This window comes from Anomaloglossus baeobatrachus, unplaced genomic scaffold (genome assembly GCF_048569485.1).
Source record: "Anomaloglossus baeobatrachus isolate aAnoBae1 unplaced genomic scaffold, aAnoBae1.hap1 Scaffold_3842, whole genome shotgun sequence".
Lineage (NCBI taxonomy): Eukaryota > Metazoa > Chordata > Amphibia > Anura > Aromobatidae > Anomaloglossus > Anomaloglossus baeobatrachus.
In genome coordinates, this window is record NW_027443184.1 from 1 (window position 1) to 55,091 (window position 55,091).

Here is a 55,091-nt window from a genome sequence, read left to right on the forward strand (position 1 = left end):
TATTTTTTTATTTGCGGTATGAGGCTTCGCAGTAGGTTGCAAACATTCATCACCCATGACTGTCCCCAATTGAGCTCAGAAGCTCAATGTCTATCATGACCTCTCTTTTAGAATGTCCAAGAGCAAGCAAACTATTCCTCCAGGAGAGGGCGCCAACAGACTACTAAAGAGATCATCATTACTCAAAGAAAACCCCAAAAACCAATGCATGATAGGAATAAACAGGTAACTTTCTTTGGAGTGGAAGCGGAGAGATCGCACCAGATGCCAATTCTAGATCTTATCACACCTGTGGTCACTGCAGCAGCAGGTGAATCCACTTTGTCCAAAAGGGATCTATTCCATTCAATTGCAAATGATCTAGATAAGACAGAGAACTGCAGCACGGGGACATAGCCGAGTTGGTCAGGTTGAGTGGTGATGAGTTTGCTATTTGGATGAATAAAGAAAGTCAAAGTGTGAAAGATAAAAAACAAAAGGAGGAAGTGTGAAAAGTGAATGGGCCAAATTGAGGTGCATATGAAGACGTATGCTTTCTTCCAATTCATTAAATCGGGCTAATATGAATCAGGTGAATTGAGTTCTGCTTTTGGAAACTGGTTAAGAAGGGGTGCACCGTTCCTGGAGGTACTGCAATACCAGGTCAATGCGTGGAGTGGACAGAGCAAGCTCTTTTTCCATCTCCCTGTTCTAAAAATCCATTTAATATATGGTCCCCAGATAGGGGACGTATCAGATATTAAACTGATAAGAACAGATACTACACTTGATCTTAGCCAAAAGGCCGAGAAGCGATAACCAGAATTGGTTTGGGCCTCGAGTGGCACCCTGGCCTATGCCGGACACATCTTAGGGAGAGAGAGCGAGAGGGAGACAAACCCACGCCTACACAAGACATTTTGTCACCCAAGCCAACCCTTGAAAAGGCTGCTTTGCAGAGCAAAAACAAGAAGAATGGTGCGTTTTGCAGCCGCCGCCCACTGCAATGAATCTGAATAACTCCTCCTTTAGGGCGCAAGCAACTCCCCTCCCCTTGCAGTCTTTCCAATTCACGATACAAAAAGACGGACAGGACAGGTTGCCTGACTTTCCGTCACTGCCACCCTTTGCCATCCTTACCCGTAGAAAGCCCTTTCATCATCCCCAAACCCTAATCTTTTCCCTTTCCTTCCCAGCCCCCAAACCCTGCCCTCTGTACCTTTCTCACCACCCGCTTCCCTTCTCCTGTCATCCCCCTACCACCCGGAAAAAAAGAGATTGCCCCCTCCTTCCACTAGCCCACCCTCCCACCCAAAGAACAACTTCTTCTGCGCAGCTTGTTTTCTAGGCAGCAGCGCTATTGTGATGTCATCGGGGGGCATTGTGACAAGCCGCCAGTGTTCCGTCTCTTCATGTTGTGCACAGTTCAAACGGAAAATACATCAACAGGCAGACTACAGAAAAGCTTACTATCAAAGGTTAGAGGGGGGCTTTCTCAGAGGGCTTTTTACAGTTTTTCTATTCCCAATTAGCCGTTTAAGTGTACTTATTGAAAGTAGTAATTCTTTCATAGGCCGCCCCTTTCTTAGTATTTGACGTTCCTTATATTGCGGTATGAGGCTTCGCAGTAGGTTGCAAACATTCATCACCCATGACTGTCCCCAATTGAGCTCAGAAGCTCAATGTCTATCATGACCTCTCTTTTAGAATGTCCAAGAGCAAGCAAACTATTCCTCCAGGAGAGGGCGCCAACAGACTACTAAAGAGATCATCATTACTCAAAGAAAACCCCAAAAACCAATGCATGATAGGAATAAACAGGTAACTTTCTTTGGAGTGGAAGCGGAGAGATCGCACCAGATGCCAATTCTAGATCTTATCACACCTGTGGTCACTGCAGCAGCAGGTGAATCCACTTTGTCCAAAAGGGATCTATTCCATTCAATTGCAAATGATCTAGATAAGACAGAGAACTGCAGCACGGGGACATAGCCGAGTTGGTCAGGTTGAGTGGTGATGAGTTTGCTATTTGGATGAATAAAGAAAGTCAAAAGTGTGAAAGATAAAAAACAAAAGGAGGAAGTGTGAAAAGTGAATGGGCCAAATTGAGGTGCATATGAAGACGTATGCTTTCTTCCAATTCATTAAATCGGGCTAATATGAATCAGGTGAATTGAGTTCTGCTTTTGGAAACTGGGTTAAGAAGGGGTGCACCGTTCCTGGAGGTACTGCAATACCAGGTCAATGCGTGGAGTGGACAGAGCAAGCTCTTTTTCCATCTCCCTGTTCTAAAAATCCATTTAATATATGGTCCCCAGATAGGGGACGTATCAGATATTAAACTGATAAGAACAGATACTACACTTGATCTTAGCCAAAAGGCCGAGAAGCGATAACCAGAATTGGTTTGGGCCTCGAGTGGCACCCTGGCCTATGCCGGACACATCTTAGGGAGAGAGAGCGAGAGGGAGACAAACCCACGCCTACACAAGACATTTTGTCACCCAAGCCAACCCTTGAAAAGGCTGCTTTGCAGAGCAAAAACAAGAAGAATGGTGCGTTTTGCAGCCGCCGCCCACTGCAATGAATCTGAATAACTCCTCCTTTAGGGCGCAAGCAACTCCCCTCCCCCTTGCAGTCTTTCCAATTCACGATACAAAAAGACGGACAGGACAGGTTGCCTGACTTTCCGTCACTGCCACCCTTTGCCATCCTTACCCGTAGAAAGCCCTTTCATCATCCCCAAACCCTAATCTTTTCCCTTTCCTTCCCAGCCCCAAACCCTGCCCTCTGTACCTTTCTCACCACCCGCTTCCCTTCTCCTGTCATCCCCCTACCACCCGGGAAAAAAAGAGATTGCCCCCTCCTTCCACTAGCCCACCCTCCCACCCAAAGAACAACTTCTTCTGCGCAGCTTGTTTTCTAGGCAGCAGCGCTATTGTGATGTCATCGGGGGGCATTGTGACAAGCCGCCAGTGTTCCGTCTCTTCATGTTGTGCACAGTTCAAACGGAAAATACATCAACAGGCAGACTACAGAAAAGCTTACTATCAAAGGTTAGAGGGGGGCTTTCTCAGAGGGCTTTTTACAGTTTTTCTATTCCCAATTAGCCGTTTAAGTGTACTTATTGAAAGTAGTAATTCTTTCATAGGCCGCCCTTTCTTAGTATTTGACGTTCCTTATATTGCGGTATGAGGCTTCGCAGTAGGTTGCAAACATTCATCACCCATGACTGTCCCCAATTGAGCTCAGAAGCTCAATGTCTATCATGACCTCTCTTTTAGAATGTCCAAGAGCAAGCAAACTATTCCTCCAGGAGAGGGCGCCAACAGACTACTAAAGAGATCATCATTACTCAAAGAAAACCCCAAAAACCAATGCATGATAGGAATAAACAGGTAACTTTCTTTGGAGTGGAAGCGGAGAGATCGCACCAGATGCCAATTCTAGATCTTATCACACCTGTGGTCACTGCAGCAGCAGGTGAATCCACTTTGTCCAAAAGGGATCTATTCCATTCAATTGCAAATGATCTAGATAAGACAGAGAACTGCAGCACGGGGACATAGCCGAGTTGGTCAGGTTGAGTGGTGATGAGTTTGCTATTTGGATGAATAAAGAAAGTCAAAAGTGTGAAAGATAAAAAACAAAAGGAGGAAGTGTGAAAAGTGAATGGGCCAAATTGAGGTGCATATGAAGACGTATGCTTTCTTCCAATTCATTAAATCGGGCTAATATGAATCAGGTGAATTGAGTTCTGCTTTTGGAAACTGGGTTAAGAAGGGGTGCACCGTTCCTGGAGGTACTGCAATACCAGGTCAATGCGTGGAGTGGACAGAGCAAGCTCTTTTTCCATCTCCCTGTTCTAAAAATCCATTTAATATATGGTCCCCAGATAGGGGACGTATCAGATATTAAACTGATAAGAACAGATACTACACTTGATCTTAGCCAAAAGGCCGAGAAGCGATAACCAGAATTGGTTTGGGCCTCGAGTGGCACCCTGGCCTATGCCGGACACATCTTAGGGAGAGAGAGCGAGAGGGAGACAAACCCACGCCTACACAAGACATTTTGTCACCCAAGCCAACCCTTGAAAAGGCTGCTTTGCAGAGCAAAAACAAGAAGAATGGTGCGTTTTGCAGCCGCCGCCCACTGCAATGAATCTGAATAACTCCTCCTTTAGGGCGCAAGCAACTCCCCTCCCCCTTGCAGTCTTTCCAATTCACGATACAAAAAGACGGACAGGACAGGTTGCCTGACTTTCCGTCACTGCCACCCTTTGCCATCCTTACCCGTAGAAAGCCCTTTCATCATCCCCAAACCCTAATCTTTTCCCTTTCCTTCCCAGCCCCCAAACCCTGCCCTCTGTACCTTTCTCACCACCCGCTTCCCTTCTCCTGTCATCCCCCTACCACCCGGGAAAAAAAGAGATTGCCCCCTCCTTCCACTAGCCCACCCTCCCACCCAAAGAACAACTTCTTCTGCGCAGCTTGTTTTCTAGGCAGCAGCGCTATTGTGATGTCATCGGGGGGCATTGTGACAAGCCGCCAGTGTTCCGTCTCTTCATGTTGTGCACAGTTCAAACGGAAAATACATCAACAGGCAGACTACAGAAAAGCTTACTATCAAAGGTTAGAGGGGGGCTTTCTCAGAGGGCTTTTTACAGTTTTTCTATTCCCAATTAGCCGTTTAAGTGTACTTATTGAAAGTAGTAATTCTTTCATAGGCCGCCCTTTCTTAGTATTTGACGTTCCTTATATTGCGGTATGAGGCTTCGCAGTAGGTTGCAAACATTCATCACCCATGACTGTCCCCAATTGAGCTCAGAAGCTCAATGTCTATCATGACCTCTCTTTTAGAATGTCCAAGAGCAAGCAAACTATTCCTCCAGGAGAGGGCGCCAACAGACTACTAAAGAGATCATCATTACTCAAAGAAAACCCCAAAAACCAATGCATGATAGGAATAAACAGGTAACTTTCTTTGGAGTGGAAGCGGAGAGATCGCACCAGATGCCAATTCTAGATCTTATCACACCTGTGGTCACTGCAGCAGCAGGTGAATCCACTTTGTCCAAAAGGGATCTATTCCATTCAATTGCAAATGATCTAGATAAGACAGAGAACTGCAGCACGGGGACATAGCCGAGTTGGTCAGGTTGAGTGGTGATGAGTTTGCTATTTGGATGAATAAAGAAAGTCAAAAGTGTGAAAGATAAAAAACAAAAGGAGGAAGTGTGAAAAGTGAATGGGCCAAATTGAGGTGCATATGAAGACGTATGCTTTCTTCCAATTCATTAAATCGGGCTAATATGAATCAGGTGAATTGAGTTCTGCTTTTGGAAACTGGGTTAAGAAGGGGTGCACCGTTCCTGGAGGTACTGCAATACCAGGTCAATGCGTGGAGTGGACAGAGCAAGCTCTTTTTTCCATCTCCCTGTTCTAAAAATCCATTTAATATATGGTCCCCAGATAGGGGACGTATCAGATATTAAACTGATAAGAACAGATACTACACTTGATCTTAGCCAAAAGGCCGAGAAGCGATAACCAGAATTGGTTTGGGCCTCGAGTGGCACCCTGGCCTATGCCGGACACATCTTAGGGAGAGAGAGCGAGAGGGAGACAAACCCACGCCTACACAAGACATTTTGTCACCCAAGCCAACCCTTGAAAAGGCTGCTTTGCAGAGCAAAAACAAGAAGAATGGTGCGTTTTGCAGCCGCCGCCCACTGCAATGAATCTGAATAACTCCTCCTTTAGGGCGCAAGCAACTCCCCTCCCCCTTGCAGTCTTTCCAATTCACGATACAAAAAGACGGACAGGACAGGTTGCCTGACTTTCCGTCACTGCCACCCTTTGCCATCCTTACCCGTAGAAAGCCCTTTCATCATCCCCAAACCCTAATCTTTTCCCTTTCCTTCCCAGCCCCCAAACCCTGCCCTCTGTACCTTTCTCACCACCCGCTTCCCTTCTCCTGTCATCCCCCTACCACCCGGGAAAAAAAGAGATTGCCCCCTCCTTCCACTAGCCCACCCTCCCACCCAAAGAACAACTTCTTCTGCGCAGCTTGTTTTCTAGGCAGCAGCGCTATTGTGATGTCATCGGGGGGCATTGTGACAAGCCGCCAGTGTTCCGTCTCTTCATGTTGTGCACAGTTCAAACGGAAAATACATCAACAGGCAGACTACAGAAAAGCTTACTATCAAAGGTTAGAGGGGGGCTTTCTCAGAGGCTTTTTACAGTTTTTCTATTCCCAATTAGCCGTTTAAGTGTACTTATTGAAAGTAGTAATTCTTTCATAGGCCGCCCTTTCTTAGTATTTGACGTTCCTTATATTGCGGTATGAGGCTTCGCAGTAGGTTGCAAACATTCATCACCCATGACTGTCCCCAATTGAGCTCAGAAGCTCAATGTCTATCATGACCTCTCTTTTAGAATGTCCAAGAGCAAGCAAACTATTCCTCCAGGAGAGGGCGCCAACAGACTACTAAAGAGATCATCATTACTCAAAGAAAACCCCAAAAACCAATGCATGATAGGAATAAACAGGTAACTTTCTTTGGAGTGGAAGCGGAGAGATCGCACCAGATGCCAATTCTAGATCTTATCACACCTGTGGTCACTGCAGCAGCAGGTGAATCCACTTTGTCCAAAAGGGATCTATTCCATTCAATTGCAAATGATCTAGATAAGACAGAGAACTGCAGCACGGGGACATAGCCGAGTTGGTCAGGTTGAGTGGTGATGAGTTTGCTATTTGGATGAATAAAGAAAGTCAAAAGTGTGAAAGATAAAAAACAAAAGGAGGAAGTGTGAAAAGTGAATGGGCCAAATTGAGGTGCATATGAAGACGTATGCTTTCTTCCAATTCATTAAATCGGGCCTAATATGAATCAGGTGAATTGAGTTCTGCTTTTGGAAACTGGGTTAAGAAGGGGTGCACCGTTCCTGGAGGTACTGCAATACCAGGTCAATGCGTGGAGTGGACAGAGCAAGCTCTTTTTCCATCTCCCTGTTCTAAAAATCCATTTAATATATGGTCCCCAGATAGGGGACGTATCAGATATTAAACTGATAAGAACAGATACTACACTTGATCTTAGCCAAAAGGCCGAGAAGCGATAACCAGAATTGGTTTGGGCCTCGAGTGGCACCCTGGCCTATGCCGGACACATCTTAGGGAGAGAGAGCGAGAGGGAGACAAACCCACGCCTACACAAGACATTTTGTCACCCAAGCCAACCCTTGAAAAGGCTGCTTTGCAGAGCAAAAACAAGAAGAATGGTGCGTTTTGCAGCCGCCGCCCACTGCAATGAATCTGAATAACTCCTCCTTTAGGGCGCAAGCAACTCCCCTCCCCCTTGCAGTCTTTCCAATTCACGATACAAAAAGACGGACAGGACAGGTTGCCTGACTTTCCGTCACTGCCACCCTTTGCCATCCTTACCCGTAGAAAGCCCTTTCATCATCCCCAAACCCTAATCTTTTCCCTTTCCTTCCCAGCCCCCAAACCCTGCCCTCTGTACCTTTCTCACCACCCGCTTCCCTTCTCCTGTCATCCCCCTACCACCCGGGAAAAAAAGAGATTGCCCCCTCCTTCCACTAGCCCACCCTCCCACCCAAAGAACAACTTCTTCTGCGCAGCTTGTTTTCTAGGCAGCAGCGCTATTGTGATGTCATCGGGGGGCATTGTGACAAGCCGCCAGTGTTCCGTCTCTTCATGTTGTGCACAGTTCAAACGGAAAATACATCAACAGGCAGACTACAGAAAAGCTTACTATCAAAGGTTAGAGGGGGGCTTTCTCAGAGGGCTTTTTACAGTTTTTCTATTCCCAATTAGCCGTTTAAGTGTACTTATTGAAAGTAGTAATTCTTTCATAGGCCGCCCTTTCTTAGTATTTGACGTTCCTTATATTGCGGTATGAGGCTTCGCAGTAGGTTGCAAACATTCATCACCCATGACTGTCCCCAATTGAGCTCAGAAGCTCAATGTCTATCATGACCTCTCTTTTAGAATGTCCAAGAGCAAGCAAACTATTCCTCCAGGAGAGGGCGCCAACAGACTACTAAAGAGATCATCATTACTCAAAGAAAACCCCAAAAACCAATGCATGATAGGAATAAACAGGTAACTTTCTTTGGAGTGGAAGCGGAGAGATCGCACCAGATGCCAATTCTAGATCTTATCACACCTGTGGTCACTGCAGCAGCAGGTGAATCCACTTTGTCCAAAAGGGATCTATTCCATTCAATTGCAAATGATCTAGATAAGACAGAGAACTGCAGCACGGGGACATAGCCGAGTTGGTCAGGTTGAGTGGTGATGAGTTTGCTATTTGGATGAATAAAGAAAGTCAAAAGTGTGAAAGATAAAAAACAAAAGGAGGAAGTGTGAAAAGTGAATGGGCCAAATTGAGGTGCATATGAAGACGTATGCTTTCTTCCAATTCATTAAATCGGGCTAATATGAATCAGGTGAATTGAGTTCTGCTTTTGGAAACTGGGTTAAGAAGGGGTGCACCGTTCCTGGAGGTACTGCAATACCAGGTCAATGCGTGGAGTGGACAGAGCAAGCTCTTTTTCCATCTCCCTGTTCTAAAAATCCATTTAATATATGGTCCCCAGATAGGGGACGTATCAGATATTAAACTGATAAGAACAGATACTACACTTGATCTTAGCCAAAAGGCCGAGAAGCGATAACCAGAATTGGTTTGGGCCTCGAGTGGCACCCTGGCCTATGCCGGACACATCTTAGGGAGAGAGAGCGAGAGGGAGACAAACCCACGCCTACACAAGACATTTTGTCACCCAAGCCAACCCTTGAAAAGGCTGCTTTGCAGAGCAAAAACAAGAAGAATGGTGCGTTTTGCAGCCGCCGCCCACTGCAATGAATCTGAATAACTCCTCCTTTAGGGCGCAAGCAACTCCCCTCCCCCTTGCAGTCTTTCCAATTCACGATACAAAAAGACGGACAGGACAGGTTGCCTGACTTTCCGTCACTGCCACCCTTTGCCATCCTTACCCGTAGAAAGCCCTTTCATCATCCCCAAACCCTAATCTTTTCCCTTTCCTTCCCAGCCCCCAAACCCTGCCCTCTGTACCTTTCTCACCACCCGCTTCCCTTCTCCTGTCATCCCCCTACCACCCGGGAAAAAAAGAGATTGCCCCCTCCTTCCACTAGCCCACCCTCCCACCCAAAGAACAACTTCTTCTGCGCAGCTTGTTTTCTAGGCAGCAGCGCTATTGTGATGTCATCGGGGGGCATTGTGACAAGCCGCCAGTGTTCCGTCTCTTCATGTTGTGCACAGTTCAAACGGAAAATACATCAACAGGCAGACTACAGAAAAGCTTACTATCAAAGGTTAGAGGGGGGCTTTCTCAGAGGGCTTTTTACAGTTTTTCTATTCCCAATTAGCCGTTTAAGTGTACTTATTGAAAGTAGTAATTCTTTCATAGGCCGCCCTTTCTTAGTATTTGACGTTCCTTATATTGCGGTATGAGGCTTCGCAGTAGGTTGCAAACATTCATCACCCATGACTGTCCCCAATTGAGCTCAGAAGCTCAATGTCTATCATGACCTCTCTTTTAGAATGTCCAAGAGCAAGCAAACTATTCCTCCAGGAGAGGGCGCCAACAGACTACTAAAGAGATCATCATTACTCAAAGAAAACCCCAAAAACCAATGCATGATAGGAATAAACAGGTAACTTTCTTTGGAGTGGAAGCGGAGAGATCGCACCAGATGCCAATTCTAGATCTTATCACACCTGTGGTCACTGCAGCAGCAGGTGAATCCACTTTGTCCAAAAGGGATCTATTCCATTCAATTGCAAATGATCTAGATAAGACAGAGAACTGCAGCACGGGGACATAGCCGAGTTGGTCAGGTTGAGTGGTGATGAGTTTGCTATTTGGATGAATAAAGAAAGTCAAAAGTGTGAAAGATAAAAAACAAAAGGAGGAAGTGTGAAAAGTGAATGGGCCAAATTGAGGTGCATATGAAGACGTATGCTTTCTTCCAATTCATTAAATCGGGCTAATATGAATCAGGTGAATTGAGTTCTGCTTTTGGAAACTGGGTTAAGAAGGGGTGCACCGTTCCTGGAGGTACTGCAATACCAGGTCAATGCGTGGAGTGGACAGAGCAAGCTCTTTTTCCATCTCCCTGTTCTAAAAATCCATTTAATATATGGTCCCCAGATAGGGGACGTATCAGATATTAAACTGATAAGAACAGATTTTTGATTTAATGAAGCTTTCCAAAGCACCGCAAAAAATGCATGACCGAAGTCACACCAAAAACAGTGCAAAGGCTAGGATTCGTGTGGACCCCTCCGTGAGGAGAGGGTCCCCAAAAATCAACCCCGTCCCTCCGAGCCAGAAGGCCACAGCAAGGGTCAGGGATCTTCGGTGCTCCCCCAAGCCGAAGCCTGGTTGAGCCTTGTCGTTGCTCCCAGCGTCCACCCAGGCATCTTACCCAAGTGGAGTAGAGAGCTACTAGTTGTTGGTTTCGCAGCCGAAACTGCCCGGACCGTCAACCGGTGTTGGTTTCTCAGCCCAAGGCTAACCGGACCTCCAACCGGGTGTTGGTTTCTCAGCCGAAGCTGACCCGGACCTCCAACCGGGTGTTGGTTTCTCAGCCGAAGCTGACCCAGACCTCCAACCGGGTGTTGGTTTCTCAGCCGAAGCTGACCCGGACCTCCAACCGGGATAAGAACAGATACTACACTTGATCTTAGCCAAAAGGCCGAGAAGCGATAACCAGAATTGGTTTGGGCCTCGAGTGGCACCCTGGCCTATGCCGGACACATCTTAGGGAGAGAGAGCGAGAGGGAGACAAACCCACGCCTACACAAGACATTTTGTCACCCAAGCCAACCCTTGAAAAGGCTGCTTTGCAGAGCAAAAACAAGAAGAATGGTGCGTTTTGCAGCCGCCGCCCACTGCAATGAATCTGAATAACTCCTCCTTTAGGGCGCAAGCAACTCCCCTCCCCCTTGCAGTCTTTCCAATTCACGATACAAAAAGACGGACAGGACAGGTTGCCTGACTTTCCGTCACTGCCACCCTTTGCCATCCTTACCCGTAGAAAGCCCTTTCATCATCCCCAAACCCTAATCTTTTCCCTTTCCTTCCCAGCCCCCAAACCCTGCCCTCTGTACCTTTCTCACCACCCGCTTCCCTTCTCCTGTCATCTCCCTACCACCCGGGAAAAAAAGAGATTGCCCCCTCCTTCCACTAGCCCACCCTCCCACCCAAAGAACAACTTCTTCTGCGCAGCTTGTTTTCTAGGCAGCAGCGCTATTGTGATGTCATCGGGGGGCATTGTGACAAGCCGCCAGTGTTCCGTCTCTTCATGTTGTGCACAGTTCAAACGGAAAATACATCAACAGGCAGACTACAGAAAAGCTTACTATCAAAGGTTAGAGGGGGGCTTTCTCAGAGGGCTTTTTACAGTTTTTCTATTCCCAATTAGCCGTTTAAGTGTACTTATTGAAAGTAGTAATTCTTTCATAGGCCGCCCTTTCTTAGTATTTGACGTTCCTTATATTGCGGTATGAGGCTTCGCAGTAGGTTGCAAACATTCATCACCCATGACTGTCCCCAATTGAGCTCAGAAGCTCAATGTCTATCATGACCTCTCTTTTAGAATGTCCAAGAGCAAGCAAACTATTCCTCCAGGAGAGGGCGCCAACAGACTACTAAAGAGATCATCATTACTCAAAGAAAACCCCAAAAACCAATGCATGATAGGAATAAACAGGTAACTTTCTTTGGAGTGGAAGCGGAGAGATCGCACCAGATGCCAATTCTAGATCTTATCACACCTGTGGTCACTGCAGCAGCAGGTGAATCCACTTTGTCCAAAAGGGATCTATTCCATTCAATTGCAAATGATCTAGATAAGACAGAGAACTGCAGCACGGGGACATAGCCGAGTTGGTCAGGTTGAGTGGTGATGAGTTTGCTATTTGGATGAATAAAGAAAGTCAAAAGTGTGAAAGATAAAAAACAAAAGGAGGAAGTGTGAAAAGTGAATGGGCCAAATTGAGGTGCATATGAAGACGTATGCTTTCTTCCAATTCATTAAATCGGGCTAATATGAATCAGGTGAATTGAGTTCTGCTTTTGGAAACTGGGTTAAGAAGGGGTGCACCGTTCCTGGAGGTACTGCAATACCAGGTCAATGCGTGGAGTGGACAGAGCAAGCTCTTTTTCCATCTCCCTGTTCTAAAAATCCATTTAATATATGGTCCCCAGATAGGGGACGTATCAGATATTAAACTGATAAGAACAGATACTACACTTGATCTTAGCCAAAAGGCCGAGAAGCGATAACCAGAATTGGTTTGGGCCTCGAGTGGCACCCTGGCCTATGCCGGACACATCTTAGGGAGAGAGAGCGAGAGGGAGACAAACCCACGCCTACACAAGACATTTTGTCACCCAAGCCAACCCTTGAAAAGGCTGCTTTGCAGAGCAAAAACAAGAAGAATGGTGCGTTTTGCAGCCGCCGCCCACTGCAATGAATCTGAATAACTCCTCCTTTAGGGCGCAAGCAACTCCCCTCCCCCTTGCAGTCTTTCCAATTCACGATACAAAAAGACGGACAGGACAGGTTGCCTGACTTTCCGTCACTGCCACCCTTTGCCATCCTTACCCGTAGAAAGCCCTTTCATCATCCCCAAACCCTAATCTTTTCCCTTTCCTTCCCAGCCCCCAAACCCTGCCCTCTGTACCTTTCTCACCACCCGCTTCCCTTCTCCTGTCATCCCCCTACCACCCGGGAAAAAAAGAGATTGCCCCCTCCTTCCACTAGCCCACCCTCCCACCCAAAGAACAACTTCTTCTGCGCAGCTTGTTTTCTAGGCAGCAGCGCTATTGTGATGTCATCGGGGGGCATTGTGACAAGCCGCCAGTGTTCCGTCTCTTCATGTTGTGCACAGTTCAAACGGAAAATACATCAACAGGCAGACTACAGAAAAGCTTACTATCAAAGGTTAGAGGGGGGCTTTCTCAGAGGGCTTTTTACAGTTTTTCTATTCCCAATTAGCCGTTTAAGTGTACTTATTGAAAGTAGTAATTCTTTCATAGGCCGCCCTTTCTTAGTATTTGACGTTCCTTATATTGCGGTATGAGGCTTCGCAGTAGGTTGCAAACATTCATCACCCATGACTGTCCCCAATTGAGCTCAGAAGCTCAATGTCTATCATGACCTCTCTTTTAGAATGTCCAAGAGCAAGCAAACTATTCCTCCAGGAGAGGGCGCCAACAGACTACTAAAGAGATCATCATTACTCAAAGAAAACCCCAAAAACCAATGCATGATAGGAATAAACAGGTAACTTTCTTTGGAGTGGAAGCGGAGAGATCGCACCAGATGCCAATTCTAGATCTTATCACACCTGTGGTCACTGCAGCAGCAGGTGAATCCACTTTGTCCAAAAGGGATCTATTCCATTCAATTGCAAATGATCTAGATAAGACAGAGAACTGCAGCACGGGGACATAGCCGAGTTGGTCAGGTTGAGTGGTGATGAGTTTGCTATTTGGATGAATAAAGAAAGTCAAAAGTGTGAAAGATAAAAAACAAAAGGAGGAAGTGTGAAAAGTGAATGGGCCAAATTGAGGTGCATATGAAGACGTATGCTTTCTTCCAATTCATTAAATCGGGCTAATATGAATCAGGTGAATTGAGTTCTGCTTTTGGAAACTGGGTTAAGAAGGGGTGCACCGTTCCTGGAGGTACTGCAATACCAGGTCAATGCGTGGAGTGGACAGAGCAAGCTCTTTTTCCATCTCCCTGTTCTAAAAATCCATTTAATATATGGTCCCCAGATAGGGGACGTATCAGATATTAAACTGATAAGAACAGATACTACACTTGATCTTAGCCAAAAGGCCGAGAAGCGATAACCAGAATTGGTTTGGGCCTCGAGTGGCACCCTGGCCTATGCCGGACACATCTTAGGGAGAGAGAGCGAGAGGGAGACAAACCCACGCCTACACAAGACATTTTGTCACCCAAGCCAACCCTTGAAAAGGCTGCTTTGCAGAGCAAAAACAAGAAGAATGGTGCGTTTTGCAGCCGCCGCCCACTGCAATGAATCTGAATAACTCCTCCTTTAGGGCGCAAGCAACTCCCCTCCCCCTTGCAGTCTTTCCAATTCACGATACAAAAAGACGGACAGGACAGGTTGCCTGACTTTCCGTCACTGCCACCCTTTGCCATCCTTACCCGTAGAAAGCCCTTTCATCATCCCCAAACCCTAATCTTTTCCCTTTCCTTCCCAGCCCCCAAACCCTGCCCTCTGTACCTTTCTCACCACCCGCTTCCCTTCTCCTGTCATCCCCCTACCACCCGGGAAAAAAAGAGATTGCCCCCTCCTTCCACTAGCCCACCCTCCCACCCAAAGAACAACTTCTTCTGCGCAGCTTGTTTTCTAGGCAGCAGCGCTATTGTGATGTCATCGGGGGGCATTGTGACAAGCCGCCAGTGTTCCGTCTCTTCATGTTGTGCACAGTTCAAACGGAAAATACATCAACAGGCAGACTACAGAAAAGCTTACTATCAAAGGTTAGAGGGGGGCTTTCTCAGAGGGCTTTTTACAGTTTTTCTATTCCCAATTAGCCGTTTAAGTGTACTTATTGAAAGTAGTAATTCTTTCATAGGCCGCCCTTTCTTAGTATTTGACGTTCCTTATATTGCGGTATGAGGCTTCGCAGTAGGTTGCAAACATTCATCACCCATGACTGTCCCCAATTGAGCTCAGAAGCTCAATGTCTATCATGACCTCTCTTTTAGAATGTCCAAGAGCAAGCAAACTATTCCTCCAGGAGAGGGCGCCAACAGACTACTAAAGAGATCATCATTACTCAAAGAAAACCCCAAAAACCAATGCATGATAGGAATAAACAGGTAACTTTCTTTGGAGTGGAAGCGGAGAGATCGCACCAGATGCCAATTCTAGATCTTATCACACCTGTGGTCACTGCAGCAGCAGGTGAATCCACTTTGTCCAAAAGGGATCTATTCCATTCAATTGCAAATGATCTAGATAAGACAGAGAACTGCAGCACGGGGACATAGCCGAGTTGGTCAGGTTGAGTGGTGATGAGTTTGCTATTTGGATGAATAAAGAAAGTCAAAAGTGTGAAAGATAAAAAACAAAAGGAGGAAGTGTGAAAAGTGAATGGGCCAAATTGAGGTGCATATGAAGACGTATGCTTTCTTCCAATTCATTAAATCGGGCTAATATGAATCAGGTGAATTGAGTTCTGCTTTTGGAAACTGGGTTAAGAAGGGGTGCACCGTTCCTGGAGGTACTGCAATACCAGGTCAATGCGTGGAGTGGACAGAGCAAGCTCTTTTTCCATCTCCCTGTTCTAAAAATCCATTTAATATATGGTCCCCAGATAGGGGACGTATCAGATATTAAACTGATAAGAACAGATACTACACTTGATCTTAGCCAAAAGGCCGAGAAGCGATAACCAGAATTGGTTTGGGCCTCGAGTGGCACCCTGGCCTATGCCGGACACATCTTAGGGAGAGAGAGCGAGAGGGAGACAAACCCACGCCTACACAAGACATTTTGTCACCCAAGCCAACCCTTGAAAAGGCTGCTTTGCAGAGCAAAAACAAGAAGAATGGTGCGTTTTGCAGCCGCCGCCCACTGCAATGAATCTGAATAACTCCTCCTTTAGGGCGCAAGCAACTCCCCTCCCCCTTGCAGTCTTTCCAATTCACGATACAAAAAGACGGACAGGACAGGTTGCCTGACTTTCCGTCACTGCCACCCTTTGCCATCCTTACCCGTAGAAAGCCCTTTCATCATCCCCAAACCCTAATCTTTTCCCTTTCCTTCCCAGCCCCCAAACCCTGCCCTCTGTACCTTTCTCACCACCCGCTTCCCTTCTCCTGTCATCCCCCTACCACCCGGGAAAAAAAGAGATTGCCCCCTCCTTCCACTAGCCCACCCTCCCACCCAAAGAACAACTTCTTCTGCGCAGCTTGTTTTCTAGGCAGCAGCGCTATTGTGATGTCATCGGGGGGCATTGTGACAAGCCGCCAGTGTTCCGTCTCTTCATGTTGTGCACAGTTCAAACGGAAAATACATCAACAGGCAGACTACAGAAAAGCTTACTATCAAAGGTTAGAGGGGGGCTTTCTCAGAGGGCTTTTTACAGTTTTTCTATTCCCAATTAGCCGTTTAAGTGTACTTATTGAAAGTAGTAATTCTTTCATAGGCCGCCCTTTCTTAGTATTTGACGTTCCTTATATTGCGGTATGAGGCTTCGCAGTAGGTTGCAAACATTCATCACCCATGACTGTCCCCAATTGAGCTCAGAAGCTCAATGTCTATCATGACCTCTCTTTTAGAATGTCCAAGAGCAAGCAAACTATTCCTCCAGGAGAGGGCGCCAACAGACTACTAAAGAGATCATCATTACTCAAAGAAAACCCCAAAAACCAATGCATGATAGGAATAAACAGGTAACTTTCTTTGGAGTGGAAGCGGAGAGATCGCACCAGATGCCAATTCTAGATCTTATCACACCTGTGGTCACTGCAGCAGCAGGTGAATCCACTTTGTCCAAAAGGGATCTATTCCATTCAATTGCAAATGATCTAGATAAGACAGAGAACTGCAGCACGGGGACATAGCCGAGTTGGTCAGGTTGAGTGGTGATGAGTTTGCTATTTGGATGAATAAAGAAAGTCAAAAGTGTGAAAGATAAAAAACAAAAGGAGGAAGTGTGAAAAGTGAATGGGCCAAATTGAGGTGCATATGAAGACGTATGCTTTCTTCCAATTCATTAAATCGGGCTAATATGAATCAGGTGAATTGAGTTCTGCTTTTGGAAACTGGGTTAAGAAGGGGTGCACCGTTCCTGGAGGTACTGCAATACCAGGTCAATGCGTGGAGTGGACAGAGCAAGCTCTTTTTCCATCTCCCTGTTCTAAAAATCCATTTAATATATGGTCCCCAGATAGGGGACGTATCAGATATTAAACTGATAAGAACAGATACTACACTTGATCTTAGCCAAAAGGCCGAGAAGCGATAACCAGAATTGGTTTGGGCCTCGAGTGGCACCCTGGCCTATGCCGGACACATCTTAGGGAGAGAGAGCGAGAGGGAGACAAACCCACGCCTACACAAGACATTTTGTCACCCAAGCCAACCCTTGAAAAGGCTGCTTTGCAGAGCAAAAACAAGAAGAATGGTGCGTTTTGCAGCCGCCGCCCACTGCAATGAATCTGAATAACTCCTCCTTTAGGGCGCAAGCAACTCCCCTCCCCCTTGCAGTCTTTCCAATTCACGATACAAAAAGACGGACAGGACAGGTTGCCTGACTTTCCGTCACTGCCACCCTTTGCCATCCTTACCCGTAGAAAGCCCTTTCATCATCCCCAAACCCTAATCTTTTCCCTTTCCTTCCCAGCCCCCAAACCCTGCCCTCTGTACCTTTCTCACCACCCGCTTCCCTTCTCCTGTCATCCCCCTACCACCCGGGAAAAAAAGAGATTGCCCCCTCCTTCCACTAGCCCACCCTCCCACCCAAAGAACAACTTCTTCTGCGCAGCTTGTTTTCTAGGCAGCAGCGCTATTGTGATGTCATCGGGGGGCATTGTGACAAGCCGCCAGTGTTCCGTCTCTTCATGTTGTGCACAGTTCAAACGGAAAATACATCAACAGGCAGACTACAGAAAAGCTTACTATCAAAGGTTAGAGGGGGGCTTTCTCAGAGGGCTTTTTACAGTTTTTCTATTCCCAATTAGCCGTTTAAGTGTACTTATTGAAAGTAGTAATTCTTTCATAGGCCGCCCTTTCTTAGTATTTGACGTTCCTTATATTGCGGTATGAGGCTTCGCAGTAGGTTGCAAACATTCATCACCCATGACTGTCCCCAATTGAGCTCAGAAGCTCAATGTCTATCATGACCTCTCTTTTAGAATGTCCAAGAGCAAGCAAACTATTCCTCCAGGAGAGGGCGCCAACAGACTACTAAAGAGATCATCATTACTCAAAGAAAACCCCAAAAACCAATGCATGATAGGAATAAACAGGTAACTTTCTTTGGAGTGGAAGCGGAGAGATCGCACCAGATGCCAATTCTAGATCTTATCACACCTGTGGTCACTGCAGCAGCAGGTGAATCCACTTTGTCCAAAAGGGATCTATTCCATTCAATTGCAAATGATCTAGATAAGACAGAGAACTGCAGCACGGGGACATAGCCGAGTTGGTCAGGTTGAGTGGTGATGAGTTTGCTATTTGGATGAATAAAGAAAGTCAAAAGTGTGAAAGATAAAAAACAAAAGGAGGAAGTGTGAAAAGTGAATGGGCCAAATTGAGGTGCATATGAAGACGTATGCTTTCTTCCAATTCATTAAATCGGGCTAATATGAATCAGGTGAATTGAGTTCTGCTTTTGGAAACTGGGTTAAGAAGGGGTGCACCGTTCCTGGAGGTACTGCAATACCAGGTCAATGCGTGGAGTGGACAGAGCAAGCTCTTTTTCCATCTCCCTGTTCTAAAAATCCATTTAATATATGGTCCCCAGATAGGGGACGTATCAGATATTAAACTGATAAGAACAGATACTACACTTGATCTTAGCCAAAAGGCCGAGAAGCGATAACCAGAATTGGTTTGGGCCTCGAGTGGCACCCTGGCCTATGCCGGACACATCTTAGGGAGAGAGAGCGAGAGGGAGACAAACCCACGCCTACACAAGACATTTTGTCACCCAAGCCAACCCTTGAAAAGGCTGCTTTGCAGAGCAAAAACAAGAAGAATGGTGCGTTTTGCAGCCGCCGCCCACTGCAATGAATCTGAATAACTCCTCCTTTAGGGCGCAAGCAACTCCCCTCCCCCTTGCAGTCTTTCCAATTCACGATACAAAAAGACGGACAGGACAGGTTGCCTGACTTTCCGTCACTGCCACCCTTTGCCATCCTTACCCGTAGAAAGCCCTTTCATCATCCCCAAACCCTAATCTTTTCCCTTTCCTTCCCAGCCCCCAAACCCTGCCCTCTGTACCTTTCTCACCACCCGCTTCCCTTCTCCTGTCATCCCCCTACCACCCGGGAAAAAAAGAGATTGCCCCCTCCTTCCACTAGCCCACCCTCCCACCCAAAGAACAACTTCTTCTGCGCAGCTTGTTTTCTAGGCAGCAGCGCTATTGTGATGTCATCGGGGGGCATTGTGACAAGCCGCCAGTGTTCCGTCTCTTCATGTTGTGCACAGTTCAAACGGAAAATACATCAACAGGCAGACTACAGAAAAGCTTACTATCAAAGGTTAGAGGGGGGCTTTCTCAGAGGGCTTTTTACAGTTTTTCTATTCCCAATTAGCCGTTTAAGTGTACTTATTGAAAGTAGTAATTCTTTCATAGGCCGCCCTTTCTTAGTATTTGACGTTCCTTATATTGCGGTATGAGGCTTCGCAGTAGGTTGCAAACATTCATCACCCATGACTGTCCCCAATTGAGCTCAGAAGCTCAATGTCTATCATGACCTCTCTTTTAGAATGTCCAAGAGCAAGCAAACTATTCCTCCAGGAGAGGGCGCCAACAGACTACTAAAGAGATCATCATTACTCAAAGAAAACCCCAAAAACCAATGCATGATAGGAATAAACAGGTAACTTTCTTTGGAGTGGAAGCGGAGAGATCGCACCAGATGCCAATTCTAGATCTTATCACACCTGTGGTCACTGCAGCAGCAGGTGAATCCACTTTGTCCAAAAGGGATCTATTCCATTCAATTGCAAATGATCTAGATAAGACAGAGAACTGCAGCACGGGGACATAGCCGAGTTGGTCAGGTTGAGTGGTGATGAGTTTGCTATTTGGATGAATAAAGAAAGTCAAAAGTGTGAAAGATAAAAAACAAAAGGAGGAAGTGTGAAAAGTGAATGGGCCAAATTGAGGTGCATATGAAGACGTATGCTTTCTTCCAATTCATTAAATCGGGCTAATATGAATCAGGTGAATTGAGTTCTGCTTTTGGAAACTGGGTTAAGAAGGGGTGCACCGTTCCTGGAGGTACTGCAATACCAGGTCAATGCGTGGAGTGGACAGAGCAAGCTCTTTTTCCATCTCCCTGTTCTAAAAATCCATTTAATATATGGTCCCCAGATAGGGGACGTATCAGATATTAAACTGATAAGAACAGATACTACACTTGATCTTAGCCAAAAGGCCGAGAAGCGATAACCAGAATTGGTTTGGGCCTCGAGTGGCACCCTGGCCTATGCCGGACACATCTTAGGGAGAGAGAGCGAGAGGGAGACAAACCCACGCCTACACAAGACATTTTGTCACCCAAGCCAACCCTTGAAAAGGCTGCTTTGCAGAGCAAAAACAAGAAGAATGGCGCGTTTTGCAGCCGCCGCCCACTGCAATGAATCTGAATAACTCCTCCTTTAGGGCGCAAGCAACTCCCCTCCCCCTTGCAGTCTTTCCAATTCACGATACAAAAAGACGGACAGGACAGGTTGCCTGACTTTCCGTCACTGCCACCCTTTGCCATCCTTACCCGTAGAAAGCCCTTTCATCATCCCCAAACCCTAATCTTTTCCCTTTCCTTCCCAGCCCCCAAACCCTGCCCTCTGTACCTTTCTCACCACCCGCTTCCCTTCTCCTGTCATCCCCCTACCACCCGGGAAAAAAAGAGATTGCCCCCTCCTTCCACTAGCCCACCCTCCCACCCAAAGAACAACTTCTTCTGCGCAGCTTGTTTTCTAGGCAGCAGCGCTATTGTGATGTCATCGGGGGGCATTGTGACAAGCCGCCAGTGTTCCGTCTCTTCATGTTGTGCACAGTTCAAACGGAAAATACATCAACAGGCAGACTACAGAAAAGCTTACTATCAAAGGTTAGAGGGGGGCTTTCTCAGAGGGCTTTTTACAGTTTTTCTATTCCCAATTAGCCGTTTAAGTGTACTTATTGAAAGTAGTAATTCTTTCATAGGCCGCCCTTTCTTAGTATTTGACGTTCCTTATATTGCGGTATGAGGCTTCGCAGTAGGTTGCAAACATTCATCACCCATGACTGTCCCCAATTGAGCTCAGAAGCTCAATGTCTATCATGACCTCTCTTTTAGAATGTCCAAGAGCAAGCAAACTATTCCTCCAGGAGAGGGCGCCAACAGACTACTAAAGAGATCATCATTACTCAAAGAAAACCCCAAAAACCAATGCATGATAGGAATAAACAGGTAACTTTCTTTGGAGTGGAAGCGGAGAGATCGCACCAGATGCCAATTCTAGATCTTATCACACCTGTGGTCACTGCAGCAGCAGGTGAATCCACTTTGTCCAAAAGGGATCTATTCCATTCAATTGCAAATGATCTAGATAAGACAGAGAACTGCAGCACGGGGACATAGCCGAGTTGGTCAGGTTGAGTGGTGATGAGTTTGCTATTTGGATGAATAAAGAAAGTCAAAAGTGTGAAAGATAAAAAACAAAAGGAGGAAGTGTGAAAAGTGAATGGGCCAAATTGAGGTGCATATGAAGACGTATGCTTTCTTCCAATTCATTAAATCGGGCTAATATGAATCAGGTGAATTGAGTTCTGCTTTTGGAAACTGGGTTAAGAAGGGGTGCACCGTTCCTGGAGGTACTGCAATACCAGGTCAATGCGTGGAGTGGACAGAGCAAGCTCTTTTTCCATCTCCCTGTTCTAAAAATCCATTTAATATATGGTCCCCAGATAGGGGACGTATCAGATATTAAACTGATAAGAACAGATACTACACTTGATCTTAGCCAAAAGGCCGAGAAGCGATAACCAGAATTGGTTTGGGCCTCGAGTGGCACCCTGGCCTATGCCGGACACATCTTAGGGAGAGAGAGCGAGAGGGAGACAAACCCACGCCTACACAAGACATTTTGTCACCCAAGCCAACCCTTGAAAAGGCTGCTTTGCAGAGCAAAAACAAGAAGAATGGCGCGTTTTGCAGCCGCCGCCCACTGCAATGAATCTGAATAACTCCTCCTTTAGGGCGCAAGCAACTCCCCTCCCCCTTGCAGTCTTTCCAATTCACGATACAAAAAGACGGACAGGACAGGTTGCCTGACTTTCCGTCACTGCCACCCTTTGCCATCCTTACCCGTAGAAAGCCCTTTCATCATCCCCAAACCCTAATCTTTTCCCTTTCCTTCCCAGCCCCCAAACCCTGCCCTCTGTACCTTTCTCACCACCCGCTTCCCTTCTCCTGTCATCCCCCTACCACCCGGGAAAAAAAGAGATTGCCCCCTCCTTCCACTAGCCCACCCTCCCACCCAAAGAACAACTTCTTCTGCGCAGCTTGTTTTCTAGGCAGCAGCGCTATTGTGATGTCATCGGGGGGCATTGTGACAAGCCGCCAGTGTTCCGTCTCTTCATGTTGTGCACAGTTCAAACGGAAAATACATCAACAGGCAGACTACAGAAAAGCTTACTATCAAAGGTTAGAGGGGGGCTTTCTCAGAGGGCTTTTTACAGTTTTTCTATTCCCAATTAGCCGTTTAAGTGTACTTATTGAAAGTAGTAATTCTTTCATAGGCCGCCCTTTCTTAGTATTTGACGTTCCTTATATTGCGGTATGAGGCTTCGCAGTAGGTTGCAAACATTCATCACCCATGACTGTCCCCAATTGAGCTCAGAAGCTCAATGTCTATCATGACCTCTCTTTTAGAATGTCCAAGAGCAAGCAAACTATTCCTCCAGGAGAGGGCGCCAACAGACTACTAAAGAGATCATCATTACTCAAAGAAAACCCCAAAAACCAATGCATGATAGGAATAAACAGGTAACTTTCTTTGGAGTGGAAGCGGAGAGATCGCACCAGATGCCAATTCTAGATCTTATCACACCTGTGGTCACTGCAGCAGCAGGTGAATCCACTTTGTCCAAAAGGGATCTATTCCATTCAATTGCAAATGATCTAGATAAGACAGAGAACTGCAGCACGGGGACATAGCCGAGTTGGTCAGGTTGAGTGGTGATGAGTTTGCTATTTGGATGAATAAAGAAAGTCAAAAGTGTGAAAGATAAAAAACAAAAGGAGGAAGTGTGAAAAGTGAATGGGCCAAATTGAGGTGCATATGAAGACGTATGCTTTCTTCCAATTCATTAAATCGGGCTAATATGAATCAGGTGAATTGAGTTCTGCTTTTGGAAACTGGGTTAAGAAGGGGTGCACCGTTCCTGGAGGTACTGCAATACCAGGTCAATGCGTGGAGTGGACAGAGCAAGCTCTTTTTCCATCTCCCTGTTCTAAAAATCCATTTAATATATGGTCCCCAGATAGGGGACGTATCAGATATTAAACTGATAAGAACAGATACTACACTTGATCTTAGCCAAAAGGCCGAGAAGCGATAACCAGAATTGGTTTGGGCCTCGAGTGGCACCCTGGCCTATGCCGGACACATCTTAGGGAGAGAGAGCGAGAGGGAGACAAACCCACGCCTACACAAGACATTTTGTCACCCAAGCCAACCCTTGAAAAGGCTGCTTTGCAGAGCAAAAACAAGAAGAATGGTGCGTTTTGCAGCCGCCGCCCACTGCAATGAATCTGAATAACTCCTCCTTTAGGGCGCAAGCAACTCCCCTCCCCCTTGCAGTCTTTCCAATTCACGATACAAAAAGACGGACAGGACAGGTTGCCTGACTTTCCGTCACTGCCACCCTTTGCCATCCTTACCCGTAGAAAGCCCTTTCATCATCCCCAAACCCTAATCTTTTCCCTTTCCTTCCCAGCCCCCAAACCCTGCCCTCTGTACCTTTCTCACCACCCGCTTCCCTTCTCCTGTCATCCCCCTACCACCCGGGAAAAAAAGAGATTGCCCCCTCCTTCCACTAGCCCACCCTCCCACCCAAAGAACAACTTCTTCTGCGCAGCTTGTTTTCTAGGCAGCAGCGCTATTGTGATGTCATCGGGGGGCATTGTGACAAGCCGCCAGTGTTCCGTCTCTTCATGTTGTGCACAGTTCAAACGGAAAATACATCAACAGGCAGACTACAGAAAAGCTTACTATCAAAGGTTAGAGGGGGGCTTTCTCAGAGGGCTTTTTACAGTTTTTCTATTCCCAATTAGCCGTTTAAGTGTACTTATTGAAAGTAGTAATTCTTTCATAGGCCGCCCTTTCTTAGTATTTGACGTTCCTTATATTGCGGTATGAGGCTTCGCAGTAGGTTGCAAACATTCATCACCCATGACTGTCCCCAATTGAGCTCAGAAGCTCAATGTCTATCATGACCTCTCTTTTAGAATGTCCAAGAGCAAGCAAACTATTCCTCCAGGAGAGGGCGCCAACAGACTACTAAAGAGATCATCATTACTCAAAGAAAACCCCAAAAACCAATGCATGATAGGAATAAACAGGTAACTTTCTTTGGAGTGGAAGCGGAGAGATCGCACCAGATGCCAATTCTAGATCTTATCACACCTGTGGTCACTGCAGCAGCAGGTGAATCCACTTTGTCCAAAAGGGATCTATTCCATTCAATTGCAAATGATCTAGATAAGACAGAGAACTGCAGCACGGGGACATAGCCGAGTTGGTCAGGTTGAGTGGTGATGAGTTTGCTATTTGGATGAATAAAGAAAGTCAAAAGTGTGAAAGATAAAAAACAAAAGGAGGAAGTGTGAAAAGTGAATGGGCCAAATTGAGGTGCATATGAAGACGTATGCTTTCTTCCAATTCATTAAATCGGGCTAATATGAATCAGGTGAATTGAGTTCTGCTTTTGGAAACTGGGTTAAGAAGGGGTGCACCGTTCCTGGAGGTACTGCAATACCAGGTCAATGCGTGGAGTGGACAGAGCAAGCTCTTTTTCCATCTCCCTGTTCTAAAAATCCATTTAATATATGGTCCCCAGATAGGGGACGTATCAGATATTAAACTGATAAGAACAGATACTACACTTGATCTTAGCCAAAAGGCCGAGAAGCGATAACCAGAATTGGTTTGGGCCTCGAGTGGCACCCTGGCCTATGCCGGACACATCTTAGGGAGAGAGAGCGAGAGGGAGACAAACCCACGCCTACACAAGACATTTTGTCACCCAAGCCAACCCTTGAAAAGGCTGCTTTGCAGAGCAAAAACAAGAAGAATGGTGCGTTTTGCAGCCGCCGCCCACTGCAATGAATCTGAATAACTCCTCCTTTAGGGCGCAAGCAACTCCCCTCCCCCTTGCAGTCTTTCCAATTCACGATACAAAAAGACGGACAGGACAGGTTGCCTGACTTTCCGTCACTGCCACCCTTTGCCATCCTTACCCGTAGAAAGCCCTTTCATCATCCCCAAACCCTAATCTTTTCCCTTTCCTTCCCAGCCCCCAAACCCTGCCCTCTGTACCTTTCTCACCACCCGCTTCCCTTCTCCTGTCATCCCCCTACCACCCGGGAAAAAAAGAGATTGCCCCCTCCTTCCACTAGCCCACCCTCCCACCCAAAGAACAACTTCTTCTGCGCAGCTTGTTTTCTAGGCAGCAGCGCTATTGTGATGTCATCGGGGGGCATTGTGACAAGCCGCCAGTGTTCCGTCTCTTCATGTTGTGCACAGTTCAAACGGAAAATACATCAACAGGCAGACTACAGAAAAGCTTACTATCAAAGGTTAGAGGGGGGCTTTCTCAGAGGGCTTTTTACAGTTTTTCTATTCCCAATTAGCCGTTTAAGTGTACTTATTGAAAGTAGTAATTCTTTCATAGGCCGCCCTTTCTTAGTATTTGACGTTCCTTATATTGCGGTATGAGGCTTCGCAGTAGGTTGCAAACATTCATCACCCATGACTGTCCCCAATTGAGCTCAGAAGCTCAATGTCTATCATGACCTCTCTTTTAGAATGTCCAAGAGCAAGCAAACTATTCCTCCAGGAGAGGGCGCCAACAGACTACTAAAGAGATCATCATTACTCAAAGAAAACCCCAAAAACCAATGCATGATAGGAATAAACAGGTAACTTTCTTTGGAGTGGAAGCGGAGAGATCGCACCAGATGCCAATTCTAGATCTTATCACACCTGTGGTCACTGCAGCAGCAGGTGAATCCACTTTGTCCAAAAGGGATCTATTCCATTCAATTGCAAATGATCTAGATAAGACAGAGAACTGCAGCACGGGACATAGCCGAGTTGGTCAGGTTGAGTGGTGATGAGTTTGCTATTTGGATGAATAAAGAAAGTCAAAAGTGTGAAAGATAAAAAACAAAAGGAGGAAGTGTGAAAAGTGAATGGGCCAAATTGAGGTGCATATGAAGACGTATGCTTTCTTCCAATTCATTAAATCGGGCTAATATGAATCAGGTGAATTGAGTTCTGCTTTTGGAAACTGGGTTAAGAAGGGGTGCACCTGACTTGCCCACCCCAGGGCTATGGGACACCCGGTGCCGGGCTGGACTAGTCCGGTGGTAGTCAGTGGTGGCTGGGCCCGGCTCCGTGGCCCTGGTGGGTGTCAGTAGAATATGTGGCTTGCTTGTTAATGGTTGTGTTCGTGACGCCACCTGTGGCATGCGGCTATTAAGCCGCCGCTGCTGTGTGAGGCCTCCGGGATGATGATATAGCAGCTATGTTAGTACTGCTCCCCACAGGTGGAGCAATGCCCGGGGCACAGTTGGTGCTTGTGAAAGTCTATGGTGCTGTGTGACTAACACGGTGCAGGGCCGACAGGCGAGGAAAGAACCAGGCACAAACAACAGTCTCTTTACCTTTTCCTCTTTTACTCTGGGAACAGTCCAGTCCTGGGAGACCGTTACAGGTGGTGATGGGGATCCGGTCGGCCTGGAAGTACTTGGGGTGATCTTTCTGGCCAGCTGAGTATGAGGCCTACTCCTGTACCTTTCTTGGTGATGATAGGACCCTGCTTCTCTGAATCCAGCAATGGCCCTCTTCGCTGCTGGGACCAATAGCACGTCCCTTCCCTCTGTAGGTGGCTGCGCAGGCCCACTCCCTGGTGCTTCTCCGCTGGGGTCCACACCGGGCCCTGATGCTGCAGCTGTACCTTGGATGTGTCTGGGCCAGGGGCTTGCAGCTCCCCTGCCCTTCGGATTCGGCTACCAGGGACGGATTTTATACCCTGGCAACCACAGACTCCGATGTCCGAGTCTCTCTGCTGCCTCTCAGCTACTCCTGCTTCTCTGGGCCAAACTGCTCCAGCTCTAGGCCCCAGATTCACAGGACAGCTCACTCTGTGTCTGTTCACTTCTGCTGCTCCCTACAGACTGACTAACTCCTCCCCCAGGTCAGGCTTAAGGAAGCTCCCTGAAACTTCAGGTTCAGAGCTCCCCCTACTGGCCTGAGGGAGAAACTGCGGTGGATGTTAACTTACTGGCCAGTAGATTTCCCCATTACCTCCAGGCTCAGCATTAACCCTCAGGAGGGCAATGCCGTTGTGGCGACCAGGTCCTAGGGCGCCACACTCCCCCTTAGTTAAATTCAGTACTCCCGGACTGTAGAAACAAAACATAACATGTCATACATTTCATCCCAATATGGGAGGCACATTCTCTTTAACGTTACAATCTTAAACATTTCTATAAGAGTCCAGTGTGGCTCCCTGCCGGGTGTCCATTACACTGCTCCATGGGGGACCCGCCGCGATCAAACCCCCAACGTAGGCTCTGGGCGTGCGTCAGAGCATTGATGACCCCACTCTATGCACGCCGGACGGGTTTTTCTTCAGGGGTGTTTGAGCACACTGGTGCTAACTATGAACAATTTAGGTGTTGGCCACCCATAGTCCAGTGGCCCAATTGTCCATTTTCGCAATCAAAGAAAAAGAAAACATTTTGTGCACAACATGACAGACATTTTGCATAACTATTTACACTCTAATAAGTACTCTTTACTTTATACAGTAGACTCCCTATACCTTAGAGGGGGTTGTCCCCGAGTGCTGCGCTGGGACCTACGTAGCTCTGGTGTTTGCCCCTGACTACGTGGTACGTCTTCTATCTCAGCACTACAGGTGGGCCTAACCCCAATAGGTAAGCGTGATGGTTGCCTTTGTGGTCCAGGAGTCGCCAAGGGTATGACAGGTTCACCACTGACAGGGGGTTGATCCTCCTGTTCCACTGCTGGCGTGTCATCTCGTGCTGGAGCGGACGATTCTTTAGGTGGATCCGGAACCTTTTCTGTTTCTGGCTCGACCAACTGCGGAAACGCCAAAACTGGTACCACTATGGCATTGTTGATTCGGGTCCAAGTTTTGGGGAACTTCCCAAGGATGGTTTGAATCATCTCCCCTTCTTTCTCTTGACTTTGGGGACTTCCTTGTACTCCTTCCATTTCTCTTTGGATTCGGCACCGTTCAGGGCACGCTTTCAGGCGGTCTCGGGAAATTGCTTGACAGGTCTTGCCTTCATCTTTGCTTATGAGGCATACCTTACTATTGTCAAAGTTGGAGGGGATAATGGTGTAGGGCTCGTTTTCCCACTGATCATCCAACTTATGCGTCTTCCGCTTCTTCTTGAGGACTTGTTCTCCAGGTGCTAAGGGAGTTGCTGGGGCTGTTTGATTGTAATGCTGTTCTTGTCTCGTTCTTGCTTGAGACAGGCTCCTTTCCACGCACTCCTGGACCTTACGGTACCGCTGCTGCCGTTCTGCATCCCAATCCTCTATTTCTTGAACCGCCTCAGGCGACACAGTCCCCATCTCAAAGTCTACAGGCAACTTGCCTGGTCTGGCTCGCATCAGGTAAGCGGGGCTGCAGTTGGTCGAATTCACTGGGATGTGGTTGTACAAGTCTACCAGATCTGGCAACTTTTCTGGCCATTGGTTCCTCTCTTCCAGCGGTAGGGTCTTCAGCATATCAATAACCACATGGTTCATTTTCTCGCACAGTCCATTGGTCTGGGGGTGGTACGGTGTGGTTCGAATTTTCTTACAACCGTACATGTTACAGAACTCTTGGAACACTTCAGCCTCGAATGCAGGACCCTGATCCGTCAGTACCCTTTCCGGATAGCCGTGCGGTCGACAAAAGGATGCCTGGAACGCTCTAGCTGCCGTCCTGGCTGTCTGGTCCTTCACAGGCACTACTACCAGGAAACGAGAGTAATGGTCCACAATGGTGAGGGCGTACACATAGCCTGACCGGCTTGGTGTTAACTTCACGTGGTCCAGGGCCACCAACTCCAGGGGCTGCTTCGTGACAATTGGCTGTAGGGGAGACCTTTGGCTGGCATCATCCTTCCGCCTCAAGTTACACGGGCCACAGTCTCGGCACCATTTCTCGATCATCTTTCTCATGTGCACCCAGTAGAACCGATCACGGAGTAAGGCCTCCAACTTCTTCCACCCGAAGTGCCCGGCGTTATCATGATACGCTGCTAGGACCATTGGAGCATCCCTCTGCGGAACCACTATCTGCCAGACAAGTTCATTTGTTCGATAGTTGACATATCTCTTGCAGAGCTTGCCCTGGTAGGTGAACAGTCGTCCCCTCTCCTTCCACAGCTGCTGGGCTTCCTCTGGAGCGTCTGGGCCAAGATGGGTCTCAGCTTGCGCTAGCTTCTCTTTGACCAATCGCACGGCCGGGTCACCATTCTGTGTTTCTTCCCAATTATGGTGGAGTAATGGATTGACCGAGACCTCGTGCTGGTTTAAGCGCTTCACTCCCACAGCATGCTCACACTGTGAAACACCCTGGTGATGGAAAGCCGGTAACTCTATCTCTTCGAGTTCATCCAGGTCTTCTCCAGACTCGGGTAAGTGAGGCATTCTGGACAGCGCATCAGCATTGTTATTCTTCTTGCCAGCCCGATACTTGATGGTAAAGTCAAAGTTAGACAGCCGGGCCATCCATCGCTGTTCCATCGCACCTAACTTGGCTGTTGCCAGGTGTGTCAACGGATTGTTGTCCGTGAAGATGGTAAACTTGGCCGATGCCAGATAGTGCTTGAAGCGTTCAGTCACTGCCCACACAATAGCGAGGAACTCCAGCTTGAAGGAACTGTAGTTTTCTGGATTCCTTTCCGTGGGCCGAAGCTTCCTACTGGCGTACGCTATTACCCTCTCTCTGCCTCCCTGTACCTGGGACAGAACTGCTCCCAGTCCCACGTTGCTGGCGTCTGTGTACAGTATAAACGGTTGGCTGTAGTCAGGGTAGGCCAGAATTTCTTCTCCCGTGAGAGCCCCTTTCAGCCGGACAAAGGATGTTTCCAGTTGGCTGCCCCATTCAAATGGAGGGCTCTGCTTCTTAGCCTGCTTCGGCTGGCCCACCAGGAGATCTTGAAGGGGCGCTGCTATCTTGGTGAACCCATCAATGAACCTTCGGTAGTAGCCCACCAGTCCAAGGAACTGCCGCACCTCCTTCACCGTGGTGGGTCTTGGCCAGTCCTTAATTACCGTGACTTTCTCCGGATCAGGTGCCACGCCTTCTGCGCTGACCACATGACCCAGGTACTGTACCTTTGGCTTCAAGAGGTGACATTTGGACGGCTTGATCTTCAGGCCATATTTCGACAAGGACTCAAACACTTCTGCTAAGTGCTTCAGGTGGTCCTCATAAGTCTTGGAGTAGACTATTACGTCATCCAGGTACAGCAGCACGGTTTCGAAGTTGTGGTGGCCCAAGCAGCACTCCATCAACCGTTGGAATGTCCCTGGGGCGTTGCAGAGCCCGAATGGCATACAATTGAACTCACAGAGACCCATTGGTGTCGTGAATGCAGTCTTCTCCTTGTCCGCCTCTGCCACGGGAACCTGCCAATACCCACTGGTGAGATCCAAGGTGGAGAAATAGTTAGCTGACTTTAAGGCTGTTAGTGACTCCTCTATTCTGGGTAGTGGATAGGCATCTTTATGTGTAATGCGGTTAATTTGCCTGTAATCTACACACATTCTCATTGTACCATCTTTTTTCTTTACGAGCACTAGTGGAGCTGCCCAGGGGCTACAACTATCTCTGATAACCCCAGCCTCCTTCATTTCCCGTAACATTTCCTTGGCACACTGATACTGTGCGGGGGGTACAGGGCGGTATCTTTCTTTAATGGGATGATGATCACCCGTGGGGATTTGATGTTGAACCCCTTTCACCTGCCCAAAATCTAGGGGGTGTTTGCTGAAGACCCGCTCATACTCCTGTACCACCCGGTAAACCCCATGCTTTTGGTGTGAGGGGGTGGAGTCGGTGCCCACATGTAATTTTTGGCACCAGTCTTCCGGCTGCCCCTTGGAGCCATTGTCTTCCGCCTGGTCGGACGGGATCAAGGGTTCCACTGCTTTAATGGTATTGTTGCTGACAGTGTACAATTTTGCCACAGTGGCATACCGGGGCAATTTGGCCTCCTCCTCCCCACAATTCAGGACACGGACGGGCACTCTCCCCTTGCGGACGTCCGCTACCCCTCTGGCTATCAGGACTCCAGGCCTACTGTCTGAATACATTGGTTCTACCAAGGCATGGTAATCCTGACCCTTGAGGCCTATTGCTGCCCGACACCATATCAACATTTCACTTCTTGGGGGTATTACAATGGGGAGGGGGTCACTTACCCTCACACTGCCAATTTCTCCTCCGGCCAGCTCTACCTGCTGCCTCCTCATCAGGGCTCTGATCTCCCTCTGTAGGACACGCTGCTGCCCGGAGCTGGCAGTTTCAGACGCCTGCTGTAACAAAATTATCACTTCGGCAATACAATTTTCTATCACATTTGTACCAAGAGTTAGCAGTGGGTCAGATTCTTTGCGATCAATATCTACAATTATCATCCCCTGACATGGCAATTCCACCCGCCCCACTTTAATGGTTACTTCTTTGTACCCAATCTGAGGTAAGGGCTGACCATTACTGGCCACAATTGTTAAATCATCATCTGGGCCATGGTCAATGTCTGAATCGGCCCAATATCTTTTGTACAGTTTGTGGGGGATGGTTGTTACCTGGGACCCCGTATCCAGGAGGGCATTCAAAGGGATTCCATCCAGCACAATAGGAAGGACCGGTCGTCCTCCCACATACTTGCTGCGGCTGGGGGTTGAGCCGGGCTTCCTTACACCTGGGGGTCGGCTCCTGGCCCCAGGCTCGGCCCATTTAAAGGACAGCGTCGTGCAATGTGGCCCGCCTGGTTGCAGTTGCGGCAGATCGGTTGTCCTGTTGAATCGTACCGGTCTGTGTCTCTGCCTCGGGTCGGCGGAATCCTTCTCTGTCGCATCCATGGGACGTCCTCTGGGCTGGAGGCCAACTCGATTTTCGCAGGCGAGGGGGTCATTTGTAGAGATTGCACGGTCTTGGCAAGGGCAGCCACAGTCTTGGTCAGCTCCTGGACCTGTTGTCTGAGCTCCGCAGTGGGATCCTTATCCAGGGACTGCGCCTCAGCCCCTGCAGTGGCTCGTGTTGCAGGCACCACCCCGGGGTACGTGATAGCAGGAGGCCGGAGGGGTACTGGGTCATTCGGCGTAGATTCTCTCAGTACCCTGATGGCCTGGTCCTTAAACTTGGCAAAGTCCAGAGCAGGGTTCTGCAGGACCAGGATACGCAGCTGGGTCCTGTGGGCATCTGACAGGAGCCCCTCTATGAACTGCTCAGTTAGGAGTTTGTCTTCTTCACGTACACTCTCTGGGTCCACCTGTTTAACTGCTTTCAGGGCCTCTTGCAGGTTTAGGGCATAGTCCCTTATGCTGTCTGTGGCCCGCTGCTTGCACCCAAAGAATCTCATCTTTATCTCTGCTGCGGTGCGAGTGTCAAACGTACTCTTTAGCTTGGCCAGTATCTGGGCTGCTGTCCCTTTATCTGTATCAGGCCAGGACTTCACTTCACGCTGGGCTGCGCCGGCTAGCTGTCCCATTAATATGCCCACCTTCTGGCTCTCAGTCAGCGGATACACCCGGAATAAGCTGTGCAGGCTTTCTCTGAAGTCACTCAAGGTATGGGACTCCCCGGAGTATTGCGGCAGCCATTCTGCTCCCGGGATGTACGGCATTGTGATCGGCATTACCGGCGCTACAGCGGGGGCTGGGGCGACGGCGACTGGGATTGCTTCTGCTGGTGCTGCGGCGTCTCGGGCTATGGCAGCCACCTGCCCTCCCTCTGAGTCGGACATCTTCCTCCCCCTTAGTGAACCTTACCAGGCTCCGTTCACTTTTCAAATTTTCTTCCGGGTCGCGCGGGGTTAACAGCGCTCTGCTCTGATGGCGCGCTCCCTTCGCGCTCTTTGTCAGGCACGCCCCCCTTCTTCCTGCGCTCGGCGAGGCTAATGGCGGCGGTGGTCTGCAGCCAGTACACAATCTTTTAAGCACAATTCCGGCAGGCGCACAGTACCCGGTGGGACCGGGCACGAAATCCTGTTCGTGACGCCAAAAGTTGACTCGCCCACCCCAGGGCTATGGGACACCCGGTGCCGGGCTGGACTAGTCCGGTGGTAGTCAGTGGTGGCTGGGCCCGGCTCCGTGGCCCTGGTGGGTGTCAGTAGAATATGTGGCTTGCTTGTTAATGGTTGTGTTCGTGACGCCACCTGTGGCATGCGGCTATTAAGCCGCCGCTGCTGTGTGAGGCCTCCGGGATGATGATATAGCAGCTATGTTAGTACTGCTCCCCACAGGTGGAGCAATGCCCGGGGCACAGTTGGTGCTTGTGAAAGTCTATGGTGCTGTGTGACTAACACGGTGCAGGGCCGACAGGCGAGGAAAGAACCAGGCACAAACAACAGTCTCTTTACCTTTTCCTCTTTTACTCTGGGAACAGTCCAGTCCTGGGAGACCGTTACAGGTGGTGATGGGGATCCGGTCGGCCTGGAAGTACTTGGGGTGATCTTTCTGGCCAGCTGAGTATGAGGCCTACTCCTGTACCTTTCTTGGTGATGATAGGACCCTGCTTCTCTGAATCCAGCAATGGCCCTCTTCGCTGCTGGGACCAATAGCACGTCCCTTCCCTCTGTAGGTGGCTGCGCAGGCCCACTCCCTGGTGCTTCTCCGCTGGGGTCCACACCGGGCCCTGATGCTGCAGCTGTACCTTGGATGTGTCTGGGCCAGGGGCTTGCAGCTCCCCTGCCCTTCGGATTCGGCTACCAGGGACGGATTTTATACCCTGGCAACCACAGACTCCGATGTCCGAGTCTCTCTGCTGCCTCTCAGCTACTCCTGCTTCTCTGGGCCAAACTGCTCCAGCTCTAGGCCCCAGATTCACAGGACAGCTCACTCTGTGTCTGTTCACTTCTGCTGCTCCCTACAGACTGACTAACTCCTCCCCCAGGTCAGGCTTAAGGAAGCTCCCTGAAACTTCAGGTTCAGAGCTCCCCCTACTGGCCTGAGGGAGAAACTGCGGTGGATGTTAACTTACTGGCCAGTAGATTTCCCCATTACCTCCAGGCTCAGCATTAACCCTCAGGAGGGCAATGCCGTTGTGGCGACCAGGTCCTAGGGCGCCACACACCGTTCCTGGAGGTACTGCAATACCAGGTCAATGCGTGGAGTGGACAGAGCAAGCTCTTTTTCCATCTCCCTGTTCTAAAAATCCATTTAATATATGGTCCCCAGATAGGGGACGTATCAGATATTAAACTGATAAGAACAGATTTTTTAATTTGGCTACCCCCTCTTAGGGGTAAAACCAGTTTATTTTAAAATTTAACAAGATTTACAGCGAATGAAATTTATAATAACATATATGTAAAAGCAATAAAACATGTACAAACATTTAAATGAAAGAATTCCATTGGCTGGCAAGCCATTTTTTGGACACAGTTACGTCCTTTTTCTTGTCAATTAAAAAATAAATATACATTTCGCTAATACATAATTTTAAAACATCATTCACTGATAAAATATCTTGTTTAAAAATAGCAATGTTCCGTGCTTTCCAGAGAGCTGACTTGGCACAGTTCAGTGTCTTCCAAGCCATTATTTTTTGGTCCGGTGTTGGGCATTCCACAAGTCCGTACAATATGGCATGATAGTCCAAGTCCTTGAGGCCTGCCATCTTTTCCAACAGGGGGCAAAGTCTTCTCCAGAACCGTTTTGCAAACCAACAAGTCCATAATATATGCTTTACAGTCTCTTGTTCTTGGCATCCGGATCTTGGGCAGATGGCAGACCTCACAAATCCTCTTCTATACTGGAATGCCCGGCAAGGAAGACACTGGTGCGCACAGCTCCAAGCCAGATCTCTCTGTTCATTAAAAAGATAAAAGACACTAATTAATTTCCAAATACATTTACTTTTATCATCATCAAATCTGTTAATACTGCATATTGCCTCATCATTACGTAGTTCCTTTATTAGTTTCTTACTATTAGTTAATTCCTCTACTTTTTTCTTACTTAGGCTAAAATCAGACACTATTTTCCTTAAAATCTCATAATGCGCTGGCAGGTTAAAAGCATGGGGGAGAGATAAAACAATTTCAAACCATCCAAACTTTCTCATAAAAAAACCTGTGTTAAAACGCATAAAATAGGACCAATAGTGATCTTTAAAAATGGCATTAAAACAGTAACAGAAAAAATGGATTAAAAGAAACCTATTAAAATCAGGAAAATCTTTACCACCATTTGTCTTTTGTTTTATGACAATCTCTCTTTTCAGCTTCTCCATTTTAGAGCCCCAGAAAAAGGTAAAACAATTTTTAGTAATTTTCTTTAAAACATTCACAGGTGGGGGGAAAACAAGACTGAGATACAATAAAAGGGGTACAATCACCATTTTTAAAATCAATACTTTACCCTCCATTGTCAGTTTTCTCATGTTCCACATGCATATTTTCATATTAACTTTCTGAGCAACTGAGTCCCAACTACTACCACCATCATTTTGCTCACTGAATGTTACACCTAAAATAGTAAGGGACTCAGTTACAGCAATGGAAACATCAGTTAAAAGCATTCCCCCCACATTTAAAATATTACATTTATTAAAATTTATCTTAAAACCTGAGGACAAACAAAAGGGTTGAATACGATCAATAGCTCTTGTCAGCGAAGGGGCGTCACGACAGAGGAATGCTACGTCATCCATGTAACCTACTACCTTGGCCTCCACTCCTTTGCCCCCAGGTAGAGGTACACCACGGATCCTCTCATCTCGCCGTATAGCACACAGTAAGGGTTCAAGTGCACAGATAAAAAGTAGTGGGGACAAGGGGCACCCCTGCTTCACCCCTGATTTTAAAAGCACATCCTGTGACTTAAAACCATTTACTAAAATCTTACTTGTGCAATCAGTATAAAACGCCTTAAGAGATAATAAAAACCCGTCTGGTATGCCCATCTTTTCTAAAACTTTAAAAAGGTAAAAATGTGAGACACGATCAAATGCTTTTTCAAAATCAATTGATAAAATCGCCATTTTCCCTTTTCTGCTCTTGACATCCTCCATACAATCTTTTACTAGATTCAGGTTATCCCATATACTCCTTCCTGGCACTCCGCATACTTGGTTTGAATGCACAATTTTGCTAATTACCGTTTTAAGTCGATTTGCACAGATTTTGGCCATTATTTTATAATCACAGTTTAGAAGGGTAATGGGCCTCCAATTCTCCAGCTTTGATTTGTCACCTTTTTTGAATAACAATGAGACTTCTCCTTTCTTCCATGAATTAAGTAAAATCTTATTGTTAAAAACCTCAGTAAAAAGAGAAAACAAATCATCTTTTAAAATGTCATAAAAACTCACATAAAACTCTATGGGGATGCCATCAGGACCAGGAACTTTACCGCTTTTAAAACTCTTAATAGTTTCTAAAATCTCTTGATGGGTTAAAACTTGGGATAAAAACTCTTGGGAGGTCGGGTCTAAAACACAGTTTAGTTCTTCTAATGAATCATTCAGTAAATTTTGATCAACTGTTTTCTCATTAAAAAGATTAGTAAAATATTCCTCCACTTTTCCCAACATAGTTGTTATATTCTTTTCCCCATCAATATTATCAAATATTACCTTTTCCTTTTTATTTTTCATGAAGAAATAACGGGAGCATTTTTCATCTTTTTCTATATTTTTGACTCTGGAGCGGAAAATAATTTCTTTACCTTTTTGCTCTATCCATTTTGCTATTTCCTCTTTTAATTTTAAAATATCATTATCCACCTCCAAACCATTATCTTTAAATTTAATCAATGTCTGTAACCGGGTATTTAGGGCTTTATACACCTCATATCTTTCTTTGGCTTTATGTATACTTTTTTTAATAAAAAAATCTCTTATTTTTACCTTCATCCTCTCCCACCATGCACTTATAGAAAGATTAGGGCTTTTATCCCTCCTACATTTTTGATAAAATGTAATAAAATCTGATAAAATCTGTGGGTCATTTAAAAGGGACACATTCATTTTCCAAGTTTTCTTACCACACTTCTTGTTTTCATTTGTTTTGACACTAAAAGATAAAAGTTTGTGATCTGAAAAAATATTGGTTAAAACTTCACATTTCGTAGGTATTATTTTGTCTGAACCAAAGATAAAATCTATCCTGGAGCTACAAATAGCATTGCTCCAGGTGAAACCGGCGTCCTCCGGGCTACCTCTATTACACTCTTTATATACATCAATTAATCTGGCGTCTTTTATGATGTTACTTAGTATTCCCGAGGTTTTGTCATAATTTCTACTTACAGAACTGGAACGCCGGTTTTCACCTTTTAAAACACAATTAAAATCGCCTGCCAAAATAAAAGGTTCAGAATTATTAATAAATAAAGGTAAAAGCTCTAACATTTCAGTTCTCTCATTTTTATCAGGTGACCCATAAAAATTTAAAAACTGCCATCTTTTACCATGTATAAAAGCTTTAACCAATAAAATGCGACCTGGTAAAATTTCCTGGATAAAATCAATTAAAACATCCCCTTTAAAAAGTATAGCGACCCCTGCTGATCCTATGGCATTAGACCCTGACCAGACGGATGGCCCATGTTTCCACTCTTCCTTATATTTTTGATAAGACATCTTATTTGGGATGTTACACTCCTGTAAAAAGAAAACTGATGCAGTAAGGCATGTTAAAAAATTTAAAAGGGCGGTTCTTCTTATTTTAGTTTTTATGCCTCTTACATTAAGAGAAATACCTTTCAGCTCTGCCATCATAAAAAGGTTAGTGGGTTAGTTAGAGCAAGAAGTTTACCTATCCGAGGAGCCCGATCAGACCACCGAATTTGCGCTCTCGCTCTCAATCGATCCGACCGTAATGAGCGACTCCGTGGAGGAGGAAAGGCTACCACTTGGAAAAGAACCCGACACTACATCGGCGTAGCTCGGAGGGCTGACAGGCACCACGCGCTGGGTCTCCATTGGCTGATCGTTTAGGTCTGTATCAGGTGGGTCCCCTTGAGGCTCCGCCACACCCCCCTGACCCAAGGAAGGTCGTCTTACAGTGGGGGGTTGTGCACATGGCAGAGCCTCTGAGTCCCCGGAGGCAGCAAGGTCCCGAACCCCACCCGAAGGAACAGGGTCCAGGACCCCAGGAGGGGGCCCAGCGTCCACAACCCCTTCCGGAGACGTGTCCATCTGTTCCCCACAAACTGCCCCCACAGAACTATCTTTCTTCTTTTTTCGGGAAACCACTGACCAGTCACCACCCTCGGTATTAGGAGACCCAGACTGCGTGTGGGACTCGGTGTCGACCTTTTGTCGCTCCCTCTTGGTCTTACCGACGGTACCTTTTTGATCTTTCTCAGCCCTCCTTTTGCCTTCCCTGTGGTCATGTAGCCAGCTCTTGTGGTCAGATTTTTTACCCGTCACAGCCTCGGAGGAGCCACCGTCAGGTGGCACACTCTCGCCACCTCCTGAGGCTCCGGGTTGTCGTTCCTCCTCCTGATGGGTGGTCCGATCTGATGGCTCCTGTCCGGATGTGTTGGGCTTTCCCCTCTGCTCCTCCTCCCGGAACCTGTGAGGACATGAAAAATAAAAATGACCAGGGGTCTGACAAAAACTGCATTTCTTTTCCTTTTTACAATCTTTTGTTTCATGATCCTGAGCAGCACAATTCCTACATGTTGACTTACAATGCTCTTTAGCATGGCCATATTTTCCACAGATCCTACAATAAGCGGGCATACCAGAAAAATAAAAATCCCCATTTGTTTGTCCTATCTTGAACCGGGCGGGTGGGAGCTGCACCCCACCCGGTACGTAAGGATTCCTTACACATTTAACTAAAAATTTCCATTTAGATGTCCATATATTAAATTCATTTAAAATCTTACCAATACATTTAACACTCTTGAAATAAATAGCTAAAAAGGACATGATTTCAGGAGCAGTAACAAAAGGTGAGAATATTTTTACAACAACCATTTTTACCTCATCCAGGACGTGCTCGATAACCTGGATCCCATTTAACACTGGATCATCTTCAACCTGTCTTACCCTGTTCAATACATCTCTGAAAATCCCTTCTCCTGTGAACGTAACATCATAGTCTCCACGTCTGGGGTAATCCTGGATGGACAAAATTTCTTCCTTCCTCACATGGAGAAGTTTCTCGAGCACGTCCTGGACTACATACCCCAAATTCCTAGAATCGGAACCACCATCCGTAAAGTGGACCCGGACGGTATTTTTCAGCCTCGCAAAGGGAGGCACGAGGTTAGGGTCAACCTCCATGGAAAACGCAACCAAAGCAAATTGCCGCAACTTGCAACCTGCGCACCCAGAGTTCTGTACAGAGAACACCTGAGCGCTGGGGGGGATCGCAACCCGTTACCCTGGGACTAATCCCTCTCCCCAAAAGCAGCAGGCAGGTGAAGCCCACCGAAGTGGACGATCCTGCCAGGCCAAGGAGAGGGGTACCCGAGTGCCCGTCAACTAGGATCTCCTGCCTGAAAAGCACTTGATCCTAGCCAAAAGGCCGAGAAGCGATAACCAGAATTGGTTTGGGCCTCGAGTGGCACCCTGGCCTATGCCGGACACATCTTAGGGAGAGAGAGCGAGAGGGAGACAAACCCACGCCTACACAAGACATTTTGTCACCCAAGCCAACCCTTGAAAAGGCTGCTTTGCAGAGCAAAAACAAGAAGAATGGTGCGTTTTGCAGCCGCCGCCCACTGCAATGAATCTGAATAACTCCTCCTTTAGGGCGCAAGCAACTCCCCTCCCCCTTGCAGTCTTTCCAATTCACGATACAAAAAGACGGACAGGACAGGTTGCCTGACTTTCCGTCACTGCCACCCTTTGCCATCCTTACCCGTAGAAAGCCCTTTCATCATCCCCAAACCCTAATCTTTTCCCTTTCCTTCCCAGCCCCCAAACCCTGCCCTCTGTACCTTTCTCACCACCCGCTTCCCTTCTCCTGTCATCCCCCTACCACCCGGGAAAAAAAGAGATTGCCCCCTCCTTCCACTAGCCCACCCTCCCACCCAAAGAACAACTTCTTCTGCGCAGCTTGTTTTCTAGGCAGCAGCGCTATTGTGATGTCATCGGGGGGCATTGTGACAAGCCGCCAGTGTTCCGTCTCTTCATGTTGTGCACAGTTCAAACGGAAAATACATCAACAGGCAGACTACAGAAAAGCTTACTATCAAAGGTTAGAGGGGGGCTTTCTCAGAGGGCTTTTTACAGTTTTTCTATTCCCAATTAGCCGTTTAAGTGTACTTATTGAAAGTAGTAATTCTTTCATAGGCCGCCCTTTCTTAGTATTTGACGTTCCTTATATTGCGGTATGAGGCTTCGCAGTAGGTTGCAAACATTCATCACCCATGACTGTCCCCAATTGAGCTCAGAAGCTCAATGTCTATCATGACCTCTCTTTTAGAATGTCCAAGAGCAAGCAAACTATTCCTCCAGGAGAGGGCGCCAACAGACTACTAAAGAGATCATCATTACTCAAAGAAAACCCCAAAAACCAATGCATGATAGGAATAAACAGGTAACTTTCTTTGGAGTGGAAGCGGAGAGATCGCACCAGATGCCAATTCTAGATCTTATCACACCTGTGGTCACTGCAGCAGCAGGTGAATCCACTTTGTCCAAAAGGGATCTATTCCATTCAATTGCAAATGATCTAGATAAGACAGAGAACTGCAGCACGGGGACATAGCCGAGTTGGTCAGGTTGAGTGGTGATGAGTTTGCTATTTGGATGAATAAAGAAAGTCAAAAGTGTGAAAGATAAAAAACAAAAGGAGGAAGTGTGAAAAGTGAATGGGCCAAATTGAGGTGCATATGAAGACGTATGCTTTCTTCCAATTCATTAAATCGGGCTAATATGAATCAGGTGAATTGAGTTCTGCTTTTGGAAACTGGGTTAAGAAGGGGTGCACCGTTCCTGGAGGTACTGCAATACCAGGTCAATGCGTGGAGTGGACAGAGCAAGCTCTTTTTCCATCTCCCTGTTCTAAAAATCCATTTAATATATGGTCCCCAGATAGGGGACGTATCAGATATTAAACTGATAAGAACAGATACTACACTTGATCTTAGCCAAAAGGCCGAGAAGCGATAACCAGAATTGGTTTGGGCCTCGAGTGGCACCCTGGCCTATGCCGGACACATCTTAGGGAGAGAGAGCGAGAGGGAGACAAACCCACGCCTACACAAGACATTTTGTCACCCAAGCCAACCCTTGAAAAGGCTGCTTTGCAGAGCAAAAACAAGAAGAATGGTGCGTTTTGCAGCCGCCGCCCACTGCAATGAATCTGAATAACTCCTCCTTTAGGGCGCAAGCAACTCCCCTCCCCCTTGCAGTCTTTCCAATTCACGATACAAAAAGACGGACAGGACAGGTTGCCTGACTTTCCGTCACTGCCACCCTTTGCCATCCTTACCCGTAGAAAGCCCTTTCATCATCCCCAAACCCTAATCTTTTCCCTTTCCTTCCCAGCCCCCAAACCCTGCCCTCTGTACCTTTCTCACCACCCGCTTCCCTTCTCCTGTCATCCCCCTACCACCCGGGAAAAAAAGAGATTGCCCCCTCCTTCCACTAGCCCACCCTCCCACCCAAAGAACAACTTCTTCTGCGCAGCTTGTTTTCTAGGCAGCAGCGCTATTGTGATGTCATCGGGGGGCATTGTGACAAGCCGCCAGTGTTCCGTCTCTTCATGTTGTGCACAGTTCAAACGGAAAATACATCAACAGGCAGACTACAGAAAAGCTTACTATCAAAGGTTAGAGGGGGGCTTTCTCAGAGGGCTTTTTACAGTTTTTCTATTCCCAATTAGCCGTTTAAGTGTACTTATTGAAAGTAGTAATTCTTTCATAGGCCGCCCTTTCTTAGTATTTGACGTTCCTTATATTGCGGTATGAGGCTTCGCAGTAGGTTGCAAACATTCATCACCCATGACTGTCCCCAATTGAGCTCAGAAGCTCAATGTCTATCATGACCTCTCTTTTAGAATGTCCAAGAGCAAGCAAACTATTCCTCCAGGAGAGGGCGCCAACAGACTACTAAAGAGATCATCATTACTCAAAGAAAACCCCAAAAACCAATGCATGATAGGAATAAACAGGTAACTTTCTTTGGAGTGGAAGCGGAGAGATCGCACCAGATGCCAATTCTAGATCTTATCACACCTGTGGTCACTGCAGCAGCAGGTGAATCCACTTTGTCCAAAAGGGATCTATTCCATTCAATTGCAAATGATCTAGATAAGACAGAGAACTGCAGCACGGGGACATAGCCGAGTTGGTCAGGTTGAGTGGTGATGAGTTTGCTATTTGGATGAATAAAGAAAGTCAAAAGTGTGAAAGATAAAAAACAAAAGGAGGAAGTGTGAAAAGTGAATGGGCCAAATTGAGGTGCATATGAAGACGTATGCTTTCTTCCAATTCATTAAATCGGGCTAATATGAATCAGGTGAATTGAGTTCTGCTTTTGGAAACTGGGTTAAGAAGGGGTGCACCGTTCCTGGAGGTACTGCAATACCAGGTCAATGCGTGGAGTGGACAGAGCAAGCTCTTTTTCCATCTCCCTGTTCTAAAAATCCATTTAATATATGGTCCCCAGATAGGGGACGTATCAGATATTAAACTGATAAGAACAGATACTACACTTGATCTTAGCCAAAAGGCCGAGAAGCGATAACCAGAATTGGTTTGGGCCTCGAGTGGCACCCTGGCCTATGCCGGACACATCTTAGGGAGAGAGAGCGAGAGGGAGACAAACCCACGCCTACACAAGACATTTTGTCACCCAAGCCAACCCTTGAAAAGGCTGCTTTGCAGAGCAAAAACAAGAAGAATGGTGCGTTTTGCAGCCGCCGCCCACTGCAATGAATCTGAATAACTCCTCCTTTAGGGCGCAAGCAACTCCCCTCCCCCTTGCAGTCTTTCCAATTCACGATACAAAAAGACGGACAGGACAGGTTGCCTGACTTTCCGTCACTGCCACCCTTTGCCATCCTTACCCGTAGAAAGCCCTTTCATCATCCCCAAACCCTAATCTTTTCCCTTTCCTTCCCAGCCCCCAAACCCTGCCCTCTGTACCTTTCTCACCACCCGCTTCCCTTCTCCTGTCATCCCCCTACCACCCGGGAAAAAAAGAGATTGCCCCCTCCTTCCACTAGCCCACCCTCCCACCCAAAGAACAACTTCTTCTGCGCAGCTTGTTTTCTAGGCAGCAGCGCTATTGTGATGTCATCGGGGGGCATTGTGACAAGCCGCCAGTGTTCCGTCTCTTCATGTTGTGCACAGTTCAAACGGAAAATACATCAACAGGCAGACTACAGAAAAGCTTACTATCAAAGGTTAGAGGGGGGCTTTCTCAGAGGGCTTTTTACAGTTTTTCTATTCCCAATTAGCCGTTTAAGTGTACTTATTGAAAGTAGTAATTCTTTCATAGGCCGCCCTTTCTTAGTATTTGACGTTCCTTATATTGCGGTATGAGGCTTCGCAGTAGGTTGCAAACATTCATCACCCATGACTGTCCCCAATTGAGCTCAGAAGCTCAATGTCTATCATGACCTCTCTTTTAGAATGTCCAAGAGCAAGCAAACTATTCCTCCAGGAGAGGGCGCCAACAGACTACTAAAGAGATCATCATTACTCAAAGAAAACCCCAAAAACCAATGCATGATAGGAATAAACAGGTAACTTTCTTTGGAGTGGAAGCGGAGAGATCGCACCAGATGCCAATTCTAGATCTTATCACACCTGTGGTCACTGCAGCAGCAGGTGAATCCACTTTGTCCAAAAGGGATCTATTCCATTCAATTGCAAATGATCTAGATAAGACAGAGAACTGCAGCACGGGGACATAGCCGAGTTGGTCAGGTTGAGTGGTGATGAGTTTGCTATTTGGATGAATAAAGAAAGTCAAAAGTGTGAAAGATAAAAAACAAAAGGAGGAAGTGTGAAAAGTGAATGGGCCAAATTGAGGTGCATATGAAGACGTATGCTTTCTTCCAATTCATTAAATCGGGCTAATATGAATCAGGTGAATTGAGTTCTGCTTTTGGAAACTGGGTTAAGAAGGGGTGCACCGTTCCTGGAGGTACTGCAATACCAGGTCAATGCGTGGAGTGGACAGAGCAAGCTCTTTTTCCATCTCCCTGTTCTAAAAATCCATTTAATATATGGTCCCCAGATAGGGGACGTATCAGATATTAAACTGATAAGAACAGATACTACACTTGATCTTAGCCAAAAGGCCGAGAAGCGATAACCAGAATTGGTTTGGGCCTCGAGTGGCACCCTGGCCTATGCCGGACACATCTTAGGGAGAGAGAGCGAGAGGGAGACAAACCCACGCCTACACAAGACATTTTGTCACCCAAGCCAACCCTTGAAAAGGCTGCTTTGCAGAGCAAAAACAAGAAGAATGGTGCGTTTTGCAGCCGCCGCCCACTGCAATGAATCTGAATAACTCCTCCTTTAGGGCGCAAGCAACTCCCCTCCCCCTTGCAGTCTTTCCAATTCACGATACAAAAAGACGGACAGGACAGGTTGCCTGACTTTCCGTCACTGCCACCCTTTGCCATCCTTACCCGTAGAAAGCCCTTTCATCATCCCCAAACCCTAATCTTTTCCCTTTCCTTCCCAGCCCCCAAACCCTGCCCTCTGTACCTTTCTCACCACCCGCTTCCCTTCTCCTGTCATCCCCCTACCACCCGGGAAAAAAAGAGATTGCCCCCTCCTTCCACTAGCCCACCCTCCCACCCAAAGAACAACTTCTTCTGCGCAGCTTGTTTTCTAGGCAGCAGCGCTATTGTGATGTCATCGGGGGGCATTGTGACAAGCCGCCAGTGTTCCGTCTCTTCATGTTGTGCACAGTTCAAACGGAAAATACATCAACAGGCAGACTACAGAAAAGCTTACTATCAAAGGTTAGAGGGGGGCTTTCTCAGAGGGCTTTTTACAGTTTTTCTATTCCCAATTAGCCGTTTAAGTGTACTTATTGAAAGTAGTAATTCTTTCATAGGCCGCCCTTTCTTAGTATTTGACGTTCCTTATATTGCGGTATGAGGCTTCGCAGTAGGTTGCAAACATTCATCACCCATGACTGTCCCCAATTGAGCTCAGAAGCTCAATGTCTATCATGACCTCTCTTTTAGAATGTCCAAGAGCAAGCAAACTATTCCTCCAGGAGAGGGCGCCAACAGACTACTAAAGAGATCATCATTACTCAAAGAAAACCCCAAAAACCAATGCATGATAGGAATAAACAGGTAACTTTCTTTGGAGTGGAAGCGGAGAGATCGCACCAGATGCCAATTCTAGATCTTATCACACCTGTGGTCACTGCAGCAGCAGGTGAATCCACTTTGTCCAAAAGGGATCTATTCCATTCAATTGCAAATGATCTAGATAAGACAGAGAACTGCAGCACGGGGACATAGCCGAGTTGGTCAGGTTGAGTGGTGATGAGTTTGCTATTTGGATGAATAAAGAAAGTCAAAAGTGTGAAAGATAAAAAACAAAAGGAGGAAGTGTGAAAAGTGAATGGGCCAAATTGAGGTGCATATGAAGACGTATGCTTTCTTCCAATTCATTAAATCGGGCTAATATGAATCAGGTGAATTGAGTTCTGCTTTTGGAAACTGGGTTAAGAAGGGGTGCACCGTTCCTGGAGGTACTGCAATACCAGGTCAATGCGTGGAGTGGACAGAGCAAGCTCTTTTTCCATCTCCCTGTTCTAAAAATCCATTTAATATATGGTCCCCAGATAGGGGACGTATCAGATATTAAACTGATAAGAACAGATACTACACTTGATCTTAGCCAAAAGGCCGAGAAGCGATAACCAGAATTGGTTTGGGCCTCGAGTGGCACCCTGGCCTATGCCGGACACATCTTAGGGAGAGAGAGCGAGAGGGAGACAAACCCACGCCTACACAAGACATTTTGTCACCCAAGCCAACCCTTGAAAAGGCTGCTTTGCAGAGCAAAAACAAGAAGAATGGTGCGTTTTGCAGCCGCCGCCCACTGCAATGAATCTGAATAACTCCTCCTTTAGGGCGCAAGCAACTCCCCTCCCCCTTGCAGTCTTTCCAATTCACGATACAAAAAGACGGACAGGACAGGTTGCCTGACTTTCCGTCACTGCCACCCTTTGCCATCCTTACCCGTAGAAAGCCCTTTCATCATCCCCAAACCCTAATCTTTTCCCTTTCCTTCCCAGCCCCCAAACCCTGCCCTCTGTACCTTTCTCACCACCCGCTTCCCTTCTCCTGTCATCCCCCTACCACCCGGGAAAAAAAGAGATTGCCCCCTCCTTCCACTAGCCCACCCTCCCACCCAAAGAACAACTTCTTCTGCGCAGCTTGTTTTCTAGGCAGCAGCGCTATTGTGATGTCATCGGGGGGCATTGTGACAAGCCGCCAGTGTTCCGTCTCTTCATGTTGTGCACAGTTCAAACGGAAAATACATCAACAGGCAGACTACAGAAAAGCTTACTATCAAAGGTTAGAGGGGGGCTTTCTCAGAGGGCTTTTTACAGTTTTTCTATTCCCAATTAGCCGTTTAAGTGTACTTATTGAAAGTAGTAATTCTTTCATAGGCCGCCCTTTCTTAGTATTTGACGTTCCTTATATTGCGGTATGAGGCTTCGCAGTAGGTTGCAAACATTCATCACCCATGACTGTCCCCAATTGAGCTCAGAAGCTCAATGTCTATCATGACCTCTCTTTTAGAATGTCCAAGAGCAAGCAAACTATTCCTCCAGGAGAGGGCGCCAACAGACTACTAAAGAGATCATCATTACTCAAAGAAAACCCCAAAAACCAATGCATGATAGGAATAAACAGGTAACTTTCTTTGGAGTGGAAGCGGAGAGATCGCACCAGATGCCAATTCTAGATCTTATCACACCTGTGGTCACTGCAGCAGCAGGTGAATCCACTTTGTCCAAAAGGGATCTATTCCATTCAATTGCAAATGATCTAGATAAGACAGAGAACTGCAGCACGGGGACATAGCCGAGTTGGTCAGGTTGAGTGGTGATGAGTTTGCTATTTGGATGAATAAAGAAAGTCAAAAGTGTGAAAGATAAAAAACAAAAGGAGGAAGTGTGAAAAGTGAATGGGCCAAATTGAGGTGCATATGAAGACGTATGCTTTCTTCCAATTCATTAAATCGGGCTAATATGAATCAGGTGAATTGAGTTCTGCTTTTGGAAACTGGGTTAAGAAGGGGTGCACCGTTCCTGGAGGTACTGCAATACCAGGTCAATGCGTGGAGTGGACAGAGCAAGCTCTTTTTCCATCTCCCTGTTCTAAAAATCCATTTAATATATGGTCCCCAGATAGGGGACGTATCAGATATTAAACTGATAAGAACAGATACTACACTTGATCTTAGCCAAAAGGCCGAGAAGCGATAACCAGAATTGGTTTGGGCCTCGAGTGGCACCCTGGCCTATGCCGGACACATCTTAGGGAGAGAGAGCGAGAGGGAGACAAACCCACGCCTACACAAGACATTTTGTCACCCAAGCCAACCCTTGAAAAGGCTGCTTTGCAGAGCAAAAACAAGAAGAATGGTGCGTTTTGCAGCCGCCGCCCACTGCAATGAATCTGAATAACTCCTCCTTTAGGGCGCAAGCAACTCCCCTCCCCCTTGCAGTCTTTCCAATTCACGATACAAAAAGACGGACAGGACAGGTTGCCTGACTTTCCGTCACTGCCACCCTTTGCCATCCTTACCCGTAGAAAGCCCTTTCATCATCCCCAAACCCTAATCTTTTCCCTTTCCTTCCCAGCCCCCAAACCCTGCCCTCTGTACCTTTCTCACCACCCGCTTCCCTTCTCCTGTCATCCCCCTACCACCCGGGAAAAAAAGAGATTGCCCCCTCCTTCCACTAGCCCACCCTCCCACCCAAAGAACAACTTCTTCTGCGCAGCTTGTTTTCTAGGCAGCAGCGCTATTGTGATGTCATCGGGGGGCATTGTGACAAGCCGCCAGTGTTCCGTCTCTTCATGTTGTGCACAGTTCAAACGGAAAATACATCAACAGGCAGACTACAGAAAAGCTTACTATCAAAGGTTAGAGGGGGGCTTTCTCAGAGGGCTTTTTACAGTTTTTCTATTCCCAATTAGCCGTTTAAGTGTACTTATTGAAAGTAGTAATTCTTTCATAGGCCGCCCTTTCTTAGTATTTGACGTTCCTTATATTGCGGTATGAGGCTTCGCAGTAGGTTGCAAACATTCATCACCCATGACTGTCCCCAATTGAGCTCAGAAGCTCAATGTCTATCATGACCTCTCTTTTAGAATGTCCAAGAGCAAGCAAACTATTCCTCCAGGAGAGGGCGCCAACAGACTACTAAAGAGATCATCATTACTCAAAGAAAACCCCAAAAACCAATGCATGATAGGAATAAACAGGTAACTTTCTTTGGAGTGGAAGCGGAGAGATCGCACCAGATGCCAATTCTAGATCTTATCACACCTGTGGTCACTGCAGCAGCAGGTGAATCCACTTTGTCCAAAAGGGATCTATTCCATTCAATTGCAAATGATCTAGATAAGACAGAGAACTGCAGCACGGGGACATAGCCGAGTTGGTCAGGTTGAGTGGTGATGAGTTTGCTATTTGGATGAATAAAGAAAGTCAAAAGTGTGAAAGATAAAAAACAAAAGGAGGAAGTGTGAAAAGTGAATGGGCCAAATTGAGGTGCATATGAAGACGTATGCTTTCTTCCAATTCATTAAATCGGGCTAATATGAATCAGGTGAATTGAGTTCTGCTTTTGGAAACTGGGTTAAGAAGGGGTGCACCGTTCCTGGAGGTACTGCAATACCAGGTCAATGCGTGGAGTGGACAGAGCAAGCTCTTTTTCCATCTCCCTGTTCTAAAAATCCATTTAATATATGGTCCCCAGATAGGGGACGTATCAGATATTAAACTGATAAGAACAGATACTACACTTGATCTTAGCCAAAAGGCCGAGAAGCGATAACCAGAATTGGTTTGGGCCTCGAGTGGCACCCTGGCCTATGCCGGACACATCTTAGGGAGAGAGAGCGAGAGGGAGACAAACCCACGCCTACACAAGACATTTTGTCACCCAAGCCAACCCTTGAAAAGGCTGCTTTGCAGAGCAAAAACAAGAAGAATGGTGCGTTTTGCAGCCGCCGCCCACTGCAATGAATCTGAATAACTCCTCCTTTAGGGCGCAAGCAACTCCCCTCCCCCTTGCAGTCTTTCCAATTCACGATACAAAAAGACGGACAGGACAGGTTGCCTGACTTTCCGTCACTGCCACCCTTTGCCATCCTTACCCGTAGAAAGCCCTTTCATCATCCCCAAACCCTAATCTTTTCCCTTTCCTTCCCAGCCCCCAAACCCTGCCCTCTGTACCTTTCTCACCACCCGCTTCCCTTCTCCTGTCATCCCCCTACCACCCGGGAAAAAAAGAGATTGCCCCCTCCTTCCACTAGCCCACCCTCCCACCCAAAGAACAACTTCTTCTGCGCAGCTTGTTTTCTAGGCAGCAGCGCTATTGTGATGTCATCGGGGGGCATTGTGACAAGCCGCCAGTGTTCCGTCTCTTCATGTTGTGCACAGTTCAAACGGAAAATACATCAACAGGCAGACTACAGAAAAGCTTACTATCAAAGGTTAGAGGGGGGCTTTCTCAGAGGGCTTTTTACAGTTTTTCTATTCCCAATTAGCCGTTTAAGTGTACTTATTGAAAGTAGTAATTCTTTCATAGGCCGCCCTTTCTTAGTATTTGACGTTCCTTATATTGCGGTATGAGGCTTCGCAGTAGGTTGCAAACATTCATCACCCATGACTGTCCCCAATTGAGCTCAGAAGCTCAATGTCTATCATGACCTCTCTTTTAGAATGTCCAAGAGCAAGCAAACTATTCCTCCAGGAGAGGGCGCCAACAGACTACTAAAGAGATCATCATTACTCAAAGAAAACCCCAAAAACCAATGCATGATAGGAATAAACAGGTAACTTTCTTTGGAGTGGAAGCGGAGAGATCGCACCAGATGCCAATTCTAGATCTTATCACACCTGTGGTCACTGCAGCAGCAGGTGAATCCACTTTGTCCAAAAGGGATCTATTCCATTCAATTGCAAATGATCTAGATAAGACAGAGAACTGCAGCACGGGGACATAGCCGAGTTGGTCAGGTTGAGTGGTGATGAGTTTGCTATTTGGATGAATAAAGAAAGTCAAAAGTGTGAAAGATAAAAAACAAAAGGAGGAAGTGTGAAAAGTGAATGGGCCAAATTGAGGTGCATATGAAGACGTATGCTTTCTTCCAATTCATTAAATCGGGCTAATATGAATCAGGTGAATTGAGTTCTGCTTTTGGAAACTGGGTTAAGAAGGGGTGCACCGTTCCTGGAGGTACTGCAATACCAGGTCAATGCGTGGAGTGGACAGAGCAAGCTCTTTTTCCATCTCCCTGTTCTAAAAATCCATTTAATATATGGTCCCCAGATAGGGGACGTATCAGATATTAAACTGATAAGAACAGATACTACACTTGATCTTAGCCAAAAGGCCGAGAAGCGATAACCAGAATTGGTTTGGGCCTCGAGTGGCACCCTGGCCTATGCCGGACACATCTTAGGGAGAGAGAGCGAGAGGGAGACAAACCCACGCCTACACAAGACATTTTGTCACCCAAGCCAACCCTTGAAAAGGCTGCTTTGCAGAGCAAAAACAAGAAGAATGGTGCGTTTTGCAGCCGCCGCCCACTGCAATGAATCTGAATAACTCCTCCTTTAGGGCGCAAGCAACTCCCCTCCCCCTTGCAGTCTTTCCAATTCACGATACAAAAAGACGGACAGGACAGGTTGCCTGACTTTCCGTCACTGCCACCCTTTGCCATCCTTACCCGTAGAAAGCCCTTTCATCATCCCCAAACCCTAATCTTTTCCCTTTCCTTCCCAGCCCCCAAACCCTGCCCTCTGTACCTTTCTCACCACCCGCTTCCCTTCTCCTGTCATCCCCCTACCACCCGGGAAAAAAAGAGATTGCCCCCTCCTTCCACTAGCCCACCCTCCCACCCAAAGAACAACTTCTTCTGCGCAGCTTGTTTTCTAGGCAGCAGCGCTATTGTGATGTCATCGGGGGGCATTGTGACAAGCCGCCAGTGTTCCGTCTCTTCATGTTGTGCACAGTTCAAACGGAAAATACATCAACAGGCAGACTACAGAATAGCTTACTATCAAAGGTTAGAGGGGGGCTTTCTCAGAGGGCTTTTTACAGTTTTTCTATTCCCAATTAGCCGTTTAAGTGTACTTATTGAAAGTAGTAATTCTTTCATAGGCCGCCCTTTCTTAGTATTTGACGTTCCTTATATTGCGGTATGAGGCTTCGCAGTAGGTTGCAAACATTCATCACCCATGACTGTCCCCAATTGAGCTCAGAAGCTCAATGTCTATCATGACCTCTCTTTTAGAATGTCCAAGAGCAAGCAAACTATTCCTCCAGGAGAGGGCGCCAACAGACTACTAAAGAGATCATCATTACTCAAAGAAAACCCCAAAAACCAATGCATGATAGGAATAAACAGGTAACTTTCTTTGGAGTGGAAGCGGAGAGATCGCACCAGATGCCAATTCTAGATCTTATCACACCTGTGGTCACTGCAGCAGCAGGTGAATCCACTTTGTCCAAAAGGGATCTATTCCATTCAATTGCAAATGATCTAGATAAGACAGAGAACTGCAGCACGGGGACATAGCCGAGTTGGTCAGGTTGAGTGGTGATGAGTTTGCTATTTGGATGAATAAAGAAAGTCAAAAGTGTGAAAGATAAAAAACAAAAGGAGGAAGTGTGAAAAGTGAATGGGCCAAATTGAGGTGCATATGAAGACGTATGCTTTCTTCCAATTCATTAAATCGGGCTAATATGAATCAGGTGAATTGAGTTCTGCTTTTGGAAACTGGGTTAAGAAGGGGTGCACCGTTCCTGGAGGTACTGCAATACCAGGTCAATGCGTGGAGTGGACAGAGCAAGCTCTTTTTCCATCTCCCTGTTCTAAAAATCCATTTAATATATGGTCCCCAGATAGGGGACGTATCAGATATTAAACTGATAAGAACAGATACTACACTTGATCTTAGCCAAAAGGCCGAGAAGCGATAACCAGAATTGGTTTGGGCCTCGAGTGGCACCCTGGCCTATGCCGGACACATCTTAGGGAGAGAGAGCGAGAGGGAGACAAACCCACGCCTACACAAGACATTTTGTCACCCAAGCCAACCCTTGAAAAGGCTGCTTTGCAGAGCAAAAACAAGAAGAATGGTGCGTTTTGCAGCCGCCGCCCACTGCAATGAATCTGAATAACTCCTCCTTTAGGGCGCAAGCAACTCCCCTCCCCCTTGCAGTCTTTCCAATTCACGATACAAAAAGACGGACAGGACAGGTTGCCTGACTTTCCGTCACTGCCACCCTTTGCCATCCTTACCCGTAGAAAGCCCTTTCATCATCCCCAAACCCTAATCTTTTCCCTTTCCTTCCCAGCCCCCAAACCCTGCCCTCTGTACCTTTCTCACCACCCGCTTCCCTTCTCCTGTCATCCCCCTACCACCCGGGAAAAAAAGAGATTGCCCCCTCCTTCCACTAGCCCACCCTCCCACCCAAAGAACAACTTCTTCTGCGCAGCTTGTTTTCTAGGCAGCAGCGCTATTGTGATGTCATCGGGGGGCATTGTGACAAGCCGCCAGTGTTCCGTCTCTTCATGTTGTGCACAGTTCAAACGGAAAATACATCAACAGGCAGACTACAGAAAAGCTTACTATCAAAGGTTAGAGGGGGGCTTTCTCAGAGGGCTTTTTACAGTTTTTCTATTCCCAATTAGCCGTTTAAGTGTACTTATTGAAAGTAGTAATTCTTTCATAGGCCGCCCTTTCTTAGTATTTGACGTTCCTTATATTGCGGTATGAGGCTTCGCAGTAGGTTGCAAACATTCATCACCCATGACTGTCCCCAATTGAGCTCAGAAGCTCAATGTCTATCATGACCTCTCTTTTAGAATGTCCAAGAGCAAGCAAACTATTCCTCCAGGAGAGGGCGCCAACAGACTACTAAAGAGATCATCATTACTCAAAGAAAACCCCAAAAACCAATGCATGATAGGAATAAACAGGTAACTTTCTTTGGAGTGGAAGCGGAGAGATCGCACCAGATGCCAATTCTAGATCTTATCACACCTGTGGTCACTGCAGCAGCAGGTGAATCCACTTTGTCCAAAAGGGATCTATTCCATTCAATTGCAAATGATCTAGATAAGACAGAGAACTGCAGCACGGGGACATAGCCGAGTTGGTCAGGTTGAGTGGTGATGAGTTTGCTATTTGGATGAATAAAGAAAGTCAAAAGTGTGAAAGATAAAAAACAAAAGGAGGAAGTGTGAAAAGTGAATGGGCCAAATTGAGGTGCATATGAAGACGTATGCTTTCTTCCAATTCATTAAATCGGGCTAATATGAATCAGGTGAATTGAGTTCTGCTTTTGGAAACTGGGTTAAGAAGGGGTGCACCGTTCCTGGAGGTACTGCAATACCAGGTCAATGCGTGGAGTGGACAGAGCAAGCTCTTTTTCCATCTCCCTGTTCTAAAAATCCATTTAATATATGGTCCCCAGATAGGGGACGTATCAGATATTAAACTGATAAGAACAGATACTACACTTGATCTTAGCCAAAAGGCCGAGAAGCGATAACCAGAATTGGTTTGGGCCTCGAGTGGCACCCTGGCCTATGCCGGACACATCTTAGGGAGAGAGAGCGAGAGGGAGACAAACCCACGCCTACACAAGACATTTTGTCACCCAAGCCAACCCTTGAAAAGGCTGCTTTGCAGAGCAAAAACAAGAAGAATGGTGCGTTTTGCAGCCGCCGCCCACTGCAATGAATCTGAATAACTCCTCCTTTAGGGCGCAAGCAACTCCCCTCCCCCTTGCAGTCTTTCCAATTCACGATACAAAAAGACGGACAGGACAGGTTGCCTGACTTTCCGTCACTGCCACCCTTTGCCATCCTTACCCGTAGAAAGCCCTTTCATCATCCCCAAACCCTAATCTTTTCCCTTTCCTTCCCAGCCCCCAAACCCTGCCCTCTGTACCTTTCTCACCACCCGCTTCCCTTCTCCTGTCATCCCCCTACCACCCGGGAAAAAAAGAGATTGCCCCCTCCTTCCACTAGCCCACCCTCCCACCCAAAGAACAACTTCTTCTGCGCAGCTTGTTTTCTAGGCAGCAGCGCTATTGTGATGTCATCGGGGGGCATTGTGACAAGCCGCCAGTGTTCCGTCTCTTCATGTTGTGCACAGTTCAAACGGAAAATACATCAACAGGCAGACTACAGAAAAGCTTACTATCAAAGGTTAGAGGGGGGCTTTCTCAGAGGGCTTTTTACAGTTTTTCTATTCCCAATTAGCCGTTTAAGTGTACTTATTGAAAGTAGTAATTCTTTCATAGGCCGCCCTTTCTTAGTATTTGACGTTCCTTATATTGCGGTATGAGGCTTCGCAGTAGGTTGCAAACATTCATCACCCATGACTGTCCCCAATTGAGCTCAGAAGCTCAATGTCTATCATGACCTCTCTTTTAGAATGTCCAAGAGCAAGCAAACTATTCCTCCAGGAGAGGGCGCCAACAGACTACTAAAGAGATCATCATTACTCAAAGAAAACCCCAAAAACCAATGCATGATAGGAATAAACAGGTAACTTTCTTTGGAGTGGAAGCGGAGAGATCGCACCAGATGCCAATTCTAGATCTTATCACACCTGTGGTCACTGCAGCAGCAGGTGAATC

General features: G+C 46.9%; 26 non-coding genes and 1 pseudogene across 26 annotated transcripts; all 27 read right to left on the reverse strand.

Moving 5' to 3' along the window:
* Positions 1-605: 605 nt before the first annotated feature.
* Positions 606-796, reverse strand: LOC142275616 (U2 spliceosomal RNA). Its single transcript, XR_012739246.1, has one exon. It is a non-coding gene; the product is annotated as a U2 spliceosomal RNA (small nuclear RNA).
* A 1,386-nt stretch (positions 797-2,182) lies between these two features.
* On the reverse strand, positions 2,183-2,373 carry LOC142275628 (U2 spliceosomal RNA). The gene has a single exon (XR_012739257.1). It is a non-coding gene; the product is annotated as a U2 spliceosomal RNA (small nuclear RNA).
* A 1,386-nt stretch (positions 2,374-3,759) lies between these two features.
* Positions 3,760-3,950, reverse strand: LOC142275640 (U2 spliceosomal RNA). The gene has a single exon (XR_012739268.1). It is a non-coding gene; the product is annotated as a U2 spliceosomal RNA (small nuclear RNA).
* Positions 3,951-5,337: 1,387 nt separating this feature from the next.
* Positions 5,338-5,529, reverse strand: LOC142275638 (U2 spliceosomal RNA). Its single transcript, XR_012739266.1, has one exon. It is a non-coding gene; the product is annotated as a U2 spliceosomal RNA (small nuclear RNA).
* Positions 5,530-6,916: 1,387 nt separating this feature from the next.
* LOC142275644 (U2 spliceosomal RNA) lies at positions 6,917-7,107 on the reverse strand. Its single transcript, XR_012739270.1, has one exon. It is a non-coding gene; the product is annotated as a U2 spliceosomal RNA (small nuclear RNA).
* Positions 7,108-8,494: 1,387 nt separating this feature from the next.
* Positions 8,495-8,685, reverse strand: LOC142275645 (U2 spliceosomal RNA). The gene has a single exon (XR_012739271.1). It is a non-coding gene; the product is annotated as a U2 spliceosomal RNA (small nuclear RNA).
* A 1,387-nt stretch (positions 8,686-10,072) lies between these two features.
* LOC142275639 (U2 spliceosomal RNA) lies at positions 10,073-10,265 on the reverse strand. Its single transcript, XR_012739267.1, has one exon. It is a non-coding gene; the product is annotated as a U2 spliceosomal RNA (small nuclear RNA).
* A 387-nt stretch (positions 10,266-10,652) lies between these two features.
* Positions 10,653-10,746, reverse strand: LOC142275642 (U2 spliceosomal RNA; annotated as a pseudogene).
* A 1,387-nt stretch (positions 10,747-12,133) lies between these two features.
* LOC142275617 (U2 spliceosomal RNA) lies at positions 12,134-12,324 on the reverse strand. The gene has a single exon (XR_012739247.1). It is a non-coding gene; the product is annotated as a U2 spliceosomal RNA (small nuclear RNA).
* A 1,387-nt stretch (positions 12,325-13,711) lies between these two features.
* On the reverse strand, positions 13,712-13,902 carry LOC142275618 (U2 spliceosomal RNA). Its single transcript, XR_012739248.1, has one exon. It is a non-coding gene; the product is annotated as a U2 spliceosomal RNA (small nuclear RNA).
* A 1,387-nt stretch (positions 13,903-15,289) lies between these two features.
* LOC142275619 (U2 spliceosomal RNA) lies at positions 15,290-15,480 on the reverse strand. The gene has a single exon (XR_012739249.1). It is a non-coding gene; the product is annotated as a U2 spliceosomal RNA (small nuclear RNA).
* A 1,387-nt stretch (positions 15,481-16,867) lies between these two features.
* On the reverse strand, positions 16,868-17,058 carry LOC142275620 (U2 spliceosomal RNA). Its single transcript, XR_012739250.1, has one exon. It is a non-coding gene; the product is annotated as a U2 spliceosomal RNA (small nuclear RNA).
* Positions 17,059-18,445: 1,387 nt separating this feature from the next.
* Positions 18,446-18,636, reverse strand: LOC142275622 (U2 spliceosomal RNA). The gene has a single exon (XR_012739251.1). It is a non-coding gene; the product is annotated as a U2 spliceosomal RNA (small nuclear RNA).
* A 1,387-nt stretch (positions 18,637-20,023) lies between these two features.
* Positions 20,024-20,214, reverse strand: LOC142275623 (U2 spliceosomal RNA). The gene has a single exon (XR_012739252.1). It is a non-coding gene; the product is annotated as a U2 spliceosomal RNA (small nuclear RNA).
* Positions 20,215-21,601: 1,387 nt separating this feature from the next.
* Positions 21,602-21,792, reverse strand: LOC142275624 (U2 spliceosomal RNA). Its single transcript, XR_012739253.1, has one exon. It is a non-coding gene; the product is annotated as a U2 spliceosomal RNA (small nuclear RNA).
* A 1,387-nt stretch (positions 21,793-23,179) lies between these two features.
* On the reverse strand, positions 23,180-23,370 carry LOC142275625 (U2 spliceosomal RNA). Its single transcript, XR_012739254.1, has one exon. It is a non-coding gene; the product is annotated as a U2 spliceosomal RNA (small nuclear RNA).
* A 1,387-nt stretch (positions 23,371-24,757) lies between these two features.
* On the reverse strand, positions 24,758-24,948 carry LOC142275626 (U2 spliceosomal RNA). The gene has a single exon (XR_012739255.1). It is a non-coding gene; the product is annotated as a U2 spliceosomal RNA (small nuclear RNA).
* Positions 24,949-34,356: 9,408 nt separating this feature from the next.
* Positions 34,357-34,548, reverse strand: LOC142275641 (U2 spliceosomal RNA). Its single transcript, XR_012739269.1, has one exon. It is a non-coding gene; the product is annotated as a U2 spliceosomal RNA (small nuclear RNA).
* A 6,631-nt stretch (positions 34,549-41,179) lies between these two features.
* On the reverse strand, positions 41,180-41,370 carry LOC142275627 (U2 spliceosomal RNA). The gene has a single exon (XR_012739256.1). It is a non-coding gene; the product is annotated as a U2 spliceosomal RNA (small nuclear RNA).
* A 1,387-nt stretch (positions 41,371-42,757) lies between these two features.
* On the reverse strand, positions 42,758-42,948 carry LOC142275629 (U2 spliceosomal RNA). Its single transcript, XR_012739258.1, has one exon. It is a non-coding gene; the product is annotated as a U2 spliceosomal RNA (small nuclear RNA).
* Positions 42,949-44,335: 1,387 nt separating this feature from the next.
* On the reverse strand, positions 44,336-44,526 carry LOC142275630 (U2 spliceosomal RNA). The gene has a single exon (XR_012739259.1). It is a non-coding gene; the product is annotated as a U2 spliceosomal RNA (small nuclear RNA).
* A 1,387-nt stretch (positions 44,527-45,913) lies between these two features.
* LOC142275631 (U2 spliceosomal RNA) lies at positions 45,914-46,104 on the reverse strand. The gene has a single exon (XR_012739260.1). It is a non-coding gene; the product is annotated as a U2 spliceosomal RNA (small nuclear RNA).
* Positions 46,105-47,491: 1,387 nt separating this feature from the next.
* Positions 47,492-47,682, reverse strand: LOC142275633 (U2 spliceosomal RNA). Its single transcript, XR_012739261.1, has one exon. It is a non-coding gene; the product is annotated as a U2 spliceosomal RNA (small nuclear RNA).
* A 1,387-nt stretch (positions 47,683-49,069) lies between these two features.
* Positions 49,070-49,260, reverse strand: LOC142275634 (U2 spliceosomal RNA). Its single transcript, XR_012739262.1, has one exon. It is a non-coding gene; the product is annotated as a U2 spliceosomal RNA (small nuclear RNA).
* Positions 49,261-50,647: 1,387 nt separating this feature from the next.
* LOC142275635 (U2 spliceosomal RNA) lies at positions 50,648-50,838 on the reverse strand. Its single transcript, XR_012739263.1, has one exon. It is a non-coding gene; the product is annotated as a U2 spliceosomal RNA (small nuclear RNA).
* Positions 50,839-52,225: 1,387 nt separating this feature from the next.
* On the reverse strand, positions 52,226-52,416 carry LOC142275636 (U2 spliceosomal RNA). Its single transcript, XR_012739264.1, has one exon. It is a non-coding gene; the product is annotated as a U2 spliceosomal RNA (small nuclear RNA).
* A 1,387-nt stretch (positions 52,417-53,803) lies between these two features.
* LOC142275637 (U2 spliceosomal RNA) lies at positions 53,804-53,994 on the reverse strand. Its single transcript, XR_012739265.1, has one exon. It is a non-coding gene; the product is annotated as a U2 spliceosomal RNA (small nuclear RNA).
* Between the last annotated feature and the right edge of the window lie 1,097 nt (positions 53,995-55,091).